This window comes from Vitis vinifera, chromosome 8 (assembly GCF_030704535.1).
Source record: "Vitis vinifera cultivar Pinot Noir 40024 chromosome 8, ASM3070453v1".
NCBI lineage: Eukaryota > Viridiplantae > Streptophyta > Magnoliopsida > Vitales > Vitaceae > Vitis > Vitis vinifera.
Genome location: NC_081812.1, coordinates 11,146,432 through 11,218,520, shown reverse-complemented (window position 1 = coordinate 11,218,520; position 72,089 = coordinate 11,146,432). Strand labels below are relative to the sequence as shown.

The window sequence follows — 72,089 nt, the reverse complement described above, 5'->3', positions numbered from 1 at the left end:
TTAAAAATATTATTAAACAAACAAATTAAAAATCATGAATTATATGGGTATTGATCGCTCGGATTTTGTCGTTTATTGGATCAAAACAAAATTTATAACCTAATTCACTATTCTATAGCAATTTGTACCCAATCAAAAAGTGGTTTTAGTACAAACTACTGTAGTATAGTGGTTTTTAGGTATCGTCCACAATGATGGATTATTCTTGGTAATTAAGGCTTGAATGAGATGATAAGAAATGATTGTGATCAAATGAAATTGATTTGAAAATGCATGATAAAATTTCAAAATAACAATGTATTCAAATTGAGAGGAAAATGAAGTGTAAAAGAGAAGAAAATTAATAAGATGTGAGATTCTCGGAGTTAGGATTTTCTAGAAAGCAATTTCCATGGTGAATAAATATTGAGATCTAATTTTCATCAAGTTAGATTGAAAACCTAAATTTTCATCTAAACCGATTTTTGATTTAGCTTTAGGTTTAGATCTAATTTCTCTTCAAATTAGATAATCTAATCCAAGAGATCAATTCAAACCATATATTCAATTCATATTAAATTATCTTCCAATGATTCACACAATGCAACTATTCAATTTCATCAAATCTAGCATTAAGAATTTGATGAATCTACCTAGCTTGCATTATAGTAATCATCCAAGACAATTTGAAGAGAAAAATCCCCAAATTTCAATTAATCAATCAATTGGATCAAATTACCTTTGCAATTCAAGCTCAATTCTCTAATTCACCATAGATCTTGCCTCTAGATTCTCCCCCCCCTCCGAGAAAAACGAGATTTAGCCACTCATGCTTGGAGATTTGATCTCACAAGACATGTTTGGCTACCGAGAAAATAAGAGAAGCTGAAGGAAAATGGAGAATTATATAGAGAGAAGAAGTATGAAAAGTTTTACAATTAGAAAATGTATCAGAAGGTTTTTTAAATGAGTAAATCTCGTTTCTATTTATAAGCCAAGGTAAAAAGGACACTTGGCAACATTTTAGAGGTCTTCCGGATGCTTCTTCATCAAGGAATCTGGAGAGAATGCTTTTTCGCACGAGCCCCTAGCAATCTCGCATGATGGTGCGAAATGGAGAATCCATCAACTTCAATTTCGTTCTTCTGGAGCGTTTCGCATGACTGTGCGAAAATTTCGCATGGTCATGCGAAATCACTTTGTCACAATTTCCCTTGGTGCTGCAGCCACAACCTTTCTGTCTCATTTCGCATGACTGTGCGAAAATTTCGCATGGTCATGTGAAATCGAAAATCATGCTATTCCGGCTCCTCTTTGCAATTTATCTCATTTCTTCATGTTTAATCCATCTCCACCATCTTCAATTAAGCTCCAAATCCCAATCCAAACTGATTGCATTGCTTCTTTCATTATGCATTTGGATCATCATCAACTTTATTTGTTTTCTTCAATTTGATTAATCTCTTTTGTCACCAATTTATCAAAATTATACCTTGAAATGACTCCAAAACTTCATAAAACTTGTTAGTAACTCTTGCAAGGGCAACAACATGCTAATTGAGTGTTTTAGGCATAATTACTACTCAAAAGACATGAAACTCATGAGAATTATTATCTAAAATATGCTCTTTTTGAGTAGTAATCAGGTATGTACTACGTGCTTAATTAAATGACTGTTTTTTTTTTTTATTGAAAATTTTTATAAATTCTGAATAGACTTGTTTAATTGTTGTACGCAGTGGAAGTTTCCTGACCCCTCGGTTTCAACAACTGAACCTAGTTCCAACTTCCAAGTTGCAAGTTGGTAAATCCAAACCCTCCCTTTCAAGCAAACACCAAAAGGTTTGATTGTTTGTCTCCCGTTCACAACATCATTATGCTCTAAACAAACACTTCTCTAAGCATATAGACTTGTAGTTCTCATAATGAATGAAAAGGACAGGGAAAAAAAGCCACTTCTCTTACTTAGTGCTGCACCACTAACTCTCCAAAAGCTATATTTTGTTTCTTGTAATTGATGAACATTGACCCACTTTGATACTCACATCCTCTCAAAATATATATAAATATATTTCCTTTTACATTTGAGTATTTATTTTGTACAGCTAAAGCATAAAGCATAAAGATTCCTTACCTCAAACTTAGTTTTTCACAAATGCATATTATAAATAAAAATAATTTCAATTAACTTTATAAATAAAAATAATTAAATTAAATTAAAGTCTAAGAGTAATTGAATAATATTAATTTCAATTAACTATTATTATTATTATTATTATTATTATTATTATTATTATTATTATTATTATTATTATTATTAATATGAATGTCTCTTGTAAAATTATAAAATTTTAGTTTACCATCAAAATTCAAAATTACTTTTACACTTTAATTATAACTCACTAAAAAAATTGATTTTTGAAATATATTGTTAATAATAATTAAAATAGAAAAATAGAAGATTATCATGAGTGAAAAAAACTAGTTGCAAATTAAAATTCATTAGCTAATACTACAACATGGAACATATGCCAATGTGATCCTATAATTTTGATATTACCTAAACTACATCTAAAAGTGATATTACAATAGTTTTTAGTTAACTTGGACTATGTTTTTCTAATATGTCATATGATTATTTTTATGCTTTTTTTTTCCTATTCATATTTATTATGCCCTATATGTACTTAGTAATTATAAATGATTATAATAATGTTATATAGTATAAGTGTTATGAATTGTAAAATACAAATTCTAAAAAAAGAAATCAGATGGGAAAATTAGTGAAGATATTTGACTTCTTGATTAACTTTTGGATGGACATTGAAAAATAAAAATATAAAATAATCTTCTTCAAGTCCAACTAGATTTCAAAAAAATATCAAGTTTGAGGATTCCAAAATCCTTATATAAATTTTGTAATTTTTTTATAAAATTTCTAAAAAATTATAATTAGATTATTATATTTATTTAAAAATATAGATATGATCATTATATATAATTTAACAATTTTGAGCATGTATCTTATATTCAACATGACATTTCTTTTAACTTAACCATCCTAACATAAACAAATGAGGAAAGTAATAAATATAGATGTATAAATTACAATTTTCAAATCATCAAATTTTATTATTTTTGAAAATTTTTTGGATCTTGAGTAATATTTACTTGTATTGATAAAATAAAAATTAGTTTCCCCTATTTCTCTCTCTCATTTATGTCAACTCTCTTTCCATCATTTACATCAACATCACCTCCTTCTCTCTATCATTGACATCACCTTTTAAAATAATGATTCACCTGCAAACCTACAAAGCTACAAGAGCTTCATAGTGAGCCTAATAGTCTCCTTCCTCGATTCCCATTTCCTATATATATATGTAGATGTTTGTTAATATACGGGGAAAGGTGATTGGTATGAGCAATTTTTTATTTTTTATTTTTATGTTTTGCATTTAAGTCTACCATAGAATAACTTTCATATACAAAATCATTGATAGAAGTATACAAAAATTCAAATGAGGTATATTGCATAAGATACTATTGCAGTATATTTTCAATCATTTTAATATTTGAAAAATAAAATATCAAAGTAATTTGTAAAAGCGATTGACGTGACCAAGTTGTAAAACTTACCTAATAACAGGTTAAAGGTTTTGAATAATAATTGTGTTAATAGACCACACAGTCTTTATAAGGTATAAGTTATACAATGAACAAGAATTATATAAGAGATTGTTATTAAATAAAATAAATCTAAAAAAGTAAATTTAACTATGGATATCACATACACTTCCATTAATTTTTATAGTATCATTTGTCACATGATATAGGGTTCTTGATTATACTATATATGGTATCACATTTTCCAAGAAAGTTTTAAAATTTAGAAAAAAAAAAAGATTCTATTATAATTATTAGAAATTGAAAAAGAAAAAAAAATTATGAATATAATATAAGTCCTCACCATCATCTACAATTATCTTTATCTTCCGTGTAAAAAAACAATAAATAACATGTGTGTATTCATATTTACACTTCTATATTGTAAATGTTGTCATTCAAAATTTGGTATTTTATACCAGAGATGATCGGCAAAAATATAAAAAATGGGTGGCTTCTTTTTTTTTTATAGTATAATTCTTATTTATATGAATTATAGTGACTTTTATGATTAATCTATTTAGAATATAAATTATAACTTTTGGTTGATAAAATATCAGTCAAATTTGGGAGAACCTTTCAAACTTAGTAGAATTATAAGGTTGAATATAATAAATAATGATATTTAGGTAGGATTTTTATATTTCATTTGTCAGTGATTTTAAGAAATATCTTTTAACATACTCATTCCATTAATTTTATTTGATGTCCACCATGTTAATTCATCTATTTGCTCCTCTACCAATGATGAATATGAACCGAAATAAGGGTGAAATTTTCCTCCTTGTCCCTAATCCATGAGAATGGAAACATTGTTTACCCACCCATAAGCATGCGTTTGGTCTTAGCTATGTTAGAATTCGGTACTGTACAAGGCATTTACACTAAATGTACAATGCAAATGTGCTAACTGTACAAGTGTGTACAAGGGTACCTATCTTGAAGGATTTGAACTGCTTGGAAAAATTGCTTTCTCACTTCGTTGTTCTAAGGGGAACATAGGACATAGTGATTCCTCAATTCCCTACGTACACATTCATTGTAATGTGGTCGCACACTTATAATGAATAGGAACCTAAATTAGGTTTGATTTGCCCCCTTTCCACTCAGCCATGGCATTGGAATGTGGTTAGCCCGCCCATATTAACTCGTTAAGTTGTAGTTAGGTCGAATTCTTGCAACTGTACAAGGCATTTACACCAAGTGTATAAGGATAATGTACTAAATGTACAAGGGTGTACAAGAGAGGGTATCTGTTCACTTGTTTTGTTTGTTAAAGGGATTTATCAGCATCAATGCAAAATTGTGTGGACAGTATGGAATGATGGATAATGAGACAAATGAAACAAGTACATCACCGTATGTTGAGTCGTTTTTCCTTTTCACTTCCAGATGAAGCAAATAAAGAATGTGCTATCCTGAAACTTGGTGATTTTCCATTTATGTGTCGAGCTTCATTGATTCATATTAAATTAAAATGACTACTTTTTAATTGTTTACAAAGCTATTTTTTAAAAGTGCCTCCCGCGCCTCATTTTTTCATGTTTTTCCATTGGTTCTTCAAGGTTTGTGCCTTTTCATTTGTCCACAAGAGATTTTTGACGGCTTTGCAGCCTTTTGAGTGCTTCAGATTCGTTTTTGGGAGCAGATGGAAGGTTGCTCATGACACCTATTTGAAGTTCAAATGACCGGTTTAAAAGGAAATGTAGAATTTATAATGTTTAAAAATGGATGTCAATGGACGGTTTTAATTTTCGTAGCGGAGAGGCGATTTCGCAACAAAAAGGCATTTTTGCAGTGGAGGGGCATTTTCGCAGCCCATTTTGCAGCCCATTTCGCAGCTACGAAATGAGGGGGGAGGCTGCGAAATGGCACTCATGTGCCAAATGGTGGTTTCGCAGCTGCGAAACCCCCTACGAAATGGGTCTTTGGCTGTGAAAATTGGAGTTTTAAAGCTTTGGGGATTTCGCAGGCCATTTTGTAGCTACGAAATGAAGGGGGGGGGGGGGGGGGGCTGCGAAATAGCACTCGTGTGCCAAGGGGTGGTTTCGCAGCTGCGAAAATTTTCGCAGAGAGAGAGCATGGGGCTGCGAAATCATTTCGCAGCCAATGGGCGTTTTCGCAGCCAAGGCCTGATTTCGCAGCGTGCTTCTTGGGGCTGCAAAATTATTTCGTAGCCAAGGACCATTTTCGCAAGGGCTTCCTTTGGGCTGCGAAATCTCGCAGGCCATGAATTTTTCCTTGTTTTTGAACTTTTTTTTACTCCAAGCAACCTTCCTTCAATTTCTTTGCAATTCCTCCTAAATTAGATCATTTAAAAAAATTAAGTTACATATAAATAACACAACTTAAGACCAAAATTAAAATCAAAAGAATTAATAAAGCTTTTAAATTAACAAAATTAAACAAAAAATATGGACTTTGGTGAAACCAAGTCCATCTAGCCCTTTTCTTATTAGGCTTTCTATGGCTCAAGGAGGTTGATTTCCTCATTTTCTTACTTGAATGGCTCAATGAATGGCTTGAAACGATGACCATTGACCTTAAAGGTGTCAGTGCTATTGGAATTCAGTAATTCCACCACTCCATTTAAGTACACTTGGTGAATAATGAAAGAGCCTCCTCTTCCAACCTTGTAGCGGTCGAGGGTGACAACTACACTCTCTCTCATCCAGTAGCCTCCTTTGTCCGGTTGAGGTTCATCCCCGCTATCTACACCTAAAATTAGATGGCTAGGAAGGACGAGATCGATAGTAACAAAAATTGCCATAGAGGATTAGGGCATTCTTTGGCCGACAGCGAGAGACGAAAACGGGAAAGATGAAAGCACCTACTGCAAACTAAAATTTGGGAAAATGGAATTCCAACGTGGATTTTTGTTTTTGTTTTTTTTTTAAAGCCACTAAAGGGCATTTTCGACAAATTAAATATTGCATATCCTTCTTATCAATTTTCAGGTTTTCTTTAGGTCTTAGACTTAATAATGTGAGATATATGGACCATTTCTTAATTTTTGGGCCCAATTGGGCCCAAAACACAATTTTCCCATTATTATATAGACAACTTATTGTAGACCACCTATTTGGAAGGCTTTTATTTTTATTTTTATTTTGAGAGGATGTTGGTTTCCATGTGGAGAATGCATGTGCAAGGAGACCATATAAAGCTCATAGCAAGGAGGTTTCTTTTGCTTGTTGGTCACACAAGAGAGAAATGGTAGGTGGAATTGAACATGAGTGTCTAGTCTTGTAGGAATGAGTGGCTACTCTTGAAAGACTAGGTGAAATGATGAAATTGTGATATTTTAATTTAAATGATGTTTGGGTATCAACAGGATACTCCACCTTTCCTTTAGTGCACGACCTCCATGCCCACCTTATATGCGCACTTGCTCTCAATGTAATAATTATGAAAAAATTATAATTAAATATATAATTTATATATTATTAAAATTTTAAATAATTATAAAAATAAAAATAATTATAAAAAAATTAAAATATATAAATAAATTAATAATTAATTATATTATTTTTTATATTTGAGATTATCAAAGTAAATTATTTTATTAAAAAAATATGTATAATATTTAAATGTGAGCATGTCAAAAATAAAAGGAAATTTTATTATTTTAAAATATATTATATTTTTATTTAATATTATAAATATTTTTAGAAAAGTAAAGTGGTATTGTAGACCACCAAAAGGTAGCTTTGCTTTATTTGGTTTTTTTAAGGCCTCATTAACGTTTTTGCCATGGAGAGAGAAGGAGTTTTGGGCAGACATGAGGGGCCTTAATAAAGCTCTCCCACTTTGACCTTGGCTTCACGTCACCACCATGCTGAAAGGACCACCTCCAGCTTAGAGGAATGGGAAGGTATGGGTAGAGAGGTTTTTGGGGAAGGGGAAAAACGGAGGAGGCTGAGAGAGGTTTGGGGCATTTTTGAGAGAGGGAGAAGGGTGAGAAGGGAAGAATGAGAGAGTCGGGATTGAAGGGGGTTTTTCAATGAGTTTTGAGAAGAGAGTGCGAGAAAGGGAGCTCAGAGTAGAGCTGATTCTTAGGTCCATTTTTTAGAGAGAAAGCGGCGGCTGGTGCTAGAAAAGGGAGCTCAAAATATTTGAATTGTTTCGTATTAATTTGTAGTTGTTTAGAGTTTCCTTTGGAAAGTTATTAGTTCTTAGGGCTTTAGTTTACGTTTTAAAATATATGAATAATTTATATGGCCATGGAATACTTTCAACATGTTAGTGGTTTGTTTTATGGAATAATATATATATATATATAATTTCAAGTTGACAGGGTCAGACATGTTTTAAATTTAAAATTAAACAATTGGAAGCTAATATCAATGTAGGTTTATAATATCCATGCTAGTTTATGTAAAATTATTTGTTGGTAACTTTGAATATTCATGTCATTTTTTTTATTATTTGTTGTTGGATTTTGAAATTCCATGTTTATCTATATTATCCTTGGAATTATCAGTTCTTATTTTATTGATTCATGTTAATTTTTATAACTTTTTAAAATTTTAGTTGCTATTTAAAATATCCATGTTAGTTTATATTACCCATAAAATTATTAATTGTTATTCTAGTTGATACATGTTAATATTTTTGTGTTCTCAATCATTCATCTTATGTAGATTACGTGTGTTTCATAATTTATTATATTAATTTAATTGGTTTCATGCTATTATTTTCATACTCCAAGTTTATTATTTTAATTTAGGATTTAATATCAATTTAGTAGATGTATATAATTTGGTTAATTTCATGTTATTGTTTACTTGTTTTAAAGTTTGCTAATTTTAGTTTTGAAGCATCAATATTTAATTTGTAGTTGTTTATATATATAACTTTAATTAAATTGGTGACATATTTTGCATGTTTTCACTTTTGTAGTTTTAGTTGTAATCTGTTGATTAATGTGGAAAAGTTAGAATTAGTTTGGCTTTGTTTGATCCATAAAGAGGACTGCCAACATTTTAAATGAATGATTATTATAATTTTATCGAACATCCAAAGTACATTAATTTGATTATTTAAGGAATTATTGATGCATGGTGGTCATTGCATTTCATGTGGGATTTATATTATAATGTGCAGCCATAACATGTTCAGTTTCATGAATTATATTATTTCTATTATTTATTGGGCTATTACATTATTTTAGGTTTAAGTTTAATTCTAGGGTATTACATTGTTTCTATTATTTAATAAGTTTTTTTAAAACTTCTTTTAATTTTAAATAAAAATTTTCAATATTTCCTTAATTTAGAATAGTTTTCCCAACTCTCACCTACCATTAATAAACATGAATAAATCTTCTCATTTTCCTTGATTTAAAATAATTTTCTCAATATTATTCATGATTCAAAATTTCTCAATTTTCAAATCTGTCTCTGCCTAAGTGTGGCCTCCTAAGGTGGTCCCTAAGGTTATAAAAAAAAACTAAGAGGAAAAAAATTTCCCTGACGGTTGGCCCAAAGGAGCTAAAAATGAGCCCCCCCCCCCAATGAGGTCCCTAAAATGCAACTGACTAAAACTATAGAAAGGTCCAAATGGGCCCAACCCACTCTTGGAAAATGAGGAGTTATTTGAAAACTCAAGGTGTTTGAGAAAATGATTTTAAAAATCATAAAAAATGCATGCCAAGAAGAAAATATGGCAGCATGAATTTTATTAAATCTAGAATTTTATTCGCCTATGGAAAATTTCCAAGGAGGAAATTTTGAAAAGAGAATATAGCAAAATAAAACTCACCTTAGGAGGAGGCCATGCATGGAATAGGTGGATGTCCATGCAGGAAAAGGGCCCACGTCCATGAGAGATGGTATGGAAAAGTTGGACATGAAATGCCAAGTATGAAGAAGATCCAAGCATGAGGTGCAAAAGGAGAGTAGCCCAAATAAAAGCTCAAATGAGCCTGCTCTCTTTAAAAAAAGGGCCAAGCCCACCAAAGACCGCCCAAAAAGAAAGAGGGCCCAAGGGGTGGTGTACAAATATATTAAATTTAAATACATTTTAATATTATATAATATTATTCAATCTAATTTTAGTAATATATCCTAATAAAAACATAAAATAATATTTAAAAATGTTATATTATTTTTGGATCATATAACATTAATTGAAAAGTATTTAATGTAACAAAATATTACAATTACAAAAGTGTAACTATGTCATACACATATTTAATTAAACAAAATTTTAAAAACTCACTATATAGAAGACTAATCAATGCAAAGGAATTTTACATATTAAAATCTCATATCAAATTCTCATCCAATTTAATGACTCGAGTAGAAAAATCATACTACATATATGGATTGTAATATATTAAATTTAAATATATTTTAATATTATATAATATTGTTCAATCTAATTTTAGTAATATATCCTAATAAAAATATAAAATAATATATAAAAATAAAAATATCATGTTGTTGCAAAATAACCATAAGTGGCAAATTTTGTGTCTAAATTTCTATATCATTTTTTACTAACAAAAAATTCAACAAAATATTTCATTGTCAAAATATATATCTTGAAAAAAAAAATCATCCTTAAATGTCTACTTTCATAGCCAAATTTTTTATGAATAACTTACTTATGTGAATGTCTTCATATCAGTATATTTGGCGACAAAAGCTATATTTTTTTCTCTAAATCTCTATAACATTTTTAGTAACAAAACATTAAACAAATTATTTCATCGCCAAAATATATATCTTGCAACAAAAAAAAAAAATCATCCCTAAATGTCTACTTTCGTCGCAAAATTGATTATGAACAACTTATTTTTTTGAAAGCTTGCATATTAATATAATTGGAAACAAAAAAATACATTTTTCGTCTCTAAAACTATGTATATAAAAATATTGAGACAATTTTTTAATTTCGTCGCTAATTGATACATTTAGGGACAATTTTTTTTCCCAATCTAAAAATTTTGTCACTAATTATTCTATTTCTTGTAGTGTGTGTTTTCAGTGATACGTGAGTGGACGGTCGTCGATGGGTCCAAATGCCGCCTCAATTTTTTCTTCAAAATCTTTTCGTTCTTCCTTCTTTTTTGGTGCGTGTTGAATACGCCTTAAGAATGATGCGACTAGAAGCGTGTCAATATTGGTGCAGTTGGTCGGTCTTTCCTTCCCCAAAGGCGTCACCTTCTCTTCTCAAAGAAAACCAGCCAACCCCCGCTCTCAAAAACGCTCTTTTTTTATTGCCTTTAACAACAACTTTCTACTTTAAAAAAAAACTCCCTGCACCAATCCCTCAAAATGGCACTCTCTTACGTGCAAACTCTCTTCTTACCGATCCCTTCAAAATGACACTCTCTCACATTGTCAAAACCTCTCTCTCATCCCAAAACGACAGTCGAGTGATCCCCAAAAGAAACTCAGCAACAACCCGGTGTTCCTTAAAAAATCCTTCAGGAGCAGTCCGGTGATCCTCCAAAAAGAAAAATCTTCATCTCTCATGCTGTCCAAAACCTCTTTTTATCAATCACTTTAAAAAAAAAAAAACCACTCTCTCACGCTGTCCCACTCTCCTCTCTTGTATAACGGAAGTCCCCCTCTTTATTTTCCTGCACATTCATTCCTTTTATCGCCCACCTTCCCATAATCGTCTTCTCCATTACACTCAAAATTTTCTTTTTCATTCTGAATACAACCCTCCCTGTCATCCACATACATGCTACATTTTCCATTTTCTATGCTAAACCGTTTTGGTAAGCTTCCTTCAATCCCACATTCAACTCCTTTATCCAGTCGCAATCCTGGAAGGAACAACAACAAATGTTTTCTTTCTCTGACCAAAATGAGTTTTCAACCTTCCCATATTCATTCTCAATCTACAGCATGATGATTAGACCACCTTGCCAAAAGAAAAGTCTTTCCTCATCCTTTGTGAAATAGAAAGTAAATGGTAAAATAAAATAAAATAAAATAAAATAAAAAATAAAACAAAAAATCATGTAGTTGAAAATTTCAAATTTAAGATTAAAATTATAAAATTAAAACTAAGATATCAAATACATTAAGAGAATTAAAATATGAAGCTCAAGCAATTTTCTACAATTAAAGTAAAGTAAATATATGAATATATATGAGATACCAATTCATGCAATAAAAAAAACTAAAATCTCGATTCTCATGCAATTTTCCAAAAAGGTGAATAAGTAAATGAATAAAACTAATAAATGAATAAATAAATAAATAATTAAAATAAGAAAATCAAGCACATGATAATCATACCTAAATGGGCCAAGAAAAAGTCAAAGTGTGCCTAAATGAACCTAAGTGTACCTAAGTGGGTCTAGGGTGCCTAAGTGGGCCTAAGGTGGTGTATAAGTGGGCTTAAGGTGGTGCCTAAGATGGCCTAAGGTGCCTAAACAGGCCTAGGTGTATCTAAGTGAACCTAAAGTGCCTAAATGGGCCTAGGTGTATCTAAGTGAACCTAAAATGCCTAAGTGGGCCTAAAGTGGTACCTAATGGGCCTAAGTGTATATAAGTGAACCTAAAGTGCCTAAGTGGACCTAGGGTGGTGCCTAAGTGTGTCTAAGTGAACCTAAAGTGCCCTAATGGGCCTAAGTGTATCTAAGTGAACCTAAAGTGCCCAAGTGGACCTAGGGTGGCTAAGTGAGCCTAAAGTGCCCTAATGGGCCTAAGTGTATCTAAGTGAACCTAAGGTGCCTAAGTGGACCTAGGGTGGCTAAGTGAGCCTTAGTCTAAATTAGGGCTGACAAGAGTCACAATGGGGTTAAATGAATCCCTCAACCAAAGTCCTTAAGGTGACTTAGAAAAGATAAGTTATACGAGTAGTAATGTGCCACCAAGGAATTGCTATGAATGGCATGTGCTAGGAGGACAAAATGGAGGGTCTATAACTGGAATTTGTAGGGAGCTAGGATTTTATTCCTTATAGGTAATGGGTGGAGGGTGAGATTTTGGAGAAATAGATGGTGTGGGGATTCCCCTTTGTGTATGTCATTTCCTTCATTGTTTGCTTTTTCTATTGATAAGGAAGTGTGGGTGGCGAATATTTGGGACCCCTTGGCTGAGAGGGATTGGGGGGGTTGGAATCCATGTTTTACAAGAGTCTTCAATGATTGGGAGGTGGAGAAAACGGAAAGATTCTTAGAGCGGATTCATGGGAAGAAAGTGCTTGGAGATGTGGAAGATATGGTGTTTTGGATCAAAACAAAGAGTGGAAAGTTTTTGGTCAAGTCTCTCTACCTTGCTCTAGAAGCAGGTTGCCCTTCTTTGTTTCCTTCTACCTGTATTTGGAATGTGTGGGTACAGCCTAAGATTAGTTTCTTTGTGTGGGAAGCTATGTGGAGCAAAACCTTAACCCTAGATCTCGTTCAGAAAAAATGATGGGTTTTGGCAAATAAATGCTTTATGTGTCTTGAGAAAGAAGATATCATAGACCATCTTCTTCTACATTGTTCAAAACAAGGGTCTTACGGGATTTACTCTTTACTTTGTTTAGAGTGTCATGGGTGATACCTTATTCAATTAGAGAGACTCTCCTTAGCTGGCATGGTTCTTTTGTGGGCAAAAATCACAAAAAGGTGTGGAGAGTTGCTCCTCTTTACATTTCTTGGACGATTTGGAAGGTAGGAAATAGACTGGCCTTCAAAGATGATGTATTGTCAATCCAGAGACTCAAATACTCTTGTTTTTTCTATTTGGTCAAAGGCTAAGTTGTTTATAGTTGACTGCCCTCTAACTATAGTTAATTTTATTGATTGGTTATGCTCTAACTAAGGTTGTTTAATGGGCCAGTTGGGTTTTTTTTCTTTTTTTCTTTTTTGGCCTTTTTGGCGGTGGATGTATAGGTTTTGTATACCTTGAGTCATTTTTTTAGCATCTCTTTTTATATGAAATTTTTCTTTACCTATCAAAAAAAAAAAAAAAATCTAATAGTACATGGATAATTGATTATGGTGCTACAAATCATATGATATTTGATTCTAAACAAGTCTCACCTCTAAAAATATTCTCACAAAAAATTGTTTCTACTAAAAATGGTAACATTATCCTAGTCATTGGAGAAAGATCTTTAACTCTCACTAACACTTTGCATTTAGATTCTATTTTAGTTGTTCCATCTTTAGATTATAATCTTTTGTTAGTTTCCCAAATAACCATAACCTTATCTTGTGTTGTAATTTTTTTTACCTGAATTTTGTGTGTTTAAGGATATCTAACCAAAGAAAATGATTGGTTGTGGTATTAGGCGAGGGAAATTGTATTACTTGGACTTGGTGTCAAAGAGTTCCAACATGTTATGTCAAGTTTTGATGGTGGATGGTTCTATAAGAGAGAATAAGAAATTTGAAATTTGGCTATGACATCAATGTTTGGGGCATGTTTCTTTTAATTACCTAAAAAATTATTTATTAGTTTGTTTGCAAATCTCAACATTTTTAGCTTCCATTGTGATGTTAGTGAACTGTCAAAGAGCCATCGTGCTTCATTTTCATTAATTTTGAATAAAAGTCCACTCCCTTTTATGGTTATGCATTTTGATGTCTAAGGTCCATCCAAAGCTCCTACTTTAGGTGGATCACGCTGGTTCATTACTTTTATTGATGACTATACGAGGATGACTTGGTTATACTTAATGAAGCCAAAAGGTGCAATGAACTTATTATTCTAAAATTTTTATAAAATGGTTAGAACTCAATACAATGCCCATGTTCAGATTCTTTACAATGATAATAGCAACAAATACTAGAGTTTTAAACTTCAATAATATTTGAAAGCACACAAAACTATTCATCAGATTACTTATTCTAATACACTCTAGCAAAATAGGGTGGTAGAGCATAAAAATTGACACTTGTTGGAGGTTATTAGTGCCTTAATGATCAAAGCTCATATGTCATTGTCTTATTAAGGAGAAACACTTACTTCTACAACATATTTTATCAATTGGGTACCTTCTAGCTTTATTGACTTCCATATACCATTTCAAGCTCTCACAAATGTAGTTGTTGCCTTGACCATTCCAAATTTACCTGGCTTATGTCTTTAGTTATCTAGTATTTATACATCTCCATAAACATTAATGCAACAAGTTGACTCATCGAGCATTATGATGTGTCTTTCTTGGATATGTTTTGCATAAAAAAGGGTATTGGTTCTATCATCCTCTAAGTCGATGAATAGATGTGGTGTTCCATGAAAACTCAATATATTTTCCTTTGAGCCTAAACTTCAAGGGAGTATTAGAAGGAAATTTAGACTCTAGATTATGATTTTCTAGAGTATGATTATCAAACTTCTAAGGAAGACAAATCCCATGAATTTGGTAACTAGGATTCTAGTGGTGATAACTCACAAGCTAAACCAACCAATCAAGAAGTGGGTGAATTAGATTTGAGTGGTGTAATTTTAGATCAAAGTGATGATGAACACCCAAAAACTAAAGTAGTGACAAAATCATAAGGTGTAGTTTCATCACCTTGTAAGCTATTTGAGTTTGAGTCCCTCACTAATGTACCACACCAATCAATTACTAAGGATGTTCTTGATTTAGTGTCTAAGTCATCCATAAAACAATTACCCTCACGTCACACTAGAGGTATTCCTAAACCCACATATAAACCTGAACTTTCAAGTAAAGTTAAATATGTCATGAGTCATTATGTGTCTAACCACTATTTATCATAATCAAATCAATCATTTGTAAATCAATTATCTATTGTAGTTATTCCTAATATTGCATAGGAAGCCTTGGCTAACCCAAGGTGGAAAGTTGTTATGAATGAGAAGATGAATTCATTGTAGAAAAATGAAACTTGAGAACTTATTGATTGCCCACCATGAAAGAAGCCAGTTGGATGTTGATGCATTTACATAGTGAAGTACAAAGTAGATGGTACAATTGAATGATTTAATGCATGACTAGTGGCAAAAGGGTATACCCAAACCTATGAGATTGATTACACAAAGACATTTGCACTAATAGCAAAAATCAACAGACTTCAAGTATTGTTATTTTTGGTTCCAAACTTAGATTAGCCATTACAACAATTTGATGTGAAACATGCCTTTTTACATGGCGAATTGTCTAAAGAAGTCTACATGGATTGCCAACCAAGTTGCATGACATTGGAAAGTCATAATTAGAAGGTGTGCATATTAAATAAATCATTGTATGAGTTGAACAAATCTCGAAGAGCTTGGTTTGGAAGACTCATAAAGTCAATGACAGTTTTTGGCTATTATTAGAGTTATTCATATTACACCTTATTTCTAAAGAAACAATAGGTAAGATCACCACACTCATTATGGTTATAGGAAATGATCCTAAAGAAAGAAAGACTTTGTAGAATTACTTATCCAAAGAATTCAAAATGAAAGATATAGGTCATTTGAAATATTTTCTTGGGATCAAAGTGCCTCAATCGAATAAAGGAATGTTTCTATCTTAAAAGAAAATATTACAAGAGATTAGAATGTCAAGATGTCAACTAGTTGATACACCAATGGAAGAAGGTTCAAAGTGATATGTTGAGTTTAATCAAATACCCACTGGTAAAGGGAAATACCATAGACTTATGAGGAGATTAATGTACCTAGCTCACATACGACCCAATCTTGCTTATGTATCGAGTATTGTTAGCTAATTTATGCATAATCTTAGAAAACAACATATGAATGCAGTTATGCTCATTTTGAAGTATTTAAAGTTTGCTATTGGAAAGGGAATTTTATTTACCGAAAATTTAGATCATCAAAGCATAAATGCATATATTGATGCTAATTGGGTTGGAGTAATAGATGATAGATGATGTACTTCTGATTACTTTTCTTTTATAGATGGTAACCTTGTTAGATGGAAAAGTAAGAAACAAAATATTATAATTCGCTTAAGTGCAAAAATTGAATATAGATGTTCACCCTTGGACTTTGTGAAACATTATGGCTAAGGCCACTCTTAAATGATTTGGGCTATCCATCTCAACAATCAATTTGACTTTATTGTGACAATAAAGTTGCATGTGACATTGCCCATAATCCAGTTCAACATGATTGTACAAAGCACATAGAGGTAGACAAATTCTTTGTTAAGGAAAAGTTAGATGAAAAAAATTATAAAGTTGCCTAAGATTCAATCAGAAGACCAGTTGGCCAACATTCTCACCAAAGTGGTGCAAATTGAGTGTTCTCAAAGTTTTTAAACAAGTTAGCCATGTGTGACATCTATGTATCAACTTGAAGGGGAGTACTAAGATTTCTTGATTGATTGTAATTATCCTTAATTCTCTTTATTTTCGTTTATAGGTTGATTGATTGTAAATCTAGTTGTACATTAATTGTAGACAAGTCATTAAGGTGATAATAAAGCTTGATTTTAGGCAACCTAATTGAGATTGATCCTTGCAAATATTGATGTATCATTTCACTACAAACATATGAATGAAAAGAAACATTTCCTTCTATTTTGAGTGTATATAGTCTATAATTTATAACAAATATCTTGAAACCACTTCTATCATGACCGTAGAATATATGGTTCTCTAAAGATGATATTGTATATGCTATTTAACACGGCATGAATGCAATAAATTCAAAGATTTGATTAACAAAATTGAGAGGTAGATATGTTTGTTAAAGACAATAGATTATTTTAAAAGAATTTAATAACTATAGTCACAATCATCTTTTAACATAAGCAAATAGGTCTTTGATATATTAGCAAAATGAGGTTATATATATTGGCATCCTGTATATGGAATGCTAATTTTCTTAAATAGTTAGAGGATGATATTCAAGGAGTATATCATTCTATATGGTACATGTAATTTATTTATTTTTAATATATTATATTTTTATTAAAAAAATATATAAAAGAAAAATAAATAGAAAAATATGAAACACATGAAGTGAGATATTTTTATAGTATAGAAAAGAAGAGATTAATTGACTACCATCTTCTATCTGTAGTGACCATAATACAGAAGATCGTAATCACTAATGGGATGATTTAGGATGAAAATAAATAAGTTGGGAGTGAGTTTTAGATTTTTTTTTAAAATTTACAATATATTCAGATATTCCCTTATTATCCCACTTCAATTATAAATGTATTTAAATTTTGAAATAGTTTAGTTTTTTATTTTCTCATTGTTTTTACACGTTAAATAATAAAAAAATACTTTGCAAATAAAATAAGTTCTAAAAGTTTATTTTTTTATTTATTTATAAAATATATTTAATTTTTAAAACTTTTAAAAGTAAAAAATGGGGGACGGTATGGGTATGAATGTAGGTTTATATAAACCGACGGGTCGGGAAGGGGCGATGTACCCCCAAATCCGGCCCGTTGCGATCCATATGAGCAACCTGCCAAGACAGTGAGCAACCATTCTAGAGAAAAATCAGGTTGGAAGCTAAAATGATACTGGGTTGGCCCATTCCACCTCCCAGCCTTTTGAAGTGGGCCCATGGGCTTTTGATCCATCACGCGCTTTTACTTTTCTCTTACCATTTTAGAATCGGAACAGACAGCATCGCATATCCTGCTTCATTCCTCTTTCTCCCCTCCAAAACTCTCTGCAAATTCCTTGAAAGCAAAGCAATCAAATGGCAGATCACATAACTAAAGGAGAAGAATTCGAGAAGAAAGCAGAGAAGAAGCTCAGTGGCTGGGGCTTATTCGGCTCGAAGTATGAAGATGCTGCAGAGTTGTACGAAAAAGCTGCCAATTCCTTCAAACTCGCAAAATCATGTAATTTTCTTTTCTCAGTTGTTTAATGGTTGTGTATTATGTGTGATTTAATATAATTTTGAATTGATTGCTTATTCATTTTGCACACTATCTGATATTGTTGATTTAGGGTTTAGTTCCGTTTAATTTTGTTCAAAATGTTATTTTCTCGAGTTTTTTTTGGCAATCTAGGAGAGGTTTAAGGGAATTTGGAAGGATCGGGTTCCATTCCATACTGGATAGGAACTGATGAGCAGACAGTGGAATTTTTATGAAGTGAGGAGGTCATCAGAAAGTATTTAACTGAAATTACCTTAAATTTTCTGCTTGATTCTAGAGAATTTTAGAGAAAAGATGTCTTGGGCCTTGAAAGTTAAAAACTACCAGTCCAGTCTCTACCTATTTTAAGATTCCATGGTCTCATTGATTTCCTTACATCTTTCTTGGTGACCAACAGAATAGGAAGATAACAATTCATCATCGGTTTTGAATGGTGATCTAATTTTCTTTAATTTTTTATTTTGATGTACGTATGGGCATTTACTTTATTCCATCTTTGAATTTTTCTACATTGCTTGTTTGATTTCAATGCCTATATTTCCTTTGGAAACAGTTGACAGCCACTTCAAAGAAATTTTAACCTTCAAAAGGAAGAAAAAGTATTTCTGAAATCCTCACCAATGATGCTTTAGTTAATAGGTCTCTCTGTTTTTATTCAGGGGATAAAGCTGGTTCTATTAACATCAAATTGGCTAATTGTCATTTGAAGGTAAATGTTTTTTGTATTAATTAAAGCTTAAGCATCATTCCCTTACTTATGCCTGCCCTTATTTACGATGTTGTTGGTTTACTATTTACAGTTGGATAGCAAGCATGAAGCTGCTAATGCTTATGCTGATGCTGCAAATTGTTATAAGAAAACATCTAACAAAGGTGAGCATTCTGTTGAACAATAATAGTTAAATAGTAAATAATCATAGATATACACAAGACTAGAATGAAATATATATATATATGTGATTTGCAATTTCGAATTTGTTTGATTTGCAAATAGGAAATGATTTGCATTCTGTCAGGTCATTGCTATTGTAAGAGCACTAAGATCACATGTAAGGTATCATATAATAAAATAATGCCTTTTGGGTGGTCAGTTGGGATGGTCAGAGTCCTAGTTACTATGATTTCCATGTTGTTAGAACTTAAAACTAGATGGTGACGCCTAGTTTTATAATTTGAGGAGGGTGTGCATACATTGCAAGTTGGATTAACATATGTATTATTTTGGCTATGAAATCGTCACCCCTACTAGTGCCACTTGGCTTTATTTGCACAAACTGCATGCTAATAGACTGAAGCCTCTCTTTTATGATTGTTTTTATAAATCCTAAGGGGTAAAACTCCTTCAGGTTGCTATGGAATGTACTTGGGTAACATTCAACACTCTTGTCATGGATTCCATATGGTTCTTTTTTTTTGGAAATGATTGGAGATTAATTGTTTTGCCTTTAATGTCGTGCTAACATCTCTTCCTTTTGTTGGCTTCTCAAGGTGGTCCAAATGGTAATATTTGTCCATTAGACCATGTATTGCTCTGTAGTCCAAGGAAGCTTGTTCTTGGCCCCTAACATCATTGTTTTTCAAATTGCATCTCCTTCAGAGTGGTTTATTTTCTTGTTGACTCTAGATTGTACAGAATTAAAGTTGGTTTTCGTATCCTAAACTTAGGCACAGTTCCTTGGTGCAGGCTATGGTTGCACCAACTTCTGATGCAATACTTCACTTATCATCCACCATTCACTTAGGCCTAGGTTTGTGTTTTGTTTGATAGATAAATCTTTGTTCCAATGGAACTTGAACTCGGAACCTCCCACAAACCTTCGCAACCTGTTACCACTTGAGCTAGGCCACGTGGGCTGGGTTAGGCCTAGTTGCGACCTGCATTATAGAGTATAGTCTCGTTGGCTTTTGATGTCATTCTGCAAGAAATGGTCCTTAGATTGTCTCACACTAATATTTTCCCAACTTATTCTAAGTTATTGAAGTTTGAAATCCCCTCATTCTTGGCTGTTAAATTTAAATTGTTAATTAGGCAAACTTTTAATCTCTTATTTGCATTGCATCATTTTTACTAAATAAAACAATTGTGCTCTTATATATATGTACACACACACACACACATTTGGTTCCCCAAAATTTTACCTAGAATTTGCATAAAAAAATCGTACACTTGAATGCATCTATACAGGAAGTGCCTTTTTCTGTTTGGTGGTTTTGAATTTATTCTAGTTGATCTTAATTTAAACATGTGACCTCTTTGTTGTTTACTTATGCCCGAGCATTTCCAGAAAATTTCCATTTCCATTTGTATGATATTGTTGCCTTAAACATAGGCCAATCTAAACTTATTGTTGGTTTTGGTATTGGGTTCTCTGCAGAGGCAATAGCATGCTTAGAGCAAGCAGCAGCTATTTTCTTGGAAATTGGTAGACTCAACATGGCTGCAAGATATTACAAGGTAAATTTTGTACCTAGTCATATTAAGTTCTCTCAAATGCATAATCCTTTCCCAATTATATTATGCATTTTCCTTCTTATATCTACATATCCAATTGCGTTGGTGTCAAACATGTAAATAATGTGGTTGAACCTTAAGTAGGGAGAGAGAGTTGTTTTCTGTGGCTTTCTTCACCTTGTTGGGCCTTTTAGCGCCTTTATCAATGTTGTATATGCTTTTGTGCACCCTTTTGTTAGTCACTTTTAATTCATTTGATTTTTTACTATCAAATTGAAAAAACATGTAAATAATGTGGTTTAATACACTTTGTTGCATCGATGTACATTTAGTATATTTTTTACAATCATATGATGTGATAAAACTATAAATAACTTAGCTGATTTGATTTATATTTTTTCACTCAGGAAATTGGTGAGCTATATGAGGTTGACCAGAACCTTCAGCAGGCCATTGAAAAATTTGATCAAGCTGCTGAACTTTTCCAAAGTGAAGAGGTAACAACCTCTGCCAATCAGTGCAGGCAGAAGGTTGCACAATTTTCTGCACAACTAGAACAGTAAGTGGCATTTGATATTATTATTATTATTTTTTTGATAGATAAAAGGATGTATATTAAACGAGAAGAGGAAGCACCAAAAACAGTACCCTCAAAGTATACGGGGAGTATACAAAAACAGCCCAAAGTAGCACTCCGAGGGGGAACGGAGAGAAATACACCACCTTTCCTTACTTAGACCCTAATCAATCTAAAAAACTTACAAGAGAAGAAGGGTTCAAAACCATAAACACCCTAACCCAAGACCAAAGATTACATACAAAAGAATATTTCAGTCTTTGAAGCGAAAACTTCTCATTCCCAAAAGCTAACGAATTCATTTCCTTCTAGACTGACCAAAATATACATAAGGGGGCCATTTGCCAAGCCTTTTTACGAGCTTTCCCACAAACGCTCCATGCTACCCAAGAAGAGTTTCCTTCATTGTACACGAAAGAGTCCAAGCCACATCAAAAAGGGAGAAAAGAAGATTCCATAGAACCCGTGTCTTTACACAATGAAGTAAAGGTGATCCATTGTCTCTACTTCAAAAAGGCATAGAAAACACCTGTTTGCCAATGAGTACCCCCTCCTTTGAAGTTGCTCCAAAGTTAAGACTTTACCCTAGGAAGCCTCCCAAACAAAGAAGGCCACCTTAGGAGACACACTCGCCCTCCAAATACTACCACTAGGGAACAAAGGAGAAATTCCGGGCTCCAAAATAGAATAAAGAGACTTTACTGAGAAAGCGCCACACTTAGAAGCTGTCCAAGAAAGCATTTGATATGATTGTGTATTTACTATTTGAATGAGTTATTTTTAGTCATGATAATTTATAAGCTGATCTCTTGCTGTGGATATTTCTTTTTTGTATTTCTTGCATCCCTCACATTTTTTTATAGGCAAATAGCGAATATATATTAAGGACATCTAAGAAAAAAGCACAACAACGTACACACAGTGTATATGTTTGATGCCCACCAAAGGCATGCTTAAAAAGGAGACACAAAAAACAATCTCCCTCTCCTTACTTTAAGCTAAGCCAATCTGCAAAGTTAATCATTGACAAAGAGTGGTCGCCTATGTACACTCTAATCCATTCCTAAAAAGTACCCATGAAATAATTTTCTAATTTGACTGTTCTGAATCTTCCAAAGACCTCCTGTTTTTTTCTTTCCATAACGTACAAAACAAGCATAAGGAGGCTTTCCAATATCTTTTCCTTCTTTTCCCAAAAAAATCCATGCCAATAGATTTCCTCTTACAGTGGACTGCATCACCCAAGCTACTCCAAAAAACAGAGAAGTCAATTAGCCATAGGATACTATCTTTAGGACAATGGAGAAGCAAATAGCCAACTGATTCTTCCTCATTTTTGCACATGTTGCATTGATTAGGCATTGTCCATGCCCTCCTTTTAAGTTGATCAAGAGTTAAGGTCTGACCCTAGGTTGCTTCCATGCAAAGAATCTCACCTTCACAAGTACCTATGGATTCCAAAAAATGCTAGAGGGGAAAGGTTCACTTCTTTCTTGTATTGATCACATGTTATTCTCCTTTACTTGATCATAAGTGTTAGAGTTCGAATGTGAAATAATTGGAGCTTGGTTTGTTCTACTAGAAGAAACAAGTCAAATGATATCTTGTTCGATAGGCATCCAACTCAAATGATATTTGATTATATACCTATATCTTCAATAAGCAGTCAACAGTTTCAATTATTGCAATTTGGGGCTGAAAATAAACTTGGAAAAAAACGAATTGATTTGTGAAGGAGTTGGCAATGGAGTTGGGTTATAGGGTGGATAGTTTCCCTCTTCTTACTTAGGTCTGCCATTGGGTGCCCCTTTCAAATTAGCATTAGTATAGGACAGGGTGAAAGAGAGGTTTTGCAAAGCATTGTCAATGTGAAAAATACAATATATCTCTAAAAGGGGGAAGACTCATTTTGATTTGAAGCATATTATCTAATATGCCTATTTACTACATGTCCTAATTTTCCTTTCATAGAAAGGTAAGATTAAGACTAGAAAAGCTGCAAAGAGATTTCCTCTGTGGGGGTAGGACATTGGAGAAAAAGTCTCATCTTGTAAGACGGGACATTGTGTGCATGGATAGGAGGAATGCAGGTTTGGGCATTAGAAGTCTTTCATCTCTTAATAAAACTCTCCTGCGCAAGTAGAGTTGGAGATTTGTTTCTAAAGGGGAAGTCTTTTGGAAATAGGTCATAGAGGGGAAGTATGGGAAGGAAGAAGGGGGTAGGAAGTCTTGCTTAGTGAGAGTCAAATATGGGCTTTGAGTTTGGAAAGCTATTAGGAAGAGTGGGACCTCCTTAATAGTAAGGTTGCTTTTGAAGTGATTTGATAGTAGAAGGGTGAAGTTCTAGGAGAACATTTGGTGCAAGGAGGAACCCTTAAGGGTGTCATTTCCTATCTTGTATGCTCTAGTTTCTCTAAAAAATTCTTGGTTGGCAGATATATGGGATGAGATAGGAGCGGGGGGTTATTAGAATCTGCATTTTTCTAGACACTCGAATGATTGGGACTTTGGGAGCTACTAAGACTTCTCTCTCAAGGTTGCAAGACAAGTCATTGAGGAAGGAAAATTTCAATTGGATGATTTAGGAGTCAAAGAATGATGTTTTTTTAGTGAAATCCCTATACTCTCTCTTGGAGCTAGGGAGTTCAATCACCTTCCCTTTAGGCGCAATTTGGAATTCTTGGGTCTCAAGGAAAGTGAGTTCTTTTTACTTAGGAAGCCACTTGTGGAAAAGTCTTGGCATTAGATCAGGTTCATAGATGAGGATGGCTGCTGACGAACAAATGCTATCCATGTAAAGTCGAAGTAGAATCAATCAATCATATTCTTCTTCATTGCACCGTGTCTAGGGTTCTATGACAATTGTTGTTCTCCTTGTTTGGTGTAGTTTAGGTGCTTCCTTCCACAATCGAAGAAACTCTTTTAGGTTCTATGAGAATCAATCAATCAATCGGATGGCTGCTGACGAACAAATGCTATCTATGTAAAGTCAAAGTAGAATCAATCAATCATATTCTTCTTCATTGCACTGTGTCTAGGGTTCTATGACAATTGTTGTTCTCCTTGTTTGGTGTAGTTTAGGTGCTTCCTTCCACAATCGGATAAACACTTTTAGGTTGCCATGCTCTTTTGTTGGAAGAAAATGGAAGCATTTGGAAACGAGGAGCAGTTTGAAAATAAGTTGAAATGGTTGTTTCTAAGTAGTTTGTTAGCTTGGGTTGGGATGTATATAAAAGAAGGTTCAATGCTTTTTATTGGTTTTGTAGACTAGGAAGGATCATGTTGAGAGATAGAGAGAGAGAGAGGGAGGGGTTTTTTGTTTCTCTTTGGTGAATTTGCAACTTAGTGCCCACTATATGTAGCTCATATACTCTGGTATACATATTTCCTTTTTATATATGCACGCACACATATTTCTTTGCTTGTAAAAAAAAGTACATATTTCTTTGCTTATAAAAAAAAGGCATATATTTCTTTGCTTATAAAAATAAAAAGTTCGTGCAAAGAGAGAGAGGGGTGACACAATAATGAATGGGAGTTTGGAGAGGTGGGTGCTTGTTTTATGAGGTTGCAAGGGTAAATGATTAGAAGGGATGTAGAGGACACATCATGGTTTGGCAAGAATCAAAGAGCGACATTTTTACACTTAAATCCTTGTACCCCCTTGGGTCCAGATGAAGGTTGAGTTCTTTTTGCTTAGGAAGCTTCATGGGGAAAATTTTTACTCTAGATCAGCTCTAAATGAGGGATTGGAGGTTGCTGAGTAGATGTTATTTGTATAAAGGAGAGGAAGACACAGTGGATCATATCCTCCTTCATTGTTCCAAAGTGGTCATGCTATGACAGTTTTTTTTTCAGTGGGTGATGCCCTCAGTTAAAGGTGTTCTTCTCAACTGGCATGGATCGTTGTATGGAAGAATGGAAGGAAATTGTGGAGAGTAGCTCCTTGGTATTTATTTGAGAGCTTATTGAAGGAGAAAAATTGGAGAGCTTTTGAGAACTCCAAGAAGGCAGATCAAGCAATTAAATAATCTTTTATACCTACAAAAAAAATAAAAATAAATAAAAAGCAATTAAATAATCTTTTATGTACATGTTCCTGGAATGGGTTAAGATGCATATAGGAGATAGCACCTTATCTTTGATTTTATTGTTTAGCTGAGCTATGAGAAAGGTGAGGGAGTCTTTTTTTTTTGTGTTCCCCTCTGCTTTTCAGGCCTTTGGTTCCTTGTATACACTCATGCATACTTTTGTGCACCCCTTTGATAGGCACTTTTAATGCATCTGTGATTAGCTATCAAAAAAGAAAAAAAGGAATAAAAACAGCACATATGTATATTAGTCACAATATAAAGTACTAGGTGTGATAGTGTGGGACATGAAAACTTGAATTTCATTTTCTTTATTTTGTTTTTGAATATCTATCCACTTACTCGGACACTTAAAAATTTATTCAGTTATTATAGAACTGGCTAAACTGGTCTGTTCATCTGGGCTGACTAATTTTACTGGTTTTTCTTATTTTGTGGGGTTTGTGGGGTCTGTTCATCAGGCTAGATGGTACATAGTTTCTTGATTCTTTTAATACATTTTGAATTTAAAAAATAATCCATTTTCCTAATGTGAAACATATCTGAAAATAAAGGTGGAGGTATTTTAACCATGAGTGGTCAAATTTATTTGGTTTTTTTTTTTTTCCTTTTTTTTATCAGATATCCAAAGGCAATTGAGATTTATGAAGAGATAGCACGACAATCACTCAACAATAATTTGCTTAAATATGGAGTTAGAGGGCATCTTCTTAATGCTGGCCTTTGCCAACTATGCAAAGGCGATGTTGTGGCCATAACCAACTCACTGGAGCGATACCAGGTCCAATTCTTGTTTTCCTACAGCATATTTAAATTTCTTCCCAGAATAGAGATCTGAAAATTTTTCAAATGCTTGTGCAGGAATTGGATCCAACTTTTTCAAGAACAAGGGAGTACAAACTTTTAGCTGTAAGTGGTGATTTGTAGGGTAGTAAGGCTTGTATCTTGTCATGCATATCTTGTATTGCAAAGCCCTTCTGTTCATACTGTCTTTTCATGTTTGATTGTTGGATATAGTTGGCTAAATTTATGATTTTAAAAATTTGTAGTGCTTTATAATATTTTATCTCTTTCCCTTCTTCTCTCTCCATCTCTCTCCATCTCTCTCTCTGTCTCACTATATATATATATATAGTGAATATAATTTCTTCTTTGTAGTTATTTATTTAATTAAATATTGGTATACACCTTGTTGATTTGTTGTCTTGTTTATTGCTCTATCATGATAATGTCTCGTGGTGATTACATAGCATCAGCTAAACAAGGGGTAGTGTTGTTAATTTGTCAGAATATGACTATGTATAATATTGTTTATTTGTTTATTTATTTTGTCAGGATTTGGCTGTTGCTGTTGATGAAGAAGATGTTGCAAAATTCACTGATGTTGTCAAGGAGTTCGATAGCATGACTCCACTGGTATATTCCCTTCTGCCCTTGAAATCTGAGTTTATCTGGTTCTCCTTAATTTGGATTTTGGAGTAACATAGATATCCTGTATTATCCAAGTTTAGTGAACTTGAACCATTTTTTTGTACTATTCATTTAATTGAACTATCAGGTAGAAATATTTTGTTAGAACCAATGGTAAATAATAAAAAAATGATAAAATGGATTTACAGGTGTTAGATAATTTCTTTGTTTTATTTTATTTCTCTCTTTAGAAATTGAATCCACACTGTTTAGTCTGTTATGCTTGTGGTAAACATGTGAAAAGATAGTCAGATGAACACCCTACTTACATTCATGTTCTGATGATTGCAATTCTAAGTGGTGGACTAAAGCTACTAGATCTGTTATTTCTTGACCTTTCATCAAATTTTTGATAGATACTGTAAGGTCTATTGATAAATTAACTTGATTTCAACTATTTATTTCTTATTTTATGCTATCTAATGGCTTGATCCAATTAACGTATAGTCATGTGAACCTCAAAATTGTAATCCTCAACATTGGTTTTGGCATTTTGTAGCACCAAGACGAATAGTAGAAATTCTAGTACAATTTCAACAAAAATTGTTTGACACCATTATTTTTTGCATGGTATGGTACCAGCACATTAGGTCAGATTGGGTTCAATTGGTTAGATCAAACCTTTTTGAAGTTGGTTTTTATATATAATGTTAATTTAAGCAGTATCCTGTAGCTAGCTGCACTATCATCATAAGCGACCTCTGTGGCCACCAAGTCCATTATCTATTTCCATTATATTTTATTTACATGGTCTGTAGTTCCCTATGTGCATACTTAATTTTGACTCCTTGTATTAGCTGCTGATTTTGTGAACATGAGTTAATCTGCTCAAGTTGTAACTGACCTTAAATATTGTGCTGCTTAGGATGCTTGGAAAACCACCCTTTTGCTGAGAGTGAAGGAAAGTCTGAAGGCCAAAGAATTGGAGGAGGATGATCTGACCTGAATAATGAATGTATTATCATTTTGTTGAATGAATGTATTGTCATTTTGTTGAATAATGAATGTATTGTCATTTTGCTTCTTTCACTTTAAAAATCAAAATATACAAAAAAAGAAAAAAAAAAAAAAAAACCAGATTGGTTTTGGGTTTGTATCTAGTAAGGCATGATTGTTACCCATAACTATTTTTCACACCGCTTTTGAATTTATAATGATTTCTAGTTGTCTGATTGTGATTTTCATTCTTGTTCAACATTGATAAACTTCAAGGTTTATTTGTGGCATATTTGATTATTTATGTGGAAGAACTTGTAACCTGTTGTTGATATTTGTATTCTGATTGGTGCTGAATGAAAAGAACCAAGGATTGGTCAGTGAAGTGTTTTTGCTTTCATCCACATGTTTTATTCAGAGAATGCATTGAATATTACAGGCTTCTAGAGTCATCTCAAAAAGCCTCTTCCAGACCCTTGTAGCTTGATGAAAGTACAAAGCCTTGAGGCAGGCTCGCCATATGTAGATGTCGCCCTTTTGGTGGAAACGGATGGCTTTTCGATGGTTGTGAAGGTAAGTCTCCATCTTTTGCTTTGAGGGTGGGGGGTAAATCTTTTGCTATCTGTTTCTTCTTCAATGTTCAATGAGGGAGGCACTACGTTGGTTTTGGTTAACAACCTTGCTCCATGGAGGGAGTAGATTTGAGGGGTCTTCTTTTCAATATAAAGGCGACAATGATGGGCATGTGGGTTTGTTTTCCAACAAGGGTTTGGTTTTAGTTTCCCCAATGTCTCTTTCTCACAACACGAAGTGCACATACCTTAGATCGTGCAATGAAGGGGTTTCTTTAAGAGAGTTGCCCTAGATCGGACTTGGAGGGTGTGAATGATGTTGGGTTTGACGAGAGCCTCGTTGATTTGTCTTTCAAGAACTTTGTCTTCGTCAATGAGTTTCTAAGTTTGCCAATGGAAGGCTTTGAAAAAGAAGTCAAGTCCCTTTTGAGAAGGCTACAAGTTAGAAAAGGTCTCAAAGTGGTGGGATTGAGGGTCAATAAGAGGCCCTCCTCTGCTTCTCATGTTGTAAAAGAGCTTCAAAAGTTGGAGTGCACAATTCATTAGAATAAGTCTAGTGGCAAAGGGAGAAGATGTAGGAAGAGCAGGATAAGAGTTGGCCTTAAGTGTCCAAGTTAGTATTAAGGTGAGGGGATGGAAGGTGGAGAGGTAGGTGGTAAGGAAGAGGAGATTTTCTTGTTGTCCACATTTGTAAGGGTTTCATAGTAGTTGATTTGTATTTCAAGGATAGTGTGCAACAACCCTAAGTAGAGGTTGAGGGGAGGTTTGTTGTTGGTTTTACTAGCGGTTATGTTAACTAAACGCGGTATGGGTTAAGTAGAATGGGAGTTGTCAAAACCAGTGAAATCGTCATCAGTTTTTTTTTTTTTTTTTTTGTAAGTGTGCAGTGCTAGGAACTCTTCTTAGCTAACCTTTTCAAATGCCCTAATAAAGCAACATAAAGAGGCAACAATCAGACTTATGTTAACTATAAGAATTACAAAATCATTTAAGTATCTCAACACTTGCACAAAGTCAAATAACCTATCCCTACAATTCTTACAATTTGATCAAGCATTCTCACTAAGTCTCTTTGCAATGCAAGAGGTTTTTATACACATGGTCCTCCATTTGAATTTCGAATCCAAACACTTGAAGTGGTGGTTGTGCAACTGCCATAATTGCCCAATTGAAGACACTATTTTCAAACCGTGTCCTTTCATGCAACTATAAGTTATTTCACATTTCTCATGTCATGTTAAGGCTACAACACTCAAGGTGCCTTTTCCCAACAGGTGTCGAGTAACTTTCTTCAAGATGTCTCTTACCAATGGGTGCCACTTATCCACCCTCTATAACTTAGCCACATCAAACACCTAGTGCGTATGCTAACCAATCTAAATCAGTATCTTACTGTAACCATCTAATTGTGTTTAACCCCCTCTAATGCATCAATGTGCTTTACCCCACACACTGATGCCCACCCTCGTGCCTTGTCAAGTTGCCCATGGCACACAAGGGCTTTCGTGCCTTGCCCAAGCCAACCATGCACCACCACATCTGTTGGCATGTTTGTTGCAGCAACATCTCGTGTCATGCCTAAGCCTTCTTAGTCGTAATAATGAGTCATGACATTTCATCCATGGCTTAATTGTTCCTATGCACAGGGCATTGCGCCCTTGTGCCATGTATAGCCATTCGTTTAAGTTGGTCACGTTTGTTGTAGCACCATTATGCCATAGTATTGGGGCCATGGCTTCACAATCTGTCTCAGTGCACAAGATTGAGTGCCTTGGTGCTAGCAATAATGAGGGATATGCTGCACCATGCCCCATGCCATTACGACCACAAGTTGCACACCACACATGTTGTAGAGCCCATTTGTGTGTCCTAGCATGTCGTCCACATGTCATGGTCATGCCCAAGGTCATGCCTCAATGCCCTTTTGGTGTAGCCAAGACCTTGCCTTAGTGCCCACCTTGTGTCACCTACCCCTCTTTAAAGAGCATTTTAAGTCATTTTAAAATTTTCTAAAGGAGACATCCAACTTGCTTCAAGAAGAAGTATAATGAATTTATTTATTAAATAAATAAATAAATTCTCCATAGGTCTCACATTATGTCCACACCATTCTTGTGGTTGCGTGTGGGTGCATGTACGAGTGCTAAGGACGTGTGGGCACGAGAGTGTGCGAGCGTGGGTACTTGAGTGTGCACGTGCTAGGGGCGCTTGGTGTGCAGCGTATGCACACTACACTATTGCCAACCTAAGTGTTGCGTCAACATTTTACCTCATAAGTGATGCCCACCAAACCTTTATGTCTTTCTTGCTTCCTTCCTAGGGTCCTCATAAGTGCAAGGCTTACCTATGAGACCTTTAATGCCGTCGTCTATGTCAAGGTTTTGTTTTTATTTTCAAAGGGAGAGTATTTTCTTGCAAAGGATTTTTATTTTTGATGATTTTCACCTATGGTATGATGATGTGGAGGAAAAGCAAGAGTCCTTTCAACATTCTGTAAACTGCTTTTGAAATTTGGCTACTAAGATGTCTAGAAACCATTAGCTAGATGTTGATACTCGTGCACCTCTTTAATATAAGAATAGGGGGTTTTATGTTTTTTTAAATTGCAAAGAAGCTTTAAGGGCATATTTCAAAACCAGTCTTGAAAACAATTTTTTTGTTTTTTTTCAAGAATAAAAGACACATTCAATTTTTTTCCCTTTTGATATAAAATAGTAATTTTTTTTTTGAAAGTTTTGTTTTAAAAGTAGGTTAATTTTTATAACAAATTTAAAGAGGTTAGCTTTTTATGGATGTTTCAAGTAATAAGAAAAAATATTAAAAATATTTATGTCATAAATAAGGTTGTGAATGATCATGAACTACAATTTATTCAATGAACTTCTATTTACTCATCTTAATTTAAAGGTGGGTATTAAATGGAAGCCAAAAGTTCCTTTTGGTTTTTTAATTTTCATATTTTCATACATTTATAAAAATATTTATGTATATCTCTTTATTTTTAATTAAAACTAATGAGGGTAAATGTATGAATTTAATAAAAATAAATAAATAGTAAATTTTAAGCTAACAATTTAACACTGATTTTAAAATGTAAAAAAAAAAAAAAAAATCCAAATTAAGACTATGATACTTCATTAAAATTTTAAAAATATTTTCATGTACATAACATATCTACTTATCTTTTATATTATAAATAAAAAATTTTATTTTTAAAAAATAAAAAATAAAAAATAAATCCCAAAACATGCCAAGTTAATTGATCAATGGAACCTTGGAAATGTTTTAATTTTAAATGATGATTAATAAAATACATTAATTAAAAAATAATTTCAATTCAATCATGTGTGAATATTCATATTCAATTTCTCGCGAAAAGATTCTAACCACCCATAAGCAGCCAATTCCTCCACAGACAAACGATACAATTTGTCTCATTATTCAATTTCTGCTGCCATTTCCCCCATCGCTATTTCCAGAAATAAGGTAATTAAACAAATAGACAAACCCATAAAAGACAGCAGCAACGGCCAAGGAGGAAGACGCACCTGCCACTCGGCCGTCCGGAGCACTGTTTTTAAAATCCACACCTACGTGCACAGTCTCGTTTTCTCCAAGCACTTCCTTCAACCCATTTAAACCTAGCCTTTCCCCACAATGTCTTCTCTTTCTCAGAGTTTAAGCCTCTGTCAGCCTCGCCGGAGGAGGGAGAACCTTAGATTGCTGTCACAAACTCACTCTGTTGCGATTCCATCCGGAATGAGTAATTCAGTGAAGAATTGTTCCCTGGCCCGGTGCTCTGGAGTCGGAGTTGTTCGTGCGGCCACGGAGGTTGTGGTTGATGATCCAGTTGTTCGAGAGGGGGGAAAAGAGAAGGGTAGGGTTCTGAGAGTGGGTGTAATTTGCGGTGGTCCGTCGGCGGAGCGTGGGATATCGCTCAACTCCGCCAGATCGGTTATTGATCATATTCAGGTGAGTTCGGTTTATATAGAAAGAGATGTTAGAGAGTTGCCTGGAACTGACTATGGTTGTCTTTAGGCTCCGCTTGGCTGCTGTGAAAACGGTTTCTTAAAGGTTATGAAAAAAAGTAAAAGAAAAAAGAGGTTGTTAAATGGAAAATAATATATGATTAAGATTAATTAAAAATTTATATATTTTTAAGTGAAAGAAGTGAAATGAATTTGAAATAATATATAAAAATAATTTATTTATTTAAATCTTTTTTTTTTTTTTTTTTTTTCTTTCTCCTATATTTTTTAAGAATAAGGAAGTTTAGCACTGACAAATTGAATGACCTATTTGGTAAATACTCATTTTTTATTTATTTATTTATTTAATGTTGGAGTTTCTGGAAACGAAAATAGGGGACGAATTTGAATTATTTTTAGTATGTTAATTATTTATTTCCATGGTAATGGATTTATATGTAATCTTCATTTTCTGAGCCTTGGATTATGTATTTTTTTTATAAAAAAAAAACGGGAGAAGAAGAAGAATTCCATAGAAAAAGCGTTATCAAATGTTTGAAATTTAATTTCATATTTGGCCGTTGTCAATGGTATGGAGCATAGGTTCCTGAGATACTAAATTGAAATAAAGCCTTGGGCATATTTGATACAATAAAAGAACTAAGAAAATGAAAAGCAATAATGAGTAAACGATACTAATAACAATTTAAATGAGACTTTCTAAAACATTTGTCAAAAATCATTTGTTTTAATTTCCGTGTGCTTATAAAACATGAAAAATAATGTTGACATACTCTAAAAACAATCATTTTCAACAAAACATTCCATTTATCATCATCTCAGTTTCCCATACCAATTTTTTGATGGGCCTTTCATTATCTATTAAGATAGGTCAATCATTTTATGCCATTTGACTCACAATCGTTTGGGTGACTCATTCCTAAGCTTAAAAACGGCGTTGTTAAACCCGACACAATGTATTATCAGTTTTGGTTTTTGATCATGGAAAAGAGTTGATAGATTCAAATGTTCGTTAGTTAGGTAAGAAAGGAATATTTTTATTGTATTTGAAGGTTGGATTTTCCTAAATTTATTGCAATATTTAATTTTGAGGATCTTGTTCTCAATTTAACAGATAGCATATTGAAGTTCTTTGAGGTTTCCACCAAAAGAAGAAACAAAGAAAATCATGCCGAGTATCAGCTTAAACACTGAGTCCTTTAGGAACTGAAAGTCTGATGCCAAGCTAAACTATAAGTTTGTTGAAAAAACCAGGTTTTCAATGAATGAGTCAACTATGCAAAACAATGTAACATCTTTTTGAGTGTTTGAATAGATGGATGAGCAAGGGACTCACTCTTTTTATTCTTTTTGTGCCTTACCAGGGGGATGATTTGCTAGTAAGCTGCTATTACATTGATTGCAATCTTAATGCATATGCGATATCCCCTGCTCAGGTTTGTAAATTGTGTAATGTTTTTTTAATTAGCTCACATGCTTTATTGCTAAGGAAGAAAAAGTTTTAATTGGGCATTGAGATGATATACAATATACAATTGAAATAGCTGATTTTTGCAAGAGTATGGTATTTCTATACTATAATTATAATTTGTTTTTTCTCTCCATACACATACTAGGTTAGGCTTATTGATGTTTTAGTGTGTGCTGCACAAAGTCTTGGGGCAATTTAGGGGATGAATTATTAGAGCTTGGAGAAGTAGAGTGTAAGCTTAGGGGATTATCATGGAAGAACAAGACCAAGCAAACTCTAGGGGGGCAGAAAATTCCATATTTGAGACAGCTTCTGGGTCTTAGTTTCAAACGATCTTCTGGTCATTGGTGTATTTATTTTTATTATTTTTAATTTTTTGAATCTTTTCTTAGCAAATATTTTGATTACCTTGTCATATCTCCATAAGTAGCACCAGCTAATGAGGTGTCATGCCCCAAGACCCATCCTAAGGGCGTGACGATTATTTCACATCTCAAACCTGAAAACTCAAAGTGGAAACGATACAAATATTCATCTTGTAAGTTGTAACTAGAAGTTATCAATTGCCAAATTCTTGTTTAGAGTAATAAAATAAAATTTTATAATTCTTAAATCTCAACTTAATACTAACACATTAACCAAAGTGTTATTGTCCAAACAAATTTAAATTTAACAATTCAAACAATCATTAAATTCTAGCTTTTAAACAATGTCCAAAAATAAAGTTTAAACAAAAATCCTAACGACAACAAAATCCCATCCTAACCATCACTCATTGCTTGAACTAAGAATACTTTGAAACATTGTTAACGAAGGGGAATGAACTTAAAGCCTAATAAGAAATATTAATATGGTTTCACAAATAAAATATTTTCAATTATGATTGGAAATAGGAGATATAATGTATAATCCTTTTCATAAAAACTTGAGTTCAAACATGTTAAAACATCTAAAACTTTTCAACAAACATTTTCATATTTATGTCAAAACAATTTCATATTAAATTCAGATCAAATGCGTTCAAAATATTTTTACTCTAATTATCGAATAACAAATGGTGTCCACTTATGTGAGACTCTACAAATGAGTGACTAGCTTTAAATTTGTTCCTTTTAAGGTGGGCGAAACTAAACATTACTAGTACTAATAACCCTTAACCAAACCCCTAGAAGTTGAGGTTTAAATCAATTACATTTCCCACCAAGAAATGTAAAGGTTAATTATTATATTTCATTGACAAGGGCAGAAAAATCAACTATTATATCCTGTTGACTAAGGCCGAAAGGTCAACTATTATATCTCATTGATTAGGACCAAGCAAATTAGAGTTTCATTTATTCAAATTTACAAAAATACAACATCTCCATATTTTTCTGTTAAAAACAAAAGAAAAATGTTCTAACATATTTTTCATGTAAAATATATTTGATCCATGCATAGACACAAAAATAGCATTTTATATATTTCAAAATAACATATAAAAAGAAAATTATTTTATTTTACAAAATTTGCATTAATTTCCTTTACCTCAAAGAAACACTAAAAAATCATTGGAGAAATTAATCCTAAAGAATCTATTCCTCAACTAACATAACATGAGAAAAACAACTATTACTATTGACCATTTATCTAAAATTATAAGTTTAAGAGTCTTAATAATTTTCTATGTTAATATTTTTATCACGTATATTATTTTTAATTTCCTAATCAATAACAATTAATAAGTTAGTTTCCAAATTTTTATAAAAGTAGTGTCTTTTCCAAAAAATCTATTACTAAGAATCTATTTCTAATCTATTTTATCATTTTAATCATGAATCGTTTTTCTTTTTGGTTCATTATCTCCTTTCAACATTCTATTGCCTTCTATATATTATTAGTATTATATCATTACATATATATATATATTTCCCCCTCTCTACAAACAATATACAAACATGCAATCAACCTCCATTTTTTTTTTTCATGTTCAAGATTTATGATTTCTTTTCTTTTAGTTATTTTTATTTTATTTTATTGTCTAGATCTATTTATTTGAATATTCAGGATTTTCTAATTTCCATCAATAAATCAACCTATACTCATAAATTTTCAATCTTTTTTATCTAAAAAATTAAATAAACAAACCCTAATCTAGATTAAGGTCTTCGAAAAATTTTTTAAAGTACTTCAAACTATTTAACAAATCTAAAATACTAATCTAAGGGTTAAAATCTTATCTGGAAAAACTGATTTTCAAACCCCTAAGCTCCCAAATCTTTAGCTCCATGTTACCCTACATTCTTTGGTCTCTCTAATCTCTGTGCAAAAAGGGTTTATGTGTAGAGAAGTCAGAAAAAATCTAATTTATGCTTAGGGTTTTCAATATGAAAAGACCTTTTTACCATTTTTAAATTTATTTTACTTATTTTGTATTTCTAAATTACAGTTTTACCCCTAAATTGGGTTTGGGGCGTCACATAGGGCCTCCATTCCTTTTTTTTTGTTGGTAACAAGGTTATAGCTTATTTATTAACAAGGAAGAAGAAGGTTTATGCATTGTCTACTGCAATTACTGTAATTTTTTCATACATCTAGCTGCAACAAGTGAACATTTGTTATTATATTTTGTTTTTAGCTATAGCTTTGATTAGTTAGTTTGTTGGTTATTTTGCTTATGTTCTACTTTTGATAACATCGGGTAGTTGAAGTTCATAGTTAAGATATGGGCTTTCTCTGCTATTTCTTAGCTTTCATGGTGGTCCCTTATGTTGGGACAGGTTCAGTATCTCCTGAGACTTGGAAACTTCATTAACCTTTTCTTGATTTGATATATTACAAAGATTGCCATTATACACTTGGGACCATTCAAGAAACCTACCTGAAGGAGAACTTAAATAAACCTAGATATAGGAACTGATAATGAGTATGAAATTATATATGCTTGGATCATTTACAACAAGTAACCTTTTTATTGCATGATTTTCCACATTGTATTCTTGTTAAGTGTCCAAAATTTGGTGCAAGAGGATGCTCCAAGAGATTAGTTTCATTTTGATTTGGTTCTGTCATACACTCATTCACGGGTTTTGCTCTTCAGTCTTTGAACTTTTTCACTGGTCCAGCCACATATTATATTCTTTGCGAATGAAAACATTTTATTTTATTATGCTACAATGAAAACATTTTATTATGTTGCTTGTGAATTTTTGAGTTTTTGTTCTCTACAGGTATATTCAAACACTCCGACAGACTTTGATTTCAAACTTGAAAGGTAATCTACCAAGCTTTGATATCTTCTCCAGCATCTTAATTAGAATCTTTAAGTTGGTTAATTGTCTGCTTATGCAGCCTTGCCCAAGGTTTCCGGTCTTTATCTGACTTTGCAGAACACCTTGCTGCTTCTGTGGACATAGTGTTCCCTGTTATACATGGTCGTTTTGGTGAGGATGGTGGCATTCAGGTGTGGCATTGATAGAGCCCAAAAACATCATACTCGCTACATAATTTTGTAAGTTTTTACACTGTAGGACTTTACATGAAATCTATTTGTAATGACCTTTTCAGGAGCTGTTGGAAAAGTCAAATATTCCATTTGTTGGCACACGATCAAATGAATGTCGCCAAGCATTTGACAAGGTAAAGAAACTCTCTTTTTCCTAGTAGAAGTTAGTTATGTTCATATATAGGGTTACAAAGGCTACATCTGACCTTTGACCCTCTGAATTGAGTTATAGGTCTTGGAACAACATACATTAAGTTTGACCTGATAACACTTTGAAATATATCACAACATCTTTAAGCATGATACAATCTTAATGTCTAGGTTAGATTGATTTATCTATTGTTGGGTACCAGGATTATATCTTAAAGCAGCCTTTACCTGAAAAAAGGGTGCTTGTTGAGGTCTGAGAGCCAAAACAATTAAGTGCCACATTTTCTTATTGTTTCCCTTATTTAAACTTCTAGACATCAGCTATCTTTTGGCCCAAGTGTATCTATACATTGATATGGAGGATACCATTTCCAGCATCCTATTTCATACCTTTGAAGGAAGTTGAAACTGTACAAAGGGTTGGATATTCTTGCATGCAATACTAACTTACATTGTATTGTGTAAGTTGGTGATGAAACTGGTAATTAGTTAGATTCTGTTTGATGTTTGGGAAACATTGATATCAGGAATAGCAGACAACCCCTACTATGATGTGCTTTTAGCATATGAATGTGGTCATTATGTTGATAACATTTCTAAATTTCTTCAAAATTCTGGAATGTGGGTTCCATTTTGTTCTTGGGATGCCATATTCCTGAAATAAGCTAGAGATGTAGACCTCCTTTATTGCATATCATGCCCAGCCTTAGCTAATGCATAGGCTAGAATAACCCCTAAACCGACTCTCCCCACCCACAAATGCCGCTCATTGCACCCTTAAAATGCATTGCACACTTCTCCCCCTGATTTTAAACACAGGACCTGTCATTAGAAATTTGAACTACTTGCCATCAGAACCAGAGGCATGTTTTGCTTGATGACATGGAGCCTTGACAACTGCTTATATCTTTTCCTACTTGCATTTTCCATTGGAATAATCAAAGCCTTAGATTTATATTCAGTCTTGCTAAATAAACCTGATCTGGAGCTACTGTCAACAATTCATAGAATTGAACAACTTCAGTTCTCTATTCTATATCAGATTTTGTTATCTGTGTTTATTATGCTGATGTTAACCATTCTTTTCTCTTTTATATTATTGGCAGTATGACTCCTCCTTGGAGCTGGACAGACAAGGATTTGTAACACTACCTAATTTTTTAGTACAGGTATCTTTCTCAGCTAACTTTTAATTTAATAACTTATTGTGCATCTTCTTATTTTCTTTTTAATTTATTTTCCATTTAAGATAAAATTGTTTTCTGAATATGAATTAGTTTTGTGTTATACGTGGATATTACATGAAGATTATCTTCTATAACCTAGTCAGAATATCTAAGCAATGAAAATTTGTTAATGGAATTCTGTATCCACTTGACCTTTTAATAATGAATAAACAGAGGAGACAAATTTTTTAGTTAATGGAATTATGAGATATTAATTTTTCTCCTTGACTTGTAAGAAATTTTCTTGTGACCTTTCATGACAAAAATGCTTTCGTATGAGTTTCCAAGTCTGCACCCAAAATGAAAATGCCTTCTAAAGTTTATATATTTTTTAAACTATGAACTATCTATATATATATATTTTTGTCACTATTCCTGCAAGTCTTTCCCCAATATATAAATTTGTGTACTTTTTGGTAATTGTAATTTAAAAGATATAAATTTAATGTCCATTCAGATGAATACTAAATAGCCTTCCTATAAAAAAAAAAAAAATGATTACTAAATAGCCTAGAGCTTTGGTCTCTATAAATTATTAACATAGTATGGTTGTTTGTTGTTATGAAGAAATGAAAATTTGAAAATCTGAATAGTTTGGTCATTCTAGACCTGAATATATTTGCTTAAATTCAATGTTGTTGACACTCTTGGACTGACGTTTAGGGAAGTCATTCAAATGAATCTGAACTATCAAAGTGGTTTGCTGAGAACCATTTGGACACCAACTCAGGGAAAGTTGTGGTAAGGCGAATTTTCTTGTGTTGGATTTGGAACTCAAGTATACTTATGGCGAGATAGTTCACTAGGCCTATTCAAGGTCTCATACTTCGTCCATCTATTCATTGTAGGTAAAACCAACAAGAGCAGGATCAAGTATTGGTGTTACTGTTGCATATGGTGTTGCTGATTCTCTTAAAAAAGCAAATGAAATTATTGCAGAGGTAATTATTTTTATATTTAACTCTGAAGCATGACTTTAACACTTGTTCAAATGGTAAAATATAAGCAAATGATTTGGTTCGGGATGGCAAACCATTTTGAATTTAAGTTTGCACGGAAATATTTATCAGAAAGTGCATAGGGCTTAGCTGTTTAAGGATCCTATTTTCAAAATGGTTTTGTAAATGAACTTGGTTGAAATTTTGAATGGGAGATTTTGAAATCCAGGAAAGTTTAAGGGAAAGAAATCTGAAACCATTTGCTAGTAGAAGTTGCAATAAAGAATTTAGCAAATGGTTCAGGCATAAAAAAAAGGGAAGGAAGAAAGAAAGAAAAATAAACTTCTGCAAAGTCTGATACCAAGAAACCATAGACAGAAATAGCCATCGATGTTATCTTATTGTCTTTGTACTTTATTTCAGGGAATTGATGATAGGGTCCTTGTTGAAATTTTTCTTGAAGGCGGGAGTGAGTTTACAGCCATTGTCCTTGACGTTGGATCTGGTTTTGATTGCCATCCTGTTGTACTATTGCCGACTGAGGTGTGTCCACTCTCACACGATATTTGTAGTAACGTATGGTTCATAATAAGTCTAAAATAACATAGATGCCTTTGTATTTGGGGGTTTCTCTTGGACATGCTAAATTTCAAAATTATTTACTAGAGACAATGTAACCAGAAAATAAGGCTCCCTCAAAAGAGCAAATCAAACACCAAGATGCTATTTAATCCCTATTGATTCTATTTTACACTGGCACTTAACACTATCAATACATGTTAGTGCAACAAAAAGGTTGTAAAGGTGTTGCAATTATCTAATACTAACACTCCATTTGACAAGGAAGAAGAGAAGGGAAAGGAGGAGATTTCAAAATTCCCTTGATTTTTTGTAGGAAAGTTTGCAAGGATAAATTTTTGTTCTTGGTTCAATAAAGTTTTCTAGAGTTTTTCATTTTGGCAGGAAAATTTCAAAGAGATGTTAGGTACAATATTTTGGCACATGGAACAAATCTTTTACAAATGGTCTCTTCTCTTCTCTTTCCATCATTTTCTTTTCCTTTCTAAAGAAAAGAAACTAAATGGAGTATGTAAAATCTAGGAATAGAAGATAACAAAATGTGAATAACTAATGAAATCGGGATTCATATGGTCACTATTAGGCATTGAGAGTGAGGATAACAGTAGTTTGAGTAAGAAATTAGGAAATTTCTTAACTTGGAGCTGAATATGACCTTTCAAGTTCTTATGCAAGATTAGAATTACATTTGCTCCTATATCATGGTTTTAGTCTTAATATAGGGGTGGTAGGTCTGACCTAACTTCAATCTAACCAATTTACTTAATGTTATCCAACCTGATCTATTTTTAGTTTGAGTTTATAAATGAGTTTGGAATTTGAGAAATTTTTACCTATTGGCAATGAGACTAATGCAAAACTTTTAAATAATATTTGGTTTTGGATTGAATTTTGTGTTGCTTATCTAAGCTTTTAATATAACACAATACATATGACATCCTTCTTTGGTGACAGAAAAAAAAAAACTTAAATTAACCTATTAGTAATGACAGTAAGGGAAAAAAAAAAGATACATTATCACTTGCTATAACAACCAATTTAAGTAGCATTATAAGTTTCCAACATAAATAAATGAGTTAGATAGATTGGGTATGATTAATCTTTAAGTGCTTGATCCAACCTATACACAGTCGAATCCAACCCATTGCTGCTTGTTCTTAGAAGAGAAAAAGAAACATAAAAAACATACATATGTGATTGAGGTAGAGTAGAAGGCTGCAATGACCTTGGATATAATTAATAAGAAGTTATTTTGCAGAATGATGATATAAACATGAGCATGTGATGATGGAATAGCAAATGAAGTTCACATTGAAGACCTTATAAGATAGGAATTTGGATAAGCTATTGCTTATAATTTGCGGTTAAAAAGAGAATGCAGCAGCTAGTTATGAGAGATGATAATGTGTTTCCCATAAAAATGAATATAGGAGGAAATAGACCTATTTTCTCAAGGAGGATTACAATGGTTTTAATGCTATTCCAAAATTTGATGGAATTGAATTAAGTTTAGTTACCTTGGAACTAGAAACAACTAATGAAATATGATATTGGCGGATCTTTAGGAGTTGAAGGTTTGAATTAGTTTAAAAGTCAAACTTTGTATTTTAGGAGATTTTAAATTCAGTTTCCTGATTTCTAGGGATTCTACAGGTTTCCTACTTTTCTACCATTTTTTACTAAATGTACACTTGTATATATACACTTTTAGTGAGCAATAATACTTTTCTCTACAATTCTTTTTCATGGTGTCAGATCTACCAAACTAGGGCTCATTTTTTCTTTTCTAGAGACATTTGTACCTATTTTATTCTCAACATTTGGCTAGAGATTTTATTTTTTTTATTTTTTTATTTTTGGGTTCAATGTCTGTATGTCAAGATCTTAGTATTCAACTAAGATTTTTTTTTTTTTTTTTCTCTCTTTGCTTTCATCTTCTTTATCTCCGTGTTCTCTTTTCTTTGAAAAATGTCGGAAGGACCTAGGATGGCATCATATGAGATTTCTTTAAACCTGAACATATTGAATGGAAGCCTTGACAACCTAATGCTTCAGATCACTACAGAGAAATTGAATGGAAAAAATTTCTTAGAGTGCTCTCATTCTAGGAAGTTGTACAAAGCATCCTATTGCCCATTTTCTATCGTTTTAGGAAATCAACTCAAAGTACAAAACTTTTGTAGCAAACCTGTCAAATGAGACTATCCTAAGGAATGTTGAAGAAGCTTTGAAAGATACAAAGTGGAAGGAGGCCATCAATGAGGAGATCAAAGTGCTATTGAAGAACAACACTTGGGAAGTGGTAGACTTACCTAAAGAGAAGAATACCGTGGGGTGTAAGTGGGTGTTTACAATCAAATACAAGTTTGATGATACTATAGAGAGATACAAAACACTTCTAGTCACAAAGGGATACACACAAAGTTATGGGATTGACAATTAGGAAACATTCACTCCGATTTCCAAAATGAATTCCATCCAAGTCTTATTGTCACTAGTAGCTAATAATGACTGGCCCTGGCAGCAACTAGATGTGAAGAATGCGTTCCTCCATGGAAATCTAGAAGAAGTGTTTATTGATTCCCCTCTTGATTTTGAAAACCACTTTGGTGTTGGTAAGGTGTGCAAACTTATGAAATCTCTTTATGGCTTAAAGCAATTACCTAGAGCTTGGTTTGAAAAATTTAGTAGGTCAATTATTCAATTTGGCTTCCGACAAAGCTAAGGTGATCATACTTTCTTTATAAAAAAAAAGCCAGGAGGAAAACTAACAATCTTAATCATGTATGTGGACAACACTATCTTGATAAGGAATGATGTTGAGGAGATGACAATGATCAAGTTGAAGCTTGCCAAAGAATTCGAGATCAAAGACTTAGGCAATTTGAGGTATTTCCTTGGCATTGAGGTGGCGAGGTCAAAGAAAGGTATCTATGTGTCACAAAGAAAATACATCCTCGACTTCTTAAACGAGATTGGAATGTTGGGATGCAAACCTGAAGCTACGACCATCAATCCTAATCATAAGTTGGGCGTTGACCCCTCGAAAACACCTGTAGACAAGGGATGGTATCAACGATTGGTGGGAAAACTGATTTATTTATCTCATACTCGACCTGACATAGCTTATGTCGTTGGCCTTGTTAGTCAATTCATGCACACCTCAATGAATTGTCATATGGAAGCAGTGACTCACATGCTTAAGTACTTGAAACATACTCTAGGCAAAGGTTTTCTATTTGAGAAACATGACCACTGTTGTGTTGAAACCTATACCAATGCTGATTGGCATGGTTCACTCATAGACAAATGTTCTACATTAGGCTACTACACTCTAGTTGTTGGAAATTTGGTTACATGGAGGAGTAAAAAATAGCATGTGCTCTCTTGCTCTAGTGCAAAAATAGAATTTAGGGCTATGGCTCCTGAGATTTGTGAGCTAATGTGGCTCAACACTCTCATGAAATAATTACATGTAAAAGTGGATGAACCTGTGAGATTGTACTATGATAACAAGACAGCAATAAGTATTGTGCATAATCTAGTACAACATGATAGGACAAAGTACATTGAGATTAACCAACACTTCATCAAGGAGAAGATTGATGAATGGGTGATCTGCACAACCTTCATAGCCTCCAAGTCACAACTGGCAGATGTGTTCACTGAGGCATTACTTTCTAACACCTATTCTCCCTTAATCGACAAGCTGGGAATGTTGGACATCTTTGAACTAGTTTGAGGGGGAGTATTGGTGGATCTTTAGGAGTTGAAGATTTGAATTAGTTTAGAAGTCAAACTTTGTATTTTAGGAGATTTTAAATTCAGTTTCCTGATTTCTTGGGATTCTACAGGTTTCCTATTTTTCTGCCCTTCTTGACCAAATGTACACTTGTATATATACACTTTTTCTGAGCAATAAAATACTTTTCTCTGCAATTCTTTTTCATATGAAAGAAACATTATCTAGATGGTTAGATTCACCTAGGATAAAAGAACAAGATGTATGGGTGGTATACTTTAACCTAATGAATATTAGAATAAAAGAACTAGATCTATTGGTAGATGCTTTAACCTTATGAAGATTTTGGATTTAATTCTCTGGCATCAAAAACCAGGTGGAGATTCAATTGCATGACAATGCTGACATGAGGGAGAAGGATGCAATATTTAATTACCGAAGGAAGTATCTTCCAACACAGCAGGTAAGCAAAAGTGTGTTGGTACTTATTCTGTTTGGACCATATTAATTGTTACAATCAATATGCCATTTTCTGTTTCTTTACTAATTTTGTGCTAGGCAGTCTGTTTCTCTTGTGCAAAGTAGGAGAATCCTAGGTTATTTAATTGTAGCTCGTAGCCTATTGATTTTTATTGTATGATGTAGTATATTTCTTCATTGTGCCTTATTTCATTTTCCTACTCTGAAAGGTTCTTGTACACTTCATAGGTTGCATATCACACTCCACCTCGTTTTCCTATGGATGTCATTGGAAGTATTCGGGAAGGAGCGTCTCTACTCTTCCAACGGCTTGGCCTACATGATTTTGCTCGAATTGATGGTTGGTTTTTGCCTTCTTCTATTCTTATACCATCAGCTTCAGAGAAAAAGCTTGGAAGGACTAAATCGGGTACTGTTATCTTTACTGATATCAACCTGGTAAGATGGCTGTTTTATTTTTCATGTGTTTGATTGTTAGTAATGATTCTTCTTTCACATACCATTATTAATTTTTACATATATATTTAGATAAGTGGAATGGAGCAGACCAGTTTTTTGTTTCAGCAAGCTTCAAAGGTACTTCTGATTCAGATTACATCATAGTGAAAAGTTGTAGATATTTCCATGTTTCTTGACTTGCAGTTGATGGATGTGTCATGACAGATTGTTAAAAGATTTAGTCATACAACATCCTGATCTCTCTTTTATGGATGGAAATTGATGAAAGCTACTCTTTAACTTTAGCATGTTGTAGGTTATTACTATTAATGAGAATTGGTTTCTGCTGTCATAACATTTGTCAATTTTCAGTTTGTTTCATGTGTGAAGCTCCAAGTGCCACATTGTTGAGAGTGATATTTAGTTCCTATAGTTTCTTCATTAATATAGCAAATCCAAACTGCCATGCTTCTCGTAGGTGCAGTACAAGAAGTAGCTTTTCCCATCACCACATTCTATGAATTGAAATAGGAAAATCCCAGATCCATGGTACTCTGATAAAGAAAAGTGGAGCATGAAATAATTAACAATACGAGAAGTATGAAAAGCATGTTGTTCAAAAAAACACATAATTTCCTTTCTTCAGTTCATTTATTCTGAAAATTATTTTAGGAAGTTTTGCAGATTTTCTGACATTATTATTCTTGATGGTTTTCCCATATGCTTTTCCTGAAGCTAATAATGGTACTGCAAAAAGTTTATATATTAAGAATGTTCTTTTTATTTTTTAATTTCTTTGAGTTTGCAACCATCACTTTTTATGCCACAGTTACACCTCAAAATGATCTTATGCGCAGGTTGGATTTTCTCATTCAAACATCCTCCGGAGTATTATTCAACGTGCTTGCTTGCGGTTTCCAAATCTTGCATCATACACTAGCCTATCAAACCTTTTGCCTAGAAGATCAAAATCCTCACAACTTATTGAAGCATTTCCCAAGACTAAAGATGTTCGTAAAGTTTTTGTTATTTTTGGAGGCGACACATCAGAGCGCCAAGTATCTCTTATGAGTGGAACAAATGTTTGGCTCAATTTGCAAGCATTTAATGATGTAAGTTCCACTACGGCAGACCTTAGTTGAAGGGATTTTCATCTTATAAAAAAAGGTTCAATTATACTATTCTAGAACTGCTTTTAGTGTTTGTATGCTTTGATGTATATGTATGAGGTCTACCTACTGATATAAATCGTGATTTTCATGAAAATCTAAAACTGCACATTCATATAGGAAAACTATTAATTTCAGGTTGGGATTAAGTGATTTCTGTGCTGGAGTTTTTATACTCTTTGTTAAGAGGTATGTGCATGCAAGATCTGTTATTTTTAGAGGTTTATCTACTAGTACAAATTGTTACTTACATGAAAATCTACATTCATACAGGCATAGAAAGATGTGTATGTAAGATTCTGTTATTTGTAGAGGTCTATCTTCTGATACAAATTGTTAGTTTAATAAAATTTAGAACTTCATATTCATATAACTATACAAAACTCTTAACGTTCGGGTTGGGGTTTAACTTGGTGATTTTTTTAGTGGAACATTTAATATAAGCTAACATAAAGAATTTAAGATGGCAAATATAGTTGTATTCATGCCACTGTTTCATGAATCATTGAGGATTGATTTCTACTGAAGGTTATGGAGCAATAAATCTAAATTATCAATCACTATCACAATTCAGATGCACATAGATCATTCTGCTATAAATTGCTGGTTTGTTTAAATGCTGATGGAGTCAGTGGTATTCATGCCACTGTTTCATGGATCATTGAGGATTGATTTCTAGTGAAGGTTATGGAGCAATAAATCTAAATTATCAATCACTATCACAATTCAGATGCTCATAGATCATTCTGCTATAAATTACTGGTTTGTTTAAATGCTGATGGAGTCAATGGAGTACAAATTGCTCATTTGTTTAAGTGCTTGTGGAGTTGGTGGAAGACTTTGTTTGCAATGATCCTCAAATTTGACTTCAAAGGTTTTCTTTCTTTACTTTTTTTATTTTTTTTATTGTACTTTTGACATGGTAACCATTTAAAATCTATATTGATCACCTTTTCATGGACTCGAAAAGGCTTAATACCTTATTTGACTAACCTAATGTTTATTTCAGAAGTCCCTTCTGCTAATTTCAAGTTTTTTAATTAGCTTTTCTTAACATCTCTGATTCTTATCTACTTGGAAATAACTTTTTTATATCTTGCATGAATACATAACTGTTCTTTGATATTCAAGGCAATATTTTGGAGAAACTTGAATAGTAAAAGAAAGAAATAATAGGAGAAATTCTCTCTTCACTTTAAGGAACTTACAAGTTTCCCATTTACTAAGTATTTGTGTTTCATCCTTTGTATTTTATTTTCATGTATGTGAAACATTCTGTTAATTTTGAAATTTTAGCAGTTCAATCTACAAACTCTCTTGGATAATCTTTGGTTCTTCAGCTTTATTGGTTTGTAAATGTGTAAATACAAACATTGGTGTTCATTTTGACTCAAAGTGCATGATGGGCCAATTACTGAGTTTGACAATTTTGATCACTGCAGCTTGAAGTAATCCCCTGTTTGCTTGCCCCTACTAGTGGTTATTCATCTAAAACAGACATGGATGAAAAGGAACTTGATGTGAGGATGAAAACAATTTGGACACTACCGTAAGTATTATTTTTTGCTTTTACTATACTTGTATGTTGCTTTTTTACATGCATATGCAATAATTTCTTTATGTAATCTTCTACACTGTTTCTTTTTCTTCAGAATCTCAGATATGTAGTTATTTGAAAATTTATTTAATTTTTTAATATGGCTATTAAACACCTAAATTTGAATAAAATAAATTTTCTGAAAATTGCACTTAATGGACCAGCTGACCTTGAAATTGGGATGGGCCAATCATCTGTCTGATTTGACACCTTTACTGCAAAGATTTTATTTGTCTATTTTTTCTTCAAGAAATCGGATAATCAAGCTAACCTTTCCTGATCTATTATTATTTTTTTCTTTTTAATGATATCTCAATTTAAATTATGAAACTTTTTGGTGTCAATAGCTGGGTGGCGAACGAGCTGGTCGAACTGATGAACCTGAAACCACCTCTGTTTTAGGATATCATCACCAATTCAATTTCCATAATAGATCTTTACAACCCTGTGGATAAACTGTTATTTTTACTAAGATTCTTTTTTCTCTCTTTTCACCCCTGTTATATGATAAGATATTTTTTTTGATAGATAAATTTTTGTCCCTGTTAGGACTTTAACCTAGGACCTCCCACAAATCCTCCCCAACCCTTCACCACTTGTGCGAGGCCTCAAGGGCTATATGATATGATATTCTTCCTGGAAAGTTTTTCTGTTGGCAAAATGCGGTATAAATGCTCCAATGCTGGGTCCTTTTATCATATAGTTTTACACAACGTTTTTAAAGACCATGTTATCAACCAGATGACATTTTTCCAAATGATGGTAAGGCAAATGTGATATTATGTAGTGGTGGTGAGTCTGGTGAATGATGTCATTGATGTTGTCATACTGCTGATGGTGATGGTATGATGATGAAATGGTTGAAATGGCTATATTGATCATAATCCATGACAATTATGTAAACGTGATGCTGAAAAATGCTATTGGCTGATAACAACAAGGTTCTTATTTTTCCATGGTTCTTATTATACTCACTATAAATTGCAAAAAAAACCTTGCACCATTTGATGCCTGTTACAAATATGGTTAATGCAGCAATAGCCGTCTTTGGAATGAAAATTAAATATTATTTCACTTAACTCAAGGTGAAAGATAGACAAAAGCTTAGATTGAGTGGGCTGGGAACATATTACTCCTGGTCTAGATAGGCTGGTTGGCAATAGTGAAATGTAAACATGGTGGTCATGATGGTCTAGAGCTTGATTTCTAGACTATTAGTGGAGTTTGTGTTGGGTCAATTCAGATCAATCTGTTGTTTGATTGTAGTCATGATAATGGGGCTGGCCCAGATTCAAGTAAGTCCAGTTTAATGTTGTGTGCTTTAATTTAGATATTTGTTCTTGTTCTCTGCCAGCAACAGTTTATCATTTCATGAAGTATATAATTGAAGATGTAGGCCTTGAGGTACTGCTGATGCAGTTACTAGCATAACATTTCCAATGTTCTAATTGCATCTTGCTGGGAAGATTTCCAGGTTTGTCGTATTGTTGGGTTCTGGCTTTCTGTACTCATTGTTAGATCTATCATTTCCGCGGACCCTAGATATCTTATTATGCAATAATGAAGGGTACTCATTAAAAATGTTTCACTCATAATGAATGATATAATATTCAAATAGTGTGCCTTGAGATAGAAATTATGAAGCTTTTGTGCTGACAAGTCTTATTAGTTGATTAATCATATGTTGATCAGGAGGTGTGATCCTTCTTTGCCTTCCATATTTTCATTTACCAATATATTCTTGATTTTTGGATACAGTTATTCCCTTGTGCTGAGACATACTACAGAGGAAGTTCTTGCTGCTTGCATCGAGGCAATTGAACCTGATAGGGCTGCATTGACATCTGAGTTACGGAATCAAGTGATGAATGATCTCATGGAAGGTTTGAAGAAACAACATTGGTTTACAGGATTTGATTTAGCTGATGAACCACCTGTAAGATATTCAGTGGAGCAGTGGGTCAAGCTAGCCAAGGAAGTTCAGGCAACGGTTTTTATTGCAGGTACCATTTTTCATCCATGTACTTGCTAGTGATTTAGCACCCGTATTCAATTTTGTGTTTTCATTGTTTATTTTGTGTAAAGGCACAACTTGCATGTCGAAAATGATCCATTCCTATCCTTTGTAATTTTTGTATGTGAATGCTGCAAAGATGGATGCACTCTGTATTTGCACTGTAGAGATAGTTTTAAGAACCCTTTCAAGAGTAATTCATATCTCTGAACAGGAAACTGAGGAGGATGATTAAACAGGGCCACCACTTACTTGGGATGTTTGCAGATTGGTGTCTTAAGTTCAACCAGTTCCATTATAACTATGTTCACTCTGCATTAATAGATTCAGATAACATGGATCATCATCTTTGGTTGTGTTTATATTGTAAATACAATGCCCTTACCAAGCCTGGGATTTTCATGTTGATAGTCTTTTTGACAGATTATGTTGAAGCATTCAAGCATGTTGAACTACCCACCATATGACAGTTCTAAAAAAATCATGTTTTCATTTGTATGATGGTAACTTGCTCTGCAGCAAAAGTAGCCTGCACTAGGTTCAGTGCTTGTATATGCCATCTGTAGTTAACATTTTCAATTGGTATATTTTTTTTTTCAAATAATGTCTAACTATTTGATTATTCTCTTGTATTGTGAACTTGTAAACAGACAGATTGAACTAAAACAAAATAATTGGGGTAACTCCTTTTGTCAGGGGTTCCGAGTCTATCACATCAAACCAACTAGAACATTTTTTGTACTTTGAATCATTAGGTAAATAAAAGGTCAGGAATGTTTCTTAGATCCTCTGATGCTGTATGAGTGAATCTCCATTATCTCTTTGGCTTTCTGATGCTTATAAATGTTGTTTCATCTTTCAGTGTACCATTTGGTGCAAGGATTACTTCACCGATTTAGACAGTTTTGAGTATTCTAGAATGGTTTATTCTGTATTCTTGTATTAAAGCTAATTTTAGTCAAATGTTGAGAGTTAGATTTTGACATTTTCTTTTACTGCAACTGATGAGAAGGCTAAGATTAATTTATAAATTATTAATTGGCTGAACGTAATGGGCTTTTCATCTATTTGTGGTTGTTGATTCTGAGTCTTCCCCTTCAAGTCTTCATAGATAGTTAGATACTGGGGTAATTAGAATTTGACTCACTTTATATGCCAAAAATTAATAGAAGAATCTGATCAACCTGCATGCAGCTGAGATTAGCGTTCAAGTGTTAAGTAAGTTTTATCTGATGAATTTACAGTGCATGGAGGCATGGGAGAAGACGGAACACTACAATTTTTGCTCGAAGCTGGAGGAGTTCCTTATACAGGTTCATTCTTACTAATACTTGGTTTAGTTGACTCCAATTTCACATGTTATATATTATTTGTTTATATGCTATTTCTTTTTGAATTTTAGGTCCTGGTGTAGAGACTTCGAAGATTTGTATGGACAAAGTTGCAACATCTCTTGCTCTCAATCATGTATGGTAACTGATTAATATGATATCCTTAAAGACAAATGAGGCTTTCTTGATACTTCTCCTTATTATTATTGGTTTTGATAAAAATATCATGGAAAATACATTTAGAATCTCTTAGTTATTGCTTTATTTGGAGCTACCATCAGTCGTCTATTCTGAATATTTTTGCCCATGGTAAATCATTATAATATCTGGAAATGAACAGCTAGAAAAATTTGGAGTTCTCACTATAAATAAGAAAGTGCTGAGAAAAGAGGATCTTCTCAATGCACCTGTACATGATATATGGCATGACTTGACCTCAAAGCTTCAGTCCGAAACATTATGTGTTAAACCGGCCAGAGATGGATGCTCCACTGGTGTTGCAAGATTATGGTAGGTTTATATCCTTTGCTTATTGCCATTATGTGTATGCTATTGTATGAGAAATAAGCACCTCCACTGGGGTTGCAAGATTCTGGTATTTTTATAGCCTTTGCTTATTGCCATTCTGTGCATGTCATTTTATGAGAAATAAGCATGTTATGTGCTGAAGCTGCTCGACTGGTGTCACAAAGACATGGCAGATCATGGCTAGCTCATACCTCTTGCTTATTGCCATTATGCTTACGTCATTGAGTGGTTAAATTCTCAGCCAACTTGTTATGTGCTTAAGGCCTATCTCACAGATACCTCTGCCTATTTTAGAATTCTGTTATTGTTGATCTATTTTCATTCATGTTGCCTATTTTAAAATTTTGTTATTGTTGTTCAATCATATGGTAATAAACCTTTTTTTCTTGATCAGCTGTCTGGAGGATCTTGCAGTGTATGTAAAAGCATTGGAGGAGTGCTTTCTTCGGATCCCTTCCAATAGTCTCTCAAAGGTCTATAAGCTAATCTGCTTGCATGGATAAACTCTTCATAACATTTTGTCTAGAAATAAATTTACAAATGTTCTCATCTTAGAATATATTATATAAAATAATTGTTTCTCGGGCCTCTATGCTCTGCATGTTACTTGCAATTTTTGTAGAATGGGAAACAACTTAGACATCAGCATGTGCCTAGAGCAAATTGGACACAAGTACCACTAGGTTGGTGGAAAAAAAAAGTGATGATTTATGTGCATTTGAGCAAAACCTGTCGTGAATGGAGGCTTATACATGCATGTAACTTCCACCTTCTAAATCATGAATGACTGAATTAGGCCAGACAGGTTATTGATCTTTCATTTCACTTTTAAATAACAGATGACCAAGAAAGATTATTGTATTTTTTCCCATGGAAGTTAAAGTTTTGAGCAAAATACACGAGATTTAGTAATCTGGTGTTTTCTGTGGAAAATGTGATTTCCATCCCTTCGTATACAAGGAAACTGCCATCTTATGGAAAGGTTGCTGTTTTTCCTTCAATCTCATTTACAGTAATCCTAACTAACTGCAGCATAAGTGAGTTTCATATCAAGTGCATCAAATGTCTGGGTGATAGAAGAGTTAGCAGTGATTGCACTTCTATTCTGTTGAATTGTCTTTTCTGGGGATTCCCTTGGTGTTTATGCTAAGCCTTGGACATGCATCCTCCATTAGTTGCATGGAACCAACATATCTACTTTCCTATGAAGAATGACAGAAAAAATTAAACACACCTATTAAAAAAATGACAGAATAAATTAAACACATTATGATCCCACCTTGTCCTTAGATGTTATGCTTGAGAGGGCATATTGTCCACATGATGTTTGATTTTTATACACATACTCTCTCTCTCTCTCTCTCTAGCACATTGTCCACCCAAAATTTGATTTTCTTTGAACAATCTCCCTCTCTCCAACCTGGCATTAGTTTTTATCACTGATGGAGCACCATATCTACCTAAGTTTGATTCTTCTAGACAACCACTCTCTAGCATATTGTCTACCAAAATTTAATTTTTGCAGACAATTGAATATTATAGATTATCCCTCTCAATTTGATTTTATAGAAATCTTCCTCTAATCCCCCACCCGCACCCCACACCCCTTTTCTCTCTGAGACAAACACAGGCTTGGTGATATTTTTATATGAAAACTCTTCATAGTGATTTTAATTTTATGATGTTTGATGTTTCCAAAGATTGATGTGGCATTTATATGGGAGAAGGTCCATCTTCTACTTAACCTATGATATGAAGAACATTGTTCTAAAACAATTGGTGTGTCAAAAACTCACATGAACCATGTCTATTGACAATTGGCATGCCCAAAATTGTCGATATAACCCTGTATCTATATTCATCACCAATACAACCCCCTGTATCTGTATTTATCACCAGTGTGGTTACTTAGAAAAATATCAACTTTTGGTCACTCGTCAAGCTTCTGTGTTACAAAATCTATTACATGGTTGTTACTTTATGTTGAATATAATGTATTTATAGTATATTATCTTTCCTTGTTAATATAGGTCACATGTATGGTAGTTAGGACTCCTAGCCTTGTATATATATATATATATATCTCTCAATTGTAAGTGCACATTTTACATGAATGAGAATTAAGGTTTTTCTCCTTTCTCTCTCTCTCTCAACATGGTATCAGAGCCAAAGGAGAAAACCTAATCTTTTTTTCGGTTTAGCCGTGTAATCAATTCCGGCAAACCGTCCAGTGACCGTGTTTCACTCCGGTCCCCTCATTCTCTTCCCGAACCACTCCGGACAACCTCATCGCCATCGGATCTCCACCACGCCGGCAACCTTTTCCGGCGAAATTTTCCGGCAACCTATTTTCCGGGAAACGACCACATATTCCGAAACGCCGGAGGCTGATCTACACGCCAGTGGAAACCCCATCGGAAACCGGCATCTCACGCGCCCCTACGCGCCGCTCTTCTCCTCCGGACTGTCACCCTCGCGCCGGCGAGTGACGGCGCATGGCTCACTTTCCGGCCACTTCCGACACCTCTCCAGGCTCGTCCGGCGCCGTCTTGGCCTTCTAGCCCTCCGGCAGTCCTCCCCGAGCCCTGCATCTCCATTTTTTCCCTGTTTTTGGCTTTCTTGCCATTCCGGCCACCTCCGACAAGGCTCCCCCCCATCTCCGCGGCTTGGGTGCTGCTTCTCTTCCTCTCCAGGGCTCTCTTCAATCCAAATACGTGAATATGACCACCAAAAATCAGATCTTTACCTCTGTTATCTCTGGATCTCCTATGATTACCTCAGAGAAATTGGTTGGCAGTGAGAATTATCTCTCCTGGTCTGCCTCTATTGAACTTTGGTTCATGGGTCAAGGTTATGAGGATCACTTGGTTACCCAGGAGGCAGATATCCCTGAGGTTGACCGCGTACAGTGGAGGAAGATAGATGCACAGTTATGTAGTGTATTATGGCAATCGGTTGATCCCAAGATTCTTCTTCATCTTCAGGCCTATAAAACTTGTTTTAAATTTTGGACTCAGGCTAAAGGATTATACACGAATGATATCCAGCGTCTTTATAAGGTGGCTTCTGCTATTGTCCATATCAACCAACAAGACTTGGATCTATCTACTTATATTGGTCAGATTGCCTCTCTTAAGGAGGAGTTCTTGACTGTGATGCCTCTTACTCCTGATGTTGGGGCTCAACAAACACAGCTTGACAAGTTCTTCATGGTCCTTACTCTTATTGGCCTCCGTCCGGATCTTGAGCCTATTCGTGATCAGATTCTTGGTAGCTCATCATTTCTATCCTTGGATGATGTGTTTGCTCGCCTCCTCCGTATCTCGTCCACTCAGACTTTGCCATCTGATAGCGCTTCAGATTCTTCTGTGTTAGTTTCTCAAACTACCTCTCGAGGAGGACGCAGTGGTACTTGAGGTAGAGGCCAACGTCCTCATTGCACCTATTGCAATAAACTTGGCCATACTCGTGATCGTTGCTATCAGTTACATGGAAGACCTCCTCGCACTGCCCATATGGCCCAGTCCTCTGATTCTCCGCTGCCTCAGCCTCCGAACTCCTCCGCATCTCAGACATCTCAGGCTTCTATTGCCTCTGTTGCCCAGCCTGGTAATGCCTCTGCCTGCCTTACCCACACATCTTCTCTTGGACCCTGGATTCTAGATTCTGGAGCATCTGATCACCTATCTGGTAACAAAGGATCTTTTCTCCTCTATTACTACTACCTCTGCTTTACTTACTGTTACCTTAGCTAATGGTTCTCAAACTGTGGCTAAAGGTATTGGTTTGGCCCTTCCTCTGCCTTCTCTACCTCTCACTTCTGTCCTTTATACTCCTGAATGTCCTTTTAATCTTATTTCCATCAGCAAAATCACTCGTACTCTTAATTGCTCTATTACCTTTTCTGATAAATTTGTGACCTTGCAGGACCGGAGTACGGGGAAGACAATTGGCATAGGACGTGAGTCTCAAGGCCTCTATCACCTCACCTCACCTCAGATTCATCTCCTGCAGTTTGCATTTCCACTGATGCTCCTCTCCTCATTCACAATCGTCTGGGCCACCCTAGTCTCTCCAAGTTCCAGAAGATGGTTCCTCGTTTTTCCACTTTGTCGTCGCTTCCGTGTGAGTCATGTCAGCTTGGGAAACATACTCGTGTCTCGTTCCCAAAGCGTTTGAATAATAGGGCAAAGTCTCCTTTTGAGCTTGTCCACACTGATGTTTGGGGTCCTTGTCGAACTGCGTCTACTTTAGGATTTCATTATTTTGTCACTTTCATTGATGACTATTCTCGATGTACTTGGTTATTTTTAATGAAAAATCGAGCTGAGTTATTCTCTATTTTCCAGAAATTTTATACTGAAATCCAAACCCAGTTCAATATTTCTATTCGTGTGTTACGCAGTGACAATGCCAGGGAATATTTTTCAGCCCAATTTACTTCGTTTATGTCTCATCATGGGATTCTTCATCAGTCTTCTTATGCTCATACTCCTCAACAAAATGGGGTAGTTGAACGCAAGAATCGACATCTTGTTGAGACAGCTCGTACTCTCCTCCTCCATAGTAACGTTCCTTTTCGTTTTTGGGGGGATGCTGTTCTTACCGCTTGTTATTTGATTAATCGTATGCCCTCCTCTGTCTTACACGATCAGATTCCTCACTCCCTTCTCTTCCCTGACCAACCACTTTATTTCCTTCCTCCTCGTGTCTTTGGTTGTACTTGCTTTGTTCATATTCTCACTCCTGGACAGGACAAGCTTTCCGCCAAAGCCATGAAGTGCCTCTTCTTGGGATATTCCAGACTTCAGAAGGGTTATCGTTGTTATTCCCTTGAGACTCATCGATACTTTATCTCCGCTGATGTCACCTTCTTTGAGGACTCACCATTCTTTTCCACCACTTCTGAGTCTCTTCCTGTTTCTGAAGTCTTGTCCATTCCCATTGTCTCCCCACCTGATGCTATGCCCCCTCGACCACTTCAGGTTTATCATCGTCGCCCTCGTGTCGTTGCTCCTCTCCCTTTTCCTGAGGCACCTGCTGACTCACTTCCTATCCCTTCGGCTTCACCTGCCCCGGCTCTGCCTTCTCCTAATGACTTACCCATTGCTGTTCGGAAAGGTACTCGCTCTACTCGTAATCCTCATCCTATTTACAATTTTTTGAGTTATCATCGATTATCTTCACCCTATTCTGCTTTTGTTTCTGCTATATCCTCTGTTTCTCTTCCAAAGAGCACCCATGAAGCTCTTTCCCATCCAGGCTGGCGACAGGCAATGGTGGATGAAATGACTGCTTTGCACTCTAATGGCACTTGGGATCTTGTTGTTTTACCCTCTGGTAAATCTACAGTTGGTTGTCGTTGGGTCTATGCAGTTAAGGTTGGTCCTGATGGTCAGGTTGATCGCCTTAAGGCCCGCTTAGTTGCTAAAGGCTATACTCAAGTTTATGGTTCTGATTATGGTGACACATTCTCCCCTGTTGCCAAGATTGCTTCTGTCCGCTTGCTTCTCTCCATGGCTGCTATGTGTTCTTGGCCTCTTTATCAGTTGGATATTAAAAATGTCTTCCTTCATGGTGATCTTGCCGAGGAAGTTTATATGGAGCAACCTCCTGGTTTTGTTGCTCAGGGGGAGTCTGGTTTAGTATGCAGGTTACGCCGTTCTCTATATGGCTTGAAACAATCTCTTCGAGCATGGTTTAGCCGTTTTAGTTCTGTTGTTCAAGAGTTTGGCATGTTTTGCAGTACAGCAGACCATTCAGTTTTTTATCATCATAACTCCTTGGGGCAGTGTATTTATCTGGTTGTTTATGTGGACGACATCGTCATTACAGGCAGTAATCAAGGATGGTATTCAGAAACTAAAGCAACATCTTTTTACCCACTTTCAGACCAAAGACTTGGGGAAACTCAAGTATTTCTTGGGAATTGAGATAGTTTAATCCAGTTCTGGTGTGGTCCTTTCCCAAATGAAGTATGCTTTAGACATCCTGGAAGAAACCGGTATGTTAGACTGTAAACCAGTAGACACACCTATGGATCCGAATGTCAAACTTGTACCAGGACAGGGGGAGCCTTTAGGAGACCCCGGGAGATATCGACGGCTCGTAGGTAAATTGAACTATCTCACCATTACTCGTCCAGACATTTCTTTTCCTGTGAGTGTTGTTAGTCAATTCCTACAGTCACCATGTGATAGCCATTGGGATGCCGTAATCCGCATTCTTCGATATATCAAAAGTACACCAGGCCAAGGTGTATTGTACGATAACAGAGGTCATACTCAAGTTGTTGGTTACACAGATGCAGATTGGGCTGGCTCACCCACAGATAGACGTTCCACTTCAGGGTACTGTGTTTTTATTGGAGGTAATCTAATATCTTGGAAGAGTAAGAAACAAGATGTAATGGCCAGATCTAGCGCTGAAGCCGAGTATCGAGCTATGGCTTTAGCAACATGTGAACTCATATGATTGAGACATCTTCTTCGGGAGTTGAGATTTGGAAAGGATGAACAGATGAAACTCATCTGTGATAACCAGGCCGCATTACATATTGCATCCAATCCAGTCTTTCATGAAAGGACCAAGCATATTGAAGTTGACTGTCATTTCATTAGAGAGAAGATCGCATCAGGATGTGTTGCTACAAGTTTTGTTAATTCAAATGATCAACTAGCAGACATCTTCACTAAATCTCTCAGAGGTCCTAGGATTAAATATATTTGTAACAAGCTTGGTGCATATGACGTATATGCTCCAGCTTGAGGGGGAGTGTTGAATATAATGTATTTATAGTATATTATCTTTCCTTGTTAATATAGGTCACATGTATGGTAGTTAGGACTCCTAGCCTTGTATATATATATATATATCTCTCAATTGTAAGTGCACATTTTACATGAATGAGAATTAAGGTTTTTCTCCTTTCTCTCTCTCTCTCAACACTTTATAATGTCATTTTTCATGGTTTTTCTATGCATATAACTGCCCAAGCAAATTGATCAATGTGAATGCCTATATTAATTGAATTCACAGCCACATCCATACATCCATGCTCTATGTCTAGTTTTTTAGGACCTTGAGATCTTTCTGAGTTCTGATTCAACTCTTGGGATTGATGTTGAAAGGTTGACCTGTTTCCATGTCTGCGAATTATAGCTTGAATCATTTTTCATGTAATTGTTACTGGTTTAAATCTGAAAAACATACATCGTGTCATTACTTGTATTGAATGCAAATAAAGCTGAGCTTTGCTGTTGGCTGACTAATATGAACACTACACCAATTTGATTGGATGAAGAAAAAAGAATGAAACAGTGAGAGGGTTCTTTGATTAAGTTATCTTTAAGTGTTATCTGTTAAAGTATTTTCATTGACAATCTTCCAGTTACTTCTGAGTTCAAATCTGAGTAATTTTCTTCTGATTTCCTAGACACCCATCAAATAATTGGTTTTATTTATTATGATGTTTTCCTCCATTTACCTGAAATATTTAGATCCTTTTCTTATACTGTTCTTCTCCTTCTGACACATTAAGTGTTCTTGTCATTTAATTGTTGCCAAAAAGATGTTGAAGTATGGAATCATTTCTCCTTTATGCAGTAATTATTGAGTTTTCACATTTTTACTTTGATGTTCTTACTATTTATATTCTATTTTATCAATTATAGGCACATGGGGTGATTGAGATGCCAAGCCCTCCCCCAGAGCTCTTAATCTTTGAACCTTTTATTGAGACAGATGAGATAATTGTTTCATCTAATGCTGTGAATGATACTGCAAATCGCCTCATCTGGGAAGGACATAGTAGATGGGTTGAAGTAACTGTTGGTGTTGTAGGAAAGCGCGGATCTATGCACTCATTGACTCCTAGTGTTACTGTGAAGGAAAGTGGTGATATTTTATCTCTTGAGGAGAAATTCCAAGGTAATCTACTTTGTTTTCGGTTATCGCTTGCATTTATAACAGCTTGATCTATCTGTTTTGGTACTTGGGAAATTTTTTAGAAAAATATAAGCAGAATATGGATTTTGAATCCTAAGTGACACATACCTGGACCCATGAGGGATCACAATTTTTAAATCCTGAATTTCAATGCTACTGCCCCTACCAAATTTCACTGAACACTCACGTGTGGTGCAGTAACATGACAACATTAATTTTGACTTCTGACATATACTGGAGACATGTAGACATGGTATTAGTTTCATTGTTTCTGTATGACTATAAGAGCACCTTTTTTGTAAGTTTCTTCATTGTTCCTTCAGTTCAGATGTTTGAATTGCTTGCTTTTTGTAGTTAAAGATCTCTTAATGTAGATATTACTTGCTTAACAGGTGGAACTGGCATCAATCTGACTCCACCCCCATTATCAATAATCAGGTCTGTTCAGAATCCTTACTTCATAAATTTAAGTCCTTTTATGATGATCAGCATTCTGTTCTGTAATATCATATGCTTCCAACATGGTAATTCTTTCACATTATTTTTTCTAAAGGCGTCAGTAGGTTGACAAAGTTGAGAATCCTTTTCTTTTAGAGTTTTAGATAAAAAGGATCTACATTTTCTGCTGTTAATGTCTTTTGGATCATTGTATACATTTTGGAAATAGTAATGTCTTGAGTCTTATAATTTTATTGTTGTTGATGACAATAAAGAGAAAATGAAAAATGAATTCTTCAAATTAATTTCATTGAGTGCCTTTTAGAGAAAAATTATATAGGTCTAGAACAATGTTACCGATGTTTGCACAGTCATATTGATTAAATGTTAATCTGGTTTTTCCCTTCTTTAGTATGATATTTTTGAAGTTTCCATTTAACTGGATGTGTATTCCATGTTTGTATTGAAAGTAAATAATCCAGTAGGGTCTGTAATTATGGTTCAAAGTATCAGCCAAGTTGTATCCAACCCAGCCACAGCTGCACTGTCCAATATCTGAGGTGGTATGACACAGTTCAGCAATCACTTGGCTCCAACTCGGGTATAAATCACTTGACTCAGTCAATTTGTGGGACAATTCAGAGTCACAACACCATGACTTGGATACATTGAAAATGGAAAAAATAAATAAAAAAATTCTCTACATTTCTCAAAGATTCCCTAATCATTCGAGAAAAGATGTCTCAATATATGAGATAGAACCAAAAATTCAAATTGATTTGATTTGATTTTTATCAATCACTTATCTATTATTTTCATTTTTTATTTTCAAGATATACCAATTATCAAAATGGTATGAGGTATAAAATGGGGTATAATGATGTTTTAAGAATTTTTAATTCCTAACACCATCATAAACCAATTTAGATAGTGTCTAATATGATTAATTTTTATTTGTCAATTTGTTGAGTCAATCTAATTGTAAATATTTTTCTTAAACTTTCATTTTTTTGAAGAGTTTTTTGAGCTTTTTAACTAACATATTCTGTGTTGCCTTGTACTGAAAGCGCTTACCAAACCTGCCAAATCAGCAACCAATACCACGACTTTGAACCATAGCTGTAATTCTTTGGTTGACTTGTCAATCTTTCTGTTACATTTTAGTTTGGGTTCATATGAAATAACAGATTAAAAAGATGACTTTATTATTTAAAGTAATTCTCGCTCTCTCTTTGTTTTTTTTTTTTTTTTTTTTTTGGTTTAAAGAAAAATTGTTACACTAGGGAGTATTGAAGTTGCATTTGTGATTTCTCCTTTGCTGGATAATTTTGATGCCTCTAGCTCATATCCAGTAGCTTTTTCCATTTGAATTGGAGGACTTTTATTAGACATGTAATTTTCATTTTCCCACATGATACTTAAGAGCAAAACTAGATTTGTTTACAATAGAACTTTTGATCAGAAACTTTATTAGTTACTGTGTTTCAAAATGCATTAGCCTTCACACCGGGTCTTACTTATACACAACATTTATTTCTTCATTCTATGTTTTTGTTAATGTTTTTTTTCTTTTTCCCTTTTCTTGAAACAGTAAGGCAGCTTTGGAAAGTTGTAAGCAACGTATTGAACTAATAGCAAACACTCTGCAATTAGAAGGATTTTCACGTATTGATGCATTTGTTAATGTTGACAGTGGAGAGGTATGTAGGCTCCTTCATATCAGAGGATGCACCTTCTCCTTTTCTTTTGATAGATCACTAACATGAGCAAGTATTATGCTTATTGTTTTATTTATGTTAAACAAAGAATGTATTTTCCTGCACACTCATCCATAACCAGATTCTTGGCAATGCCAAATAATGATGAGTACTGAAATTCGTTTCCCTGTTTTTCACAATGCCAAGTGTTTGGATGGATGGATGCATTTCTTCAATCTTCCATATACATACAGTTGTGTTGATTTTAGAAGTTATATATTGTGTTTTAGAGACTTTATTCAGAGATGTAGGTAAAAATTATTGGCTTGTGGTGTCTGGAAATCTCCATGCAAACACAGGATGCTGGCTGATTTAATCTTGATGCCAGTGTTCCTGTTTTGGGTAAAGCTGATTTTCAGATGCATCCTCCATTCTATTTGGTGTAGCTGCTGTGATTAATTACTTCTTCATTCTAGATTCAAGCAATATCTACTTTTGGAAATGATATCTGGGTTTCTGGTTGATTTGATTATTTTTTCAGGTTCTGATTATTGAGGTTAATACCGTGCCCGGAATGACGCCTTCCACTGTTTTGATTCATCAGGTAATGAATGATATCTCCTTTCTCCATGATGGTCTTTCAATGATTCTTATGGAACACACTCAGAAAAGTACTAGTTGCCAGTGACTCCTAACCTGTTTGATATTTGTTCTATACATCACAGGCACTGGCAGAGGAACCTCCAATGTATCCTCATCGGTTCTTCCGTACCTTGCTTGATCTGGGTTCAGAGAGGTTCATATAGAAGTATTTGAAGGACATCAATGTCTTGATAAAATAACATTGTGGTTTGGAACATCGTTTTGGGCTTGCAAAATTTATTTAAAAATAGAAAAAGAAAAAACTTGTGCAAATGTTGAATCAGGGTTGGTTGCCCTGACGCAATGAAGGGATCATGTGCAAGATCCGGCCCAGAAGTTTTATGGACCCTCCTGCCCAAATTTATATACACAAAATGTGTATATCAGGCCATATGCGCCTACACTTGAGCGCCTGATCAAAGCGATTGAGTAGTCGATCCCAAAATCCATTTTTCAATTAAATTCAAAATGCTCAATTTTTAATTCCTTAAAAACCTCAAATTTCCAAAACAAGTTTGCTAAAACATGGGGACTTGGACTTGGACTATTTGCAAAATCTTAAATTTCCAAAATAAGTTTGCTAAAATACGGAAAAATAGGAACTCTACAAACTAGCAATTCTAGTAATCTAACTTTCAAACACTTGAGCGTTGGATAACTTCACTTAAATAAGAAAATGCTAATTTGCTTATGAAGTCTTTATCTTGAAAAGTGAAGAAGATGACTTATTCAAAAAGGTAAATTTTAGAGAATGATCATAACTATATACATTGTTGATAAAAGTAAAGCTCTAGAAATTAAGAGCTTGAGAAAAGACTTGGCCTCACAAAATAAAATATTTCATCCAAAGACTAAGGTGGTGTTTATTTTTTTGGTTTTTTGCTGAAAGCAATTTATTTTCAAAATTTAGGTTGTTTGTTTTTCTATTTTTTCATGACTTATTATAAATTTTTTACTAAATAGAAAAAACTAAAATATATAGTTTTTTCTAAATAGAAAAAATAACATATTGGTTTTTTTTTTTTTTACTTTTTAATACTAAATAGAAATAAAATACTACAAAAACAAACAACATAATATTTAACACTATTAAGCATTAAAGTTCTATTTAGAATTAAGTAAAAAAACAAACACCACCTAAGGTTTTAAATGAAATCATTATGTTAAATCCAAGGAAGAGCCTTTGACTTTGGAAGCTTGTTCTGGCATAACTCCTAGTCATATGCATTTGTTGGAGTACTTGGATTACTCTATTCCAAGCCCTGGATCATAGGATGCATGCTACTACAATCCTAAGGACTTTAGATCTAACCAATGAAAATATTATAAAGACAAATACAATGGGAATTTCAAATAACTTTGTTCCCATACCCTAAATCTCGTTAGCTACATGCTAATATTCCAAACACTACTAGATCCTATGCACAATGGAAACAATTGATTTTAAAACAAAATGTAGATCTAGTATTATAAATTAGGGGTGCTTACCAAGATTTGAATGTTCCCAAATTGATTCCTTATAGTGAAGAATGTCATTAAATGTTCAGGTAGTTGAAGATGATCTCACAAACTGGTAGTTGAAGATGGTCTCACAAACCATTGATCTTTCGTCTTATGACGACTCCTTGAACCTTGGCACAAAAATGGTGAAAATCTAGAAAGTGGAGGCTAGGGTTTTCTCTGAGAAGCATAAAAGAGATTGATAGAAATTTAAAAGCTTGAAGCCCTAATCCTTAAATGAGGTATTTTTAGGCTTCTCATTGGGTTTAAGTAACTTGAGCTTATTTTGAACTTGTGTTGCTTAATTTAGCCTAAAAAGGGTTCTAATTAATTATTTAACACAATATGACTTCAATTAATCAATTAACCCATTTTAAAGACATTGTTCGCTAACTCCTATGCAACCTTACATAATTATTAAAATGCCCTTATGCACATAAGTGAACCAAGAACCAATCCAATCTTCATAAACTATGTCATCAATGTATATAATATCAAGCGAGGATCACTTAAGATTACTTCTACCATCCTTGAGTTATATATCCTCCTATTATGTGATCAATTGACATGTCTTAGCTTAGAAAGAGCACATGTCAAATTCTACTAAAAAATTACTACGACCATAAATTTTCTAATCGCATGTCTTTAAGATCACCCAAAGTGACATACCATTTCAAAGTCCATGAGATATCATGGTTTGTCTATTGAGAATACTTGTTGCAACCAACTTCCATCAACAATAACCCAATTCATAAAGAATATAAGACTATTTTAGGATCTCACTTATAGGTCAAGGTTGCTTCTAATTTTGACACAAGTTTAGTATTCTTTTAAGTTTAAAAGACAATACAACATAACAACTTGGTGAAGTTATGACTACTTGATAGTCTTATGTCATGACTCACCATAGGTTCTATCCAATGTGTAACTATTTGAATTGAGCCTTATAAAACATAACATGATGTAACAAATTGAGATTAATTTATCAATTTATTTATTTATGTTTCTTGGTTTCTTATTTATTATTCTATATGCATTAATTGGTTGTTTGAGCATACATGCCCATATATCTTATATTGTACATATCTTAAGTGCATTAGGAGTTGTATAGAGGATATAAGTCATAGGTTCCTTGTAAGTACATAAATTGTTCATAGTGAGTTAATGGATTTTGGCAATTCAGTAATAACTGTAGTGCACTATCTCTTAATAGGAGGGATAAATTGTCTTAGTCACTGGGATGAGTTCCCCATATATAGTGCCCTAGTGTGTATAGTTACATATTGGACATAACCTACAATGAATCATAACATAAGTTAATTGATTGTTATGATTCACCAAACTATTATACTTCATGGGCTCTCAATCTTGAGAGTTGAGTTTATCCCAAAGTCAATAGGAGGCTTTGACATATGGGTAAGACCCTAAGGTGGTCACATATCCATATAGATTGGGTCACTGTTGATAGAGGCTAGTGGTAATAGGTATTCTCAATGGATGTACCATGATATCTCATAAGATTGAATTAGTGTGTCCTCTAGGATAATCCAAAGGACATGTCATCTAGAAAATTATGATCATAACATTTTATTTAGTTGAAATTTAATATATGCTCCTTGGAGTTACAATATGTCAATTGATTACATAATAAGTGAGATCTATAATTTAAGGATTAGAAAGATAATCTTGAAAAATAATAACACTACCTTGTTATATTATAGATGTCAGTTCATTGGGAGTTTGCATGCAGTGATTTAAAAAGATTGTTTATGAGTGATGAATGGGAACAACATAAGCTCAGTCAGATAAATATTGGATGAGATTTAGAGCAATTGATGTTTGACCATTCGAATTGGGACAAAGTGACAAATATAGTTTCATTATAGGAGTCATATACGTGGTACTTCGACTTATGGATTCTGAAGTTATTCCCACAATGTCGTTTGTGTATGAGCTTGTGCACGTGATGAAAGAAAACCTCATTCGTCAAGGAGCTGGAGATTGGATCTTCAAAATAATAAAATATCATTGGGAGAAAACACTAAGACATCCACTTCATGTAGTAGGTACTTAAGCATTATCTAACTTTATAAGTTTTTAGTCTTAATTTATTTAATTTCTTCTTATAAAATACTAAATCTACTTAATTTTATTATAGCATACTTCTTGAATCCAAGATTTCAATATAGATGTGGAGTTGGTAGTAATCTGAAACTACTTCAAGTGGTTCATGACATTTTTGCAAAATTAGACTCAACTATTGAATCACTTGGTCAATTTGGAAATGAGATAATAAAAAAAAAAAATTGTTTTACTCAATTTAATAAAATAATAATTTCATTCATCAATTTATTTGAATGTTTACTAACAAACATGATATTAACAAATTAAATGATGAATACATAGCTTGTGTTTTTTTGAGATGCAAAGAAATGATTCGGTGATCGAGTGACGATTGTAGCAAGGTCAACCATGGTGCCCAATGAGTATTTATAGAAAAAAAAATTTGATTATCATTATTGTAAATTCACCACATAAGTATTTATATAATTATGAATTTGGTTACAGCTGAATGGTGGTTCATGTATGAGAATCAAACACCTACATTAAGGAAGTTGGCCATCAAAGTTCTCTCACAAAATGTGTCATCTTCTGTCTATGAGAGAAATTGGAGCACGTTCACTCTCATCCACACAAAACAGCAAAATCGTTTGGCTTACCCCCGACTAGAGAAATTAGTTTTTTGGTATTATAATATGAAGCTAAAGTTACATGATATGGAGATAGAAAATGATCAAGTTGTCGAAAAAGATTGCTTTGATCTTCTTAACATTTGAGTCGAGATGGGTGAAGAAGAAGATAATCAATTGTTCCAATAGGTCAGGCCTATACACTTGGATGATGAAGTTGGAAATCTTGATCCACAAATTGCCATTCATGCTTGAGAATTTGGAGTTAATGTTGAATGTGTGTTGTCCGAAGAAGTTCACTCTGAAAGTTTTAGCAAAGATATCAAGAATTCATTTCAGGCGGCATTGAATTCCCGCAAAGAGGTTGACTCCACAAGTGTTAGCCAAAGTAGTAGACCTAACATTGTTGGTACTTCTACTTCTAGTTATAATGGTTCAAGAGGTTGAACTAATGATAGAGGTGATAATGCAAGATGAGATATTGGGGAAGGCTAACAAAGTCAATATCCAATAAACCAATTTACCTATGAAAATGATTTCACGCACTACACATAGGATGAAGACCTTGGCTCTAGAAGAGCTAGTCGAGGCATAGGAGTTATTGAAAAGCCCTATAAAGGAAGAGAATGAACAATGACACCATATAACGAGGAGTTACTTTCAGGGACTTTTGAATCTATGAGTATAGGGACTCAATTAAATGACTCCTCGAATGAGGCTAACTTCTGTCCTCCTTATGTAATGAGTTATGATCAACCTTTAAGTTCAACCGATGAAGAGTATGGTATGTTGAGTTACTCCACTTCTGCACAAATGTCATACCAAGTTCCATATCAGATGGAAAGAGGATTTAACATGAACACATGGGTGAACCTCAAGTATCTTATCAATATAGAGGCAATGGGTAAGACTCAAGAGATATATGCATGACATGTTAGAATTTTAAACCAATATTATCAAGACTTATAGAGTTGGTACCAATATTGTCTCCAACAATAAGACATGATTCCTTCATCTACCAATTCCATTAAACCACATCAATCCTCATTTTGATACTAAAGGGTCATTGCAATGTAATATGTACAAATTATTGATATTTAATGAAATCAAGTATTTCATGTAGCTTCATAATGAGTATACAATTATAAAATTAATATTTCTTATTGACTAATATGATATAATTACATCTAATATCGTAAATCATATCATACATATATCAAATTCTTCAACAAACAACATTAAAATATCTATTATACTTTTAATTACATTGCTATGAGGTTTTTCTTACGTTTTTATGAGTTTTGATCAATTTTAGGCCTATTGAATTTTTTTGTCCAAAATATCTATCGATATATCTTCAATATATCTGTAAAATCGAAGTATCGATATATCCATAATTACCGATATTTTTATCCTTGGGAATAATGTAATCGATCAGCTACATGGTCAATCGATGCCCAAGAAAATACATACAATAAAAAATCCTATGCTTTTGAGAGTTCCATGCTTATTGCACTTTATAATACTTTGGTGCCTAATTTATTTTTGAAATCCTTTTAAATCCAAAACTCTTTCAACAAGTTCCTAGTTTCTAAAAATTATAAGATATACTCCATAACACATTACTTTTCAAGAAAAAGAACAATGCTTATCATTTAGAAAAATTAGACAATAGTGAATTTTGAAATTATGCAATTATGTTGATTAAACCTAGGCCTAACTTGCAAGTAATTTTAAAAAATTTATGCTTCTTGTTGAAAATTCCATTAAGCTCTTCCTTCCTAATTTATTTGTATTATAGGTTCGTCTTGCCTATATTCACTCAATGAAAATCATTAAATTGCAATTACTTATTTTATTATATCAAAATTCTATTGATCATCCTTGCAAAAACTTTTGACTAAGAACATTCTTTGTAGAAGAACTAGAGAGGTAATAAGTGGGAAGTTATAAAAGTTGAAGAAATAATTTTGGGAAGGATAAATTAGTAGTTATAAAAGTTTAAGGAAGAAAAAGTGTAGATGATAAGAAAAATAGAAGAAAAATAATTATAGAGGCCGATAATAATTATTAATAGTTACAAAGGAAAAATGAAAATTGCTTTGAGGATACCAATTTGTAAAGAAAATTTATTTGAGAAGACAACAATTATTAGATTTATTAAATTTAAGGTAGAAAATGGGTGATGTAAAATGATCAATTCTTTAAGGAGTCACAAATAAAATAATTATTGACATATAAGTATTTAGGGTAAGAAAAAGTAGACACCTTAAGATAACAATTATTGAGCTACCAAATTAAAGGTAGAAAAATGGGTAGTATAAAATGATTAATTGTTTAAGAAGGATATGAATGAAAATAATTATTGAAATATGAGCATTTAGGGTAAGGAAAAGTAAACATGTTAAGATAGCAATTCTTAGGTTGTCAAATTAATGGTAGAAACATTGGTGATATAAATTGATTAATTGTTTGAGAGCATAGGAATGAAGATAATTATTGTAATATGATTATTTAGGTAAGGAAGAGTAAACACGCTTCTTCTTTTTTTTTTTTTCCTAGATTGCAAAATATAAATATTAAAATAATTATTAGGTATTTGGGGTTAGGAAAAGATCCCGCCCAACATGCACAAATTAATATTTTTTTTAAAAGGAAAATGGGAATAAAAAAAATACATTTTGGGTTGAAAAAATTAAATGTTCCACCAAGTAATGATAAAAAAAATGTATAACCAAAGAAATACTTATTTTGATATGAATATTTTAGGTAAAAGAAAGTAGACATATCTTTTACATCACTAATGTACCAAAGCTACAAAAAATAGATTATGTAAAATGATCAATTATTAGAGAATTGAACAAGAGTAATTACATCTAGTATGGTTATTTTGCTTAAGGAAACCTAGATGAGCATGCCATACTTAAGAGTAGAAAAATGGAGGATAGAAAATGATTAATTGTTGAAGAAGCAAAATAGGCATTTTAGGAAAGAAAAAGTAGATCAATGATTGAGATTTTTGATATATAAGTAGCAGAAACACTGAGGTTGAGAACTGTCTTGACTTTTGCAAGAGGTTGAAGAGACCTTCTGGAGAAGCATAGGTTTTATTGAGCCTTCAAAAAAACCCATGATTTGTATCAGAGTCTTGGAGACCATGAGTGGTAAACCTTTTTTTTTTTTTCCTAACTAGATTGGAACTTCACTATGTGTTTCATTTTTTAGTTTGATTGATTACTTGTATTGGTTTCCATAAAATTTGATATCGGGTCTTTTCTGAATTTCTCATTTTGGGATTACCATTAAACTTTCTTCAGATGTATTGTTTCTTTCTGATAGAAGATTTGGAATTTTTTAGTGTGGAAGTGAATTTATTATTTTTTTCTTTTTTTTTCTTGAAATTTGGGTGGCAACTGGCAACTGAAAATTCTGGAATGGTGGAGTAATTTTTTTTCTTCTTGATGGGCTGGTTATAAGTTTTAGAAGAAGCATTGTAATTTTCTTGGTTCATCACAAGAGTTGATTTCATTATGGTTGTTTACTTACAGTTTTTCAGGGAGTCTGACAATGAACAATGCCTTTGGCCTTAATGACTGAGGTTCAGTGTGGCTTAGTACTCTGGAATTCATCAGTGATTGGTGTCACAGCACAGAAAATCAGATTTATTTATTTGTTCTTTAATAAAGAAAGCTGAATCTTGGGTAGCATGGCTTCAACTAGTAATCGTGAGGAAGAGTTATGGTTAGGTGCAAGCTCTAGTGGTTATAAAGCCAAAGGTGAGGATGCTCTTACCATTCCAACATCCCCAAATGCTCTTACTATAGTTTCTATAAGATTGTAGTCCTTACAATTCAGTTCCACAGGTAGGTTAGCACCCCCATCAGCGAATTTGCAGGAGGTTGAAGAGGATAGGCATGAAATCTCACGTTCAATGCCTTCTACCCACAATGAAGATCTCCCGGAACATTCCAATGTGGTTCGTCCTCGAAAAACCAATCGTGATTCTATGTGCAAAAGGTGCAGAGAATGGATCAGGAGTCTGTTTAACATTGCCTTTCTTTTAGGGAAAATTTGTGTTGCCATGTCAGGACTACTGCTTGTTCTCATAGTGACAGGAATGTTAAACAGAGTCCTGCCAGAGAAAGATCAGAGAGATGCATGGGTTGAGGTGAATAATCAAATCCTAAATGCTCTCTTTACTCTAATGAGTTTGTATCAACACCCACAGAGGCTCCACTACCTAATACTTTTGTGTAGGTGGAAGCCCAAGGACATCTCCAGATTGAGAAAAGAATACTGTAAGAATGGCACCCAGAAACCCCATGAATGGGGCCACATGATGGTTGTTGTTCTTCTTCTCAATTTGAATTGCATTGCTCAATACGTCCTATGTGGCCTTAATTTGGGATTCAATAGACACAACCGTCCTACTGTTGTAGTCAGTATCTGCATGGCTTTTGCAGTGGGTTCTGGGACAATTGCTGGTTTGTACTCCAATTTTAGCCCTCTCCGGTCCACTATGTTTAGTAAATTTCATTTGATAGAAGAAAGGAGCAAACAGGATGGAAAATCCATTTGAGCAAACAAGTCGAAATCATGTTGAAAATTTTGATCCAACAACTTGAAATGAATTCCGAATTGACACATTGGTTATGAGTTTTGCAACTTTTCATGTCAAAATTGATTTGGACATGGCCACTCCTATTTACACCAATTGCAAATTCTCGGGATTTGATGCATTTTGACACTTCTCCAACCCAAAAAGTGCCCCAAGCATTTGGAAATTATATCTTTATTATTTTTTTAGTTATCTTAAGTAGTTTTTGGGAATAAGTGACCAATTAGAAGGTGCCACATGTCTCTTTTAAGGTTAAGCTATATATATATGCTCCGTTTTAGGGTTTATGATATATGGAATGTAAGGAGAGAGATGGATCTCTCCTGTTGAAATTCTTCAATAAAGTTTTAAGTTTTTTATTTTTATTTTTTTATATTCTTTTCCATTCTATTTTCTTGGAAATTAAACATAGGTTGTAGAGAGAAATCCTCCACCATATTTGGCTAATTTTATGAGTTCCGAAGATGCTAATATGAAAGTGAAGAATCCAAAGGAGAATAACAAAAAATGGTAATGTATTGAATGATTTAATTATGTTTTCAAGTTTGAATTGGTGGGAATAAATCCTCTATATTGGTTCACCATAAATAAGGTACAAAGTATGCTTACCAAGATACCAATTACCTCAATTTGATCTACTATTAACGAATTTAAGAGTCAAATCTAGAAGATGGGCATAAACTTTTGATTGAATAAAACTAAAAACCAAAATTAACCATCATATGTAATTAAGTTAAGAGATCTATTTTCTAGATTTAAAAACCTAGTTCTCGATGCAAAGCGGTTTTAAAGCTCAATTTTGATCTCAGGTTGGCTTTGATCAAATACCTGATTTTAAATGCTCTTTCTCTAAGGATTCAATACTTGATGGTAAAACTCTTCATAACA

General features: G+C 33.8%; 3 protein-coding genes across 4 annotated transcripts; all 3 read left to right on the top strand.

Moving 5' to 3' along the window:
* Positions 1 to 18,156: 18,156 nt before the first annotated feature.
* LOC100255032 (alpha-soluble NSF attachment protein) lies at positions 18,157 to 28,209 on the top strand. Its single transcript, XM_002266206.5, has 9 exons — positions 18,157 to 18,396; positions 19,095 to 19,144; positions 19,236 to 19,308; positions 20,811 to 20,890; positions 21,295 to 21,446; positions 26,177 to 26,336; positions 26,417 to 26,464; positions 26,891 to 26,971; positions 27,891 to 28,209. Exons 1-9 carry the CDS (start codon positions 18,252 to 18,254, stop codon positions 27,969 to 27,971), a joined length of 870 nt encoding a protein of 289 aa, XP_002266242.1. The 5' UTR covers positions 18,157 to 18,251; the 3' UTR covers positions 27,972 to 28,209.
* A 3,744-nt stretch (positions 28,210 to 31,953) lies between these two features.
* On the top strand, positions 31,954 to 62,794 carry LOC100265424 (uncharacterized). Of its 2 annotated transcripts, XM_002265815.4 has the most exons (24): positions 31,955 to 32,505; positions 33,887 to 33,958; positions 37,203 to 37,246; positions 37,324 to 37,435; positions 37,540 to 37,611; positions 38,734 to 38,796; positions 39,517 to 39,594; positions 39,702 to 39,794; positions 40,215 to 40,334; positions 44,489 to 44,575; positions 44,821 to 45,030; positions 45,121 to 45,168; positions 45,888 to 46,142; positions 47,642 to 47,748; positions 49,555 to 49,799; positions 51,055 to 51,123; positions 51,213 to 51,277; positions 51,482 to 51,651; positions 52,064 to 52,142; positions 59,343 to 59,598; positions 60,009 to 60,054; positions 61,646 to 61,754; positions 62,293 to 62,355; positions 62,477 to 62,794. In XM_002265815.4, the coding sequence occupies exons 1-24, from the start codon at positions 32,191 to 32,193 to the stop codon at positions 62,555 to 62,557; spliced, it is 2,859 nt and encodes a 952-aa protein (XP_002265851.1). In that variant the 5' UTR covers positions 31,955 to 32,190; the 3' UTR covers positions 62,558 to 62,794. The 2 variants fall into 2 exon arrangements, with proteins under 2 accessions (XP_010653370.1, XP_002265851.1); XM_010655068.3 differs by lacking the exons at positions 60,009 to 60,054; positions 61,646 to 61,754; positions 62,293 to 62,355; positions 62,477 to 62,794 and adding an exon at positions 59,679 to 59,703 and having other exon boundaries at positions 31,954 to 32,505; positions 59,343 to 59,617.
* Positions 62,795 to 70,289: 7,495 nt separating this feature from the next.
* Positions 70,290 to 71,162, top strand: LOC100243123 (uncharacterized). Its single transcript, XM_010655120.1, has 2 exons — positions 70,290 to 70,359; positions 70,447 to 71,162. The coding sequence occupies exons 1-2, from the start codon at positions 70,290 to 70,292 to the stop codon at positions 71,160 to 71,162; spliced, it is 786 nt and encodes a 261-aa protein (XP_010653422.1).
* Positions 71,163 to 72,089: the final 927 nt, after the last annotated feature.

Coding starts and splice junctions, on each gene's coding strand:
- LOC100243123 (XM_010655120.1), top strand. CDS start 70,290: ATGGCTTCAACTAGTAATCGTGAGGAAGAGTTATGGTTAGGTGCAAGC. Junction 70,360..70,446: donor TAGTGGTTATAAAGCCAAAG/GTGAGGATGCTC, acceptor TCAGTTCCACAG/GTAGGTTAGCACCCCCATCA.
- LOC100265424 (XM_002265815.4), top strand. CDS start 32,191: ATGTCTTCTCTTTCTCAGAGTTTAAGCCTCTGTCAGCCTCGCCGGAGG. Junction 44,576..44,820: donor AGTATCTTCCAACACAGCAG/GTAAGCAAAAGT, acceptor TACACTTCATAG/GTTGCATATCACACTCCACC. Junction 52,143..59,342: donor CTTCCAATAGTCTCTCAAAG/GTCTATAAGCTA, acceptor TATCAATTATAG/GCACATGGGGTGATTGAGAT.
- LOC100255032 (XM_002266206.5), top strand. CDS start 18,252: ATGGCAGATCACATAACTAAAGGAGAAGAATTCGAGAAGAAAGCAGAG. Junction 19,145..19,235: donor TGGCTAATTGTCATTTGAAG/GTAAATGTTTTT, acceptor TACTATTTACAG/TTGGATAGCAAGCATGAAGC. Junction 26,465..26,890: donor GGGAGTACAAACTTTTAGCT/GTAAGTGGTGAT, acceptor TTATTTTGTCAG/GATTTGGCTGTTGCTGTTGA.